Raw genomic sequence first — 72,089 nt, forward strand, 5'->3', positions numbered from 1 at the left:
CAATAGGGACTAAATTGTGAAAAATTTTAAATTATGGAGTCGAATTGGAAAAGAGGAAGCTAAATGTGGTCTAGAGTGAAATTAGTATAAAAATATGAAGTTAATTGTAAAGGTTAAAATTAGTCTTGGTTTAGGGCTAAATTGAAGAATAAGCAAAATATAGTGTGAAAATTAAAATTTAATGTAAAGTTGAAATGTGTAATATTAATGTGATTTAATTGTTTTATTTCGTAGCTAACGTCGTACCGAAATCTTCAAGTAAAAAGGGGAAGGATAAAATCGACATCGAATAGCTCGAAAATCACGGTTTGTGTTTCTATAATCTGAATTAAATAGTAGATTATTACATATATAATTCTTTGCATACGTTTGTGAGTTCTTTGGTACTTGAGAATTGAATTAAATTCATAATTGAAATGAAATGGATTGATTTTGTATATTCTGAAATATATTGATTATGAATATATGCGTAATGAGAAAAATGTGATTATAATCAAATTGAATATATGCTTATATGTTATGATATATATTCAATAAATTGAGACATTGGTTGTATTGAAAAGTGAAATGAATTCCTATTAACTGTATTGGGCTGAGTCGGATATAGATAGCATGCCATAGGATAGGAAGAGTTCAGGGATTACTTCGACCTCGAGTCGATGAGGCACTGGGTGCCAATTTGCTTCGGTTTAATCAATGAGACACTGGGTGTCAATTTATTTAGTGCTGGGTGCAGTTATTACTTTGGATTTATCCGATGAGGCACTGGGTGCCAAACTAGTGTGTTGGTTGGATCTGTGTATCCGTCCGAGTCTGTATCGTGTTAATAGGGGAAAGTAAAATAATAATTTATGAGATGGGAAAATATTGAAATGAAAAATATGAGAAATAATTATGAGATGAGAAATGAAATATGAAATGATGAATTGAGATGTGAAACTTGAATGAATTCAAGTATTGATCAAAGATATGAATCATGCCATTGGATGAGATGATGTATTCAAATGTTAAATGAAATGCCATTGATATATCTACTTATATATTTGAACGTTTGAAAATCTTAGTAGATGTGAATAAGGAAAGAGCAAAGGTTATACTATTGAATTGAAACACATGAACATAACTTACTTGTTGCATTTTGCATTTTAAATGCTTATATCAAGTTATGTTATTCGGATTATTAAAATACCACTGAGTTTTACTCAGCGTGTGGTTTTGTTTTCCGTGCGCAGGTTAAGTACTTCTCTTTTGATCGTCGATTCAACATCCAGCGACTATCCCAAACTCAAATGTGGTGATGTTTATCTTTTGTGTTGGCATGTACAGTTGATAGTTATTTTATGGATGGATTGTAAATAAAGCTATAGGTGTAATGTTGGTTGGTTTATATGTAATCATGTGTTTGTGTTTGATGCCATAATATGGTATGTTGAATTGAACCAAGATAGGTTAGGTGTTTGTGAATTTTAGTTGATGCTTAGGTGGTTATGAACTAGGCTAAATGGACTGATTTTGGTATGTTTATAATTTGGTTTTGAATGATGCATTAACGATATGTTTTGATGATATAAATGTGGTATTTACATTGGTTAGGCACTTAGGATGATTGTTTTGGCATGTTTTGAGTGTGTTTGATCGTTTTTTGAATAGGTTAAACGAATGGTTTTTGAGTTGCTTAATGCCCAAGCAAGTAGGAATGGTAAACTTGTTGTTTAAGGCACATTTTAGGTCCACAAGGCCAGACACATAGGCGTGTAACTTGGCCGTGTGAGACACACGGCTAGCTTACAGGCATACAAGGCCAATTCGAAGGGTATATAGCCTGGCAAATGGGCGTGTGGCTTGGCCGTGTGACCCAAGTCAGTGGGTTACATGGGCACAGACACGGGCTGGGACACGACTGTGTGTCCCTACTTCGAATGCCCACAAGGCCAGACATCCGGTCGTGTGACCCCTGTAGTTAAAATTTTGGTAATTATTTTCTAAACTTCCAGAATTGTTTCAAATTAGTCCCTGTCTATTTTTAAATTACTTTTAGGGCCCCGTAGACTCGTAATAGGGGCTATAAGAGTAACTTTTACCTTGAGTTGAGGTGGATTAGCAAACCTAAATTAAGTGCATTCCACTAACATCATCGAAGATAAATTAAAAGGATAATCGTAGATGGAGTATGGACTAATACTCTGATGCTAATAATTGGAATAGTCTTGTATGTATTCGAATTCTGACATTCTAGAATGGATAAATAGTGATAATAGTGTAGACAGTGGAAGACCAAGTTTAGAAATGCTATTATTCGAATGTATAAGAATCTAGCATGAAAGTATTAGATTGTTGTGACCTGCCCCTGCATATAATAATGTTATTAGTTAGTTTATATGTTGATTATGATTGAATTAATTGTTTGATTCGTTAGTAATGCTTGTGACCCTAAACCATCGACAGATAGGGATTAAGGGTGTTACAGATCTATTCACATACATTTTTACCATCGTCACAAGCATATACAAATCCCCTTTCCTTTAATCTTTCTGTTCAACCATAGTTAATAGACTTTCTCTTAATGAATTCCACATGCATAATTGTAATACTTACCCAGGATATGAAATAGTCTTCTACTTAAGCTCAAATATTTAGTTCTAGCTTAACGATAGAAAGCTTCAGTCAGCATCTAAAGAAAACCACAATAACATTTTCAATGGAAGAAGAATGAAGGAAGAAGAAAATCCCCTTTTCTTAAGTTCATAAATAAATATATAATCAAGACATATGTCCTCAAAGTATAACCAGACGTGTCACAGTCCTACAAGATTACCTTTATTAATTGTCTACAGTTGTAAATGAAAATCTAATATTTTATTTACTAGGTTATTCATCCCGTTGATTCTTAACCAGCTTACCTTGTAACTTGTATAGTGGTCTAGACAAGTAAAGCGCATTACACCTTCGACATGCACTCATTCCATACTTACCCTTTCACTTGGCTTATTTCAAATAACATAGAAGTATGACATTGAACGACAATTAACTTTCACATGTAATAGATTGTACCCAACCTGAGCGCCAAAAGAAATAGTTGGGTGGATACTACCACGTCAAACTAACTATTTAGGTATACGGTTAGAACCTTAAATCCGCCAAAATTGGGGTGTTACAATCTAACTAAATAGTTCGATCAGAATAATAAAATAATAATATAGTAAATGGTGGTTTCAAACTAAGGACTTAACATATTCTTCTAATAGCTAGGGTGGCGTATAATCTACAGGGGAGTTCGCCAAACCACCAAGCTTGCCAAACACAGACTTTGCTCGAAGGAGCATTCACAGACTTACCTACTTAGTCACAATTAATATCTTACTCACTCAAAACTTACTCTAAACACCATACTCCGATAAATAGTATTCGAACACTAGGACTACACCGGGTTGGATGTTACATAACAACATTCATGTAACACTCCAAACCCGTAGTCGACGCTAGAACAGGGTTACAGAGCATTACTGAACTTACAACTTAAACAATCATACATTTCATAATCAATTATCAATCAAATAAAAAACCATTAAAATACATTCATACAGTCCCTAATATGAGCCTTCAAGGCCCCAAATAGACATTAAAAGTGGTTCGAAACTAAACCGAACACTCAAAATTTTTTAAAAAAAACATTGAAATTTTTCAAAGTGCAGGGCACACACGCCCGTGTCTCAGGCCGATTGGGAATTCGAAATGGGGACACACGGCCATGTCCCAGTCCGTGTTTGACCCCGTGTAACTCACTGACTTGGGTTACACAGCCAGCCACACGCTCGTGTGCCATGCTGTGTACCCTTCGAAATGGCTTCACACACCCGTGTGCTAGGCCGTGTGAAAACTGGAGGGTATACTGACTTGTGCCACACAGCCAAGCAACACACCTGTGTGCTAGGCTATGTGAAGCTACCGACTTGATTTCTATAGAAGTATCGGGGGACACATGGCCGTGTCACCTGGTCGTGTGTCACACACGGCTGAGAGACACACCCGTGTCTTTTCCTGTGTGGACAAAAATAGACCATTTTCCAAGCCATATTCCTCACCCACATTGGTACCAACATATACACATCAATTTGCACATAACCATGGCATAAATAAGCACTCAAAACCAACCAATATAAAGACTATATCATGTATTATCCACACATACAACATGATATCCATAAGTACATTCATATAACCATCTTTAAACATACCAAATATACTTCCAAAGTCTACCTAATTGGTCAATCACATATATGATACATTGTGCCTAAAACTTAGCATACATACATATCTAAAACACAACCATTTAGTGCCAACACACAATCTCACAAGTAAGGCATTCATATAGTAACTATACACCACACATCATAAGGCCATTTACACTTTTTTACATATCAACACATATACCATTTTCAAGCCAAATCAATTGGCTAAATACACAACAAAACATATAGGTCACATTAGCCAAAATATCTGTACATGCCATTTAAACCAAAATATAAAGTCCAAAGTACCAAAATAAGATTTTAATAGTGTGACGTGATCTCCGATAACTTCTTAACCGAGTGAGCTTCTGAACCACTATAAAACGTGGAAATTAAAACAGAGTAAGCAATTAAACTTAGTAAGTTTGTTTGACTAATAAATACAACTTACCAAATCATCCAAAATTTAGGTAAACAAAAAAAAGCATAGATGCAACTTAATTTAGCCCAAAGCCTATCACACAATCACAATCATGTTAGCCATATATTTATATATCAAATATAAATCACTTATCGTATTTCACATAAATACTTGTACTAGTTCAAATCGAACTCATGTAACCTCAAATCATCACTGTGCCCGTTGAACCATTTGGAATACTATCAGATACTCGGGTATCTCGCACACTAAGTGCCAATACGTGGTCGAAACCACCTCGAGTCATTATTGGGTCTGCTCATACAAGCTATCAGTCAAGACGTAGCTACATAGTGCTGCTCACACAAGCTGTAAAGTAATCCCAACACATGCCAGAAACTTAGCCACCAGTAGGATGTACGAGACTAGTACCCAAAACATGGTAACCCCTAATGACGTGTCATATGTATCCTATCTATTCCTAAGGTTCAGCCGGGATCCAATCCATAAGTTGTCGAATCTTCGTCGAATATTTTCGTAGAGTCATATCATTATAATTATAATAATAAAGAATTTAAAACACTATAATTTAATGCTTATTAACATACAAACTTACCTTGAATTAGTAAGAAGAAAATCGACCGGTCAATCCACTACTTTATCTTTACCTCGATCTAATTCCAAACGTGGCTTTTCTTGATCTAAATAATCAAATTTAACTAATTTAATTCTCAATCCATTCAATATAATCCAAAATTAATGTTATGAAAAAATTATCATTTTGCCTTATACTTTAACTTCTTTACAATTTAGTCCTTGGGCTAGTAAAATGAATTTTATGCAATTTCGCCCCAAACCAAGCTTAGCTGAATTCTATATATGCTTATAGTAGCCCATACATTTTACAAATTCACACATTTAACACAAAATTTTCACATTTCACAAATTACAACCTAATTGATAATTTCAACAAAACTCACTTAACAAAAGTTGTTTAATTAACAACAAAGATTCATTTTATTCCATTAAACTTCAAAACCTAACATATTCTTCAATGGAAAAAACTCAAACTATTTAATAGTTTTGCAAATTAATCCCCTAGTTAGCTAGGTTAAGCAAAAATGATCTCGAAAACATAAAAATCATAAAAAACAGGACAAAATAGCACTTACATGCAAGGAATTCACTTGGCTGAATTTTTAGGCTTCAAAAACCTATTTCTTCATTGTATTTTCGGTGGAGAAGATGAAGCAAATGGTTGGTATTTTGTTTTATTTAATTTATTCATTAATTGACTATTTACCATTTTAACCTTACCTAACTTTAAAATTTTCATAATTGCCAAGCCATGCACATCCACTAACTCAATTAATGGTCTAATTACCACATAAGGACCTCCACTTTAAGGTTCTATAGCTATTTAACACCTTTAGCTAATAGAACACAACTTTCGCACTTTACGCGATTTATTTTTTTTGGCCAATTGAGCATACAAATGGTAAAATTTTTTAACGAAATTTTTATACTATTATATTATCATGATGTTGATATTAAAATAATATTAAAATATTTTTTACTTTAGATTTGTGGTCCCGAAACTATTGTTTTGATTTCACTGAAAACGGGTCGTTACAACTCTCGCCCCTTAGGAATTTTTGTCCCTAAAAATCTTACCAGAAAATAGGTTAGGGTATTGTTTTCTCATGGTTTCCTCGGGTTCCCAAGTAGCCTCCTCAATACCGTGACGATGCTAAAGAACCTTTACTAAAGCTATTCTTTTGTTTCTTAACTCCTTGATCTCTCGAGCTAAAATTCTAGTCAGTTCTTCGTTATACGACATGTCAGGTTGCATCTTAACCTCGGTCAGAGAAATTATATGTGAAGGATCTGATCTGTACCATCGTAACATAGACACATGAAACACATTATGAATCTCTTCTAATTTTGACGGTAACTCAAGTCGATAAGCCACTCGCCCAATTCTCTCGATAATCTCATACGATCCGATAAATTGCGGACTCAACTTTCCTTTGCGACCAAAACGAAAACTTTTTTTCCAATGCAATACTTTCAGAAACACTTTATCACTGACCTGAAATTCAATATCCTTACATTTCAAATCCGCATACGACTTCTGTCGATATGAAGTTGTTTTCAAACTGTCACGAATCACTTTCACTTTCTTTTCGGTGTCTCTAATCAAATCAACCCCGTGCATCTTTTTTTCACTCAGCTCGGTCCAGTACAACAGAGTTCAGCATTTATGACCATATAAAGCTTCATACGGTGCCTTCTTTATGCTCGATTGAAAACTATTATTATATGTGAACTCAACCAATGGTAAATATTTTTCCCAACTGCCTTCGAATTCTAAAATATAGCAATGAAGCATATCTTCGAGAATCTAAATCACTCTCTCAGATTGACCATCGGTTTGAGGATGAAATGCAGTGCTAAAATGCAACCGCATACCCAAAGCTTCTTGCAACTTCATCCAAAATCGCGATGTAAACCGTGGATCCCTATCTAAAATAATAGAGACTGGCACTCCGTGTAATTTGACGATCTCATAAATATACAACTCAACTAACCTATCAAGTGAGAAGTCTGTACGCACCGGAATAAAATGTGCGGTCTTCGTCAAATGATCAACAATGACCCAATCGCATCTTTCTTTTTCAGAGATAGAGGTAATCCTGATACAAAATCCATCGAAACTCTATCTCATTTCCACTCCGGTATCATCACTGGCTGTAATAGTCCTGAAGGCACTTGATGTTTAGCTTTGACCTGTTGACAAATCAAACATCTGGACACAGTGTTTCATACCTAACCACCAGTACATCTATCTCAAATCACTAAACATTTTGTTACTCCCTGGATGAACAGATAAGCTGCCACTATGAGCTTTGTGTAGAATTTTTTGTATAAGTTATGTATTTTTCGGTACACAAACTCTACCTTGGAACAACAAACAATCGTCGGATCCGATCTAAAATTCTAAATCAGAAGTTGACTCACGCTGTGCTCACTTAGCTTGCAAATTGTTATCACATTTCTAAGCTTCGCATATTTGCTGTAAAAACATTGGTTTAGCTTCTAACTCAACTAAAATTGAACCATCATCAGGAAAATTCATTAACGCATTCATCGCTTGTAAAGTGAACAAGGATTTTCTACTCAGAGCATCTGCGACTACATTTGCTTTCCCCAGATGATAATCAATCACTAACTCGTAATCTTTCAACAGTTCGAGTCATCTTCGCTGCTTCAAATTCAGATCTTTTTGTGACATCAAATACTTCAAACTCTTGTGATCGGTAAATATGTGGTATTATTTACCAAAGAAATGGTGTCGCCAAATTTTTAATGCAAACACAATAGCAGCCAACTTTAAGTCCTATGTCAGATAATTCTTCTCGTGCGTCTTTAATTGTCTGGAAGCATATGCTATCACTTTGCCTTCTTGCATTAAAACACAACCCAAACTGTTCAATGACGCATCACTAAAAATCACAAATTCTTTACCCAACTCAGGTAGAACTAAAACTGGTGCTTCGGTTAACTGTGCTTTCAACTAATTAAAACTCTATTGGCATTTCTTAGACCACTCAAACCTTACATCTTTCTACAATAACCGAGTCATCGGTGTAGCTATCACTGATAACCTTTTTACAAATCTCCAATAATAGCTCGCGAACCCTAAGAAACTTCTAACCTCGAAAATTTTTCTTGGTGGTTTCCAGTCAACAACTGTTGAAATCTTGCTCGAATCAACTCTAATGCCTTGCACCGAAATAATGTGTCCCAAAAATCCAACTTCTCGGAGAAAAAACTCACATTTGCTGAATTTAGAAAATAATTTTTTTATCTCTTAACGTTTGTAACACAATCTTCAAATGCTCAGCATGTTCGGACTCATCTCGGGAATAGATCAGAATATCATCAATGAATACAACAACGAATCTGTCTAAATACGGTCTGAAAATTTGATTCATCAAATCCATAAAAAATGTAGGAGCGTTAGTTAACCCAAAAGGCATAACAAGAAATTCATAATGCCTGTACCTGATTCTGAACACAGTTTTCGGCACATCCGAATTTTTAACCCATAACTGATAATAACCAGATCACAAATCAATCTTTGAAAATACTATTGCTCCTTTCAACTGATCAAATAAATCATCAATTCTCGGAAAAGGATACTAATTCTTAATTGTAACCTTGTTAAGCTGTCAATAATTGATACACAGCCTCATTGATCCATTTTTCTTCTTTACAAATAAAATCGGTGCACCCCAGGACGAGAAACTCAATCGTTTAAAAGCTCTATCTGTTAACTCTTGCAACTAAGCTTTCAATTCTTTCAATTCTTTCGGAGCCATTCTATACGGAGCTATCGATATCGGTGATGATCCCGTTACTAAATCAATAGCAAACTCGACCTCTCTGATCGATGGTAATCCGGGTAACTCTTCTGGAAACACATCTAGATATTCACAAACCACTTCACTGGTTCAATCTTCGATTCAGACACCTTTGTATCAAGTACGTATGCAAGGTAAGAATTGTAACCCTTTCTCACATATTTCTGAGCTAGCATAGTCGATATTACGAAGAATCTCACCATTCTGACATTTCAACTCAATAATCTTTCATCTACAGTTTACAATAGCATCATGCAGAGTCAACCAATCCATACCCAAAATTACATCAAACTCATTAAACGGTAAAAACATCAAGTCGACTGGAAAACTATACCCTGAGTCATCAAAAGAAAATTCTTGCATACTTTATCAATTAGGACATACTGACCTAAGGGGTTTGATACCTTAACCACAAATTCAGTGGACTCAACAGGTAAACTCTTACTAGACATTACATTTGTACATACATATGAATGGGTTGATCAATCAAAGCAGTTACATCAGTGTTATAAAGAGAAAAAGTACAGGTGATAATATTTGGCTCAATGCATCTTCGCGAGCGTGAATAGCGTAAGCTCTAGCTGGCGTTCGTGCCTTGAATCTCATAGGAGAATCATTTGTTATGCCTCGGCTACTACTCATATTTCTAGTATTTCGAGGTGGTCTCCCTCTTGTAACTGTATTACTCGGTCGAGCAGTCGAAAGTTTTTTTCTTAGATTACTTAAGATAATCACGGATAAAATGCTCCTGCGAACCACATTTAAGACAGGCTCTGTCATTCATCCAACATTCTTCAAAATGCCGTCTACCACACCGTTAACACTCAAGTTTGTTGGCCTTAACACTACCAACGCTTGCTATTGAAGTGGCTTGAGCTTTTGAACCTGCATGTTGTTTACCACGATCTATGCTGGAATACCCCACTGAAGCGGTCGAATAGTTATGAAAATCCTTCGATTTCTTTGATGATGGATGGTATGATTTACCTGTTGACTTCTTTCTTGAATATCTAGCCTCAGAATCGGCTCTTTTCTTTTCTTTGCTAAGCTCTTCGGCTTTGTGAGCTCTATAAACTAAAACCACAAATTCTTTCTGTTCAAGTATTCTGACTAAAAGCTTAATATCATCATTCAACTCATTTTCAAATCGTTTCCACATAACCACCTCGGTTGGAATGCACTCATGGGCATACTTACTCAGTCTTACGAACTCTATTTCATATTAAGATATGGTCATACAACCCTGTTTCAACTCTAGAAATTCCTTGCGCTTTTGATCAAGAAACTGTTGACTTATATATATTTTTTTGAACTCTGTCTGAAAGAATTCCCACGTGACCCGTTCTCTCGGTACTATAGATATTAACGTGCTCCACCACTGATATGTGACATCTTTCAAAAGAGACACCGCACATTTAACACATTCTGACGGTGTACAACACAACTCATCGAAAACTCAGATCGTATTCTCTAGCCAAAACTCGGCTCTTTTAGAGTCAACATCAACTGCAACTCTAAACTCTTCGACCCCATATTTTTAAATTTTATCTACTAGCGGTTTGCTCATGCATATCGGCTCTAAGACTTGAGGAGCTATGGGGACTGGTTGGGGAAAGGGTAGGGGTGGAGGTTGCTGAGCAGCCAAATTCGTTCGGACAAACTCAGTGAACCACTCATCCATCATCTGGAAGAAGGCTTCCTTAGCCTCTCCTCTACGACCCTCAAACACGAGTCTAGACCCAGACGATGCTGCCCTACGAACGGAGGTCGGTGCGTTACTTTCAACAACATCAAAGTTTGCTCAATTGGAATCCATTGCTATATGAAAAACATGATTTTAAACTGTTAGGAGTTGTCACACTATTATAGGTAAATAAATGGCATGTATAGCTATACTCACATACGCTACATTAGTCCGAGAATAGACTAAACCATAGCTCTAATACCAATAAATGTAACACCCCTAACTTGTATCCGACGTCAAAATAGGGTTACGGAGCATTATCAGATTTACAACTCAAACAGTCATACATTTCATAATCAATTATAAATCAAATCAAAAACCATTCAAATACATTCATACAATCCCTAATACGAGCCCTCGAGGCCTCAAATAGACATTAAAAGTGGTTCAGGACTAAACCGAGTACTAAATAGATTATTAGAAAAACATTAAAAATTTTCAAAGTGCAAATGACACACACTCGTGAGGTCAGACCGTGTGTCTCACACAGCCAAGAGACACAACTGTGTCTCAGGCCATGTGGGCATTCGAAATAGGGACACATGGCCGCGTCCCAACCCATGTCCTACCCGGTGTAACTCATTGACTTGGGTCACATGACCAACCACATGCCTGTGTGATAGGCCGTGTACCCTTTGAAATGGCCTCACACGCCCGTGTGCCAGGCCGTGTGAAAAGTGGATGGTATACTGACTTGTGTCACACGGCCAAGCCACACGCCCGTGTGCTAGGCCATGTGAAGCTACTGACTTGATTTCTATAGAAGTATCAGAGGATACACGGCCGTGTCACCTGGCTGTGTGTCACACACGGATGAGACACATGCTCGTGTCCTTGCTTGTATGGAAAAAATTAGGTTATTTTCCAAGCCATATTGCTCACCCACATTGGTACCAACATATACACATCAATTTGCACATAACCATGGCATAAATAAACACTCAAAACCAACCAATATCAAGATTATATCATGTACTATCCACACATACAACATGATATCCATAAGCACATTCATATGACCATTTTTAAACATACCAATTATACTTTCACATTCTACCTAAATGGTCAATCACATATATGAGACATTATGCCTAAAAATTAGCATACATACATATCTAAAACACAACCATTTAGTGCGAACACACAATCTCACAAGCAATGCATTCATATAGCAACTATACACCACATGTCATAAGGCCATTTACACCTTTTTACATATCAACGCATGTACCATTTTCAAGCCAAATCAATTGGCTAAATACACAACAAAACATATAGGTCACATTAGCTAAAATACCTATACATGCCGTTTAACTCAAAATATAAAGTCCAAATAACCAAAATAAGAGTTTGATAGTGTGACGCGATCTCCTTTAACTTCCAAACCGAGCGAGCTTCTAAATCACTATAAAACACGAAAATTAAAACAAAGTAAGCAATTAAACTTAGTAAGTTCATATGACTAATAAATACAACTTACCAAATCATCCACAATTTAAGTCAACAAAAATAAAAGCATAGATGCAACTTAATTTGGCCCAAATCCTATCACACAATAACAATCATGTTAGTTATGTATTTATATATCAAATATAAATCACTTCTCGTATTTCACATAAATACATGTACTAGTTCGAATTGAACTCATGTAACCTCAAATCATCACTGTGCCCGTTGAACCATTTGGAATACTATTGGATACTCGGGTATCTCACACACTAAGTGCCAATACGTGGTCAAAACCACCTCTATCTCATATCTCATATAGATGCTCACTCTTGAGTCATTACTAGGTCTGCTCACACAAGCTGTCAGTCAAACCGTAGCTACACGGTGCTGCTCACACAAGCTGTAAACTAACCGTAACACATGCCGAAAACTCAACCACTGATAAGACGTACGAGACCAGCACCCAAAACACGGTAACCCCTAATGACATGTCATTTGTAACTTATTCATTCCTAAGGTTCAACCAGGATCCAATCCATAAGTCATCTAATCTTCGTCGAGTATTTCCGTAGAGTCATATCATTACAATTGTAATAATAAAACATTTAAAATACGTATAATATAATGCTTATTAACATACGAACTTACCTCGATTTAGTTAAAAGAAAATCGACCGATCAATCCACTACTTTATCCTTGCCTCGATCTAATTTCGAACGTGGCTTTTATTGATCTAAATAATCAAAATTCATGTTATGGAAAAATTGACGTTTTCCCCCTATACTTTAACTTCTTTATAATTTAGTCCCTAGGCTCGTAAAATGAATTTTATGCAATTTCTCCCCTAACCAAACCTAGTCGAATTCTATATATGCTTATATCATCCCATACATTTCACAAATTTACACATTTAACACAAAATTTTCACATTTCACAAATTAACCCCTATTTGACAATTTCAACAAAACTCACTTAACAAAAGTTGTTTAAACTAATGTCTATAATAATTATTTCTATTGTCATCACACTACTATTGTTGCATTTGAATCCAAACATGATTTCGTTATTTATTTTAATTTTATCACTATAACATTCAATCTCACCGCTACAATTATTTTTAATCTCATTAGAATCAATCTTATCGTTCATCCAAAGAGAGCCTAAAAGGGCTAAAAGTTAAAGATTAAAAATATTGAATATATTTATTAGTAATATGAAGCTAGATGTTTCCCATTCACAAAGACTATTTAAACCAAAAATCCTTTAACGGGGATTTACATTAGGCTTAGAACAATGAGTATATGTTATATCCAACGTTCAAGATAATAGCTAGCACCGTTTTGAACCATTATGAAACCAATTCTGGTGTAAACACCATCACAAACACGCGGCCTAAAATAAGCAACCTATTCCTTTGCTGTGTATGCAACATCCTGGCTTTGGAACACAATTGAATGTAAGATATCATATTCGTTTTTGGAATAATTCAAAAACAATTACAACCTTATGATTTAAAAAAATTTGAAATGAATAAGACATTTACTTAAAAGTCATTGCAAGTATTAAATAAATTTAAATTGGCCCACTTACAATAAACCAATATTAAAGACAATCAAGCACAATGTCAAATTACATTTCTTGAATCAAACAAGCAAAATGTAAGGTTGTGTCTCAAAATTTTGATGCCTATGTCTCAAGACAATGGACAATGTATCAGCACATTACACTCAATATTTGAACATTTAGCTTCAATGTTTTATGTGTTCCATTTTCTTGAGACAATATGCCTAATGTATTGAGATATGCAACTAAAAATGCATGAATATTCACAAAATATTCTTAATATCTCAAGTCATGTTCTTTGAGGTCTTGAGCATGAACCTAAAAATGCAATTTTTTTTCAAGTCATAATATCATGCCTCTATTTGTTTCTAAATATGTTTAACATGCAACCAAAATTATGTAAACATATTAAGAACACTAAAACAAGATATCCTATAACTAAAAACTCTTTAAATCAAGAATTCATCGTATAAGTAAATGTAACACATATCAACATGCATATAACATGAGAAATCCCATTATAACACCAATGTAAAAGTGAGATACCAAAACATACCAAACAGACTAAATGTCTCAAAACAACATAGAAACCATTCCAAGACTACAAAAATCCATTTAGAGCCAATTTAGCATTGCTTCTTAAAAGCATTTTTAACTCAAAAAGCATTTTAAAGCAGAAGTTGAAATTTTATGTTTTTGATCAAAAAAAGTACTTTTGCAAAACATTTTTTTGTCTCAAAAATACTTTTAAATAGTTCAAAAGTATATTGTTTAACAATGCTTTTATCTCAAACGTGTTTTTTTTTATCTCAAAAGTCCTTTTGAAAAGCTATGCTAAACTGACTCTTTATGACCCAGGTACTTGCCAAACTTCAAAAAATTCAAAAGAAAATTATAAAACCCAAGGGATTAGTTGAGACTTCATCCTCATATGTTGGTCAATGTCCTAATCAATCACAAAACACCTGCTACATGTGCAAGGAACAAACAATATACCGTACAGATATTAGTTGAGCCACAAAAACTAAAAGATTTTAATTTAATGAAAAAATTTAGAGAAAACAATATCTAAGTTTTTGCGAGAAAGGTTAGAGTTATAAAAGTTATAGCATTGTCCTCAAAAGTTACTAGTAATAAATTAGAAAATCCTTAATAATGAAAAATTAAAATAGTAAAAATAGACCATTAGAGTCAAAACTACTATATATTCAAATGTTCAAACTTTTTCGGCCCAAACACGCTACTTGAGAACTGCTCTATCAGCTACAACAAAAGTACAAAAATTTTGGCTAATGGCTGTTTGGGTTTGGACGTTACCTAGCCTGTTCAAAGTTGGAAGCTCCAATCTTGCAAGTTTCCATCAACCAATGGATCAATTACCAGAGGAAGTGAACTCGGATTTGATCATTATCTAGAAAGCTTAAGACACTACTATGAAATGGAATGAAAATTATAAACCCAAAAACAAGTGGACTGAGGCCAACCCAAGGGGACATTACTGTTGTTTGACAAGTTCTGTAACTGATCACAAATCAAATGGAGCCAAAGAATCAGCCTTTGCTGAAACAAAATTACAGCATCAGGAATTCACAGATTTGAAAAACAATAAAAGAATTTGCAGTTTTTCCCCCAATCAATAGAGAAAGGTTGAAGCCACAGATGTTTCAATTGGTTACAAGCGGTTCACTCAGTTCCAACAGTTCATTCGATAGCCCTGTAAACACTACTGAATCAGTTTCAATAGGTTTGAACTTTATAAGGGCTGAAGGCACCAAATCCTCTTCGTCTAGCGTTTGGGCTTTCTGTCCAGCTGCCGGAAAAGAAGGGATCACCCTCCGTTTAACCAGTACAGGATCCAACAGCTCAAACTCCAAGGACGGTTCTTTCAGTGATAAGCTGACAAACTGAGGATAAAAAACAGCATATATCATTTCACATTCCAACAGGATAAACAAACTAAATAGTGAACCTGGAAATATCTTGAGAATGAAGAAACTAATATGAAACAATACAAACAACTAGGCATGAGGACTAACCTTGTAGAGAGAACTAGTTGGCTCCCAAGGTGCAAAAGCGGCTTGAAGAACCACTCCGTCAGGAAACTGGATGCGAATCATTGTTCTTCTATACCTCCTTCGGCCTGCTTTTGCCTGCTTTTCCTTGAAAGATTTAGGGATTAAGAGCTGTGATTCTGCATTCTTTTTCTTTCTCAACTCTGCTTCTCTTTTCACCTCTTCAGCCGATAGGCTGTAGAAAGAATCCGGTAGCTCGATTTTTGCTGCTACACTCTCAGGTACGGAGAAGAAGACCCGGATCTACAATGACAAAAAATTCATGTTCTGAGTTAGAGATATATGCTGCATTGGGAGATAGGTGACAAGGGGCAGTAATGGACATCTGATAATCTTGATTAATCGCATATTCAACTAATGAAATTGCATAAAAATTGTGCATATTCACTGAATATCAACATTCAACAACATAGACAGAGGATGAACAATTAAATGACAAATAAGTATACAGAAAAGACCAAAAACAAAAAATGAAACAATTGAATAGAAAGCGATGCAGTCAAGTTTCCTATAATTTACAACGCCCCATTTAAAACAACCATAAACAAAGGCAGTTCAATAATATTCTAGAAGAGAATTCATTTCAATAACCAAATATTACATCTATTTCCTTGGCCACATTCTTATTTCATCTATGTTAGCAAACAATGCATTAATCAAGGATTCTATGGTAATCAATAGGCTAAAATACAGATAATAATAAAAGGGGCAAAACCATACGAATATCAACAAACAATTAATTACCTGTCTGTCAATCTTCTTTGGCTCAACCATTTCCTCTTTCTCACTCTTGTTACCTTCTTCTATCTTTCCCTGTTCCAACAACATTATTGCCTTGTTCATCAAAGTAATCATCTCCTTCTTAAGAACATCCACGACTGCCCACATTTCCCCTCCTTCTTCCTTCAACACAAATCCAACAAGCTCCAACAGCTCAACTCCTCCAGAGACCTCGCCAATTGCTTCCCTTATCTTTGGATTACTCATCCGAACCTTCCTGAACTTGTCATTCCCAGGTTCCTTAACTATGTTCCTCAACAACCTAAGAAAAACCTGAACTGATCCGTCTGGCGGGTTCCCGGAAATATATGAACCAATGCAAACCTCCAATTCAATCCCTGACGACTCTTGTAACTCGTTCTCGTTCAATCCCGTATCTGTGTCACCGCCTTCTCTATCGGATGAATTGATCTCAATACAAGTTTCTACATGTTTAGATACCTCCTCCTCAGACACATAAGGAGCGCCACAAATCGGACACTCAAACATATTCAAGGTGAATCCATTTTTGGATACCTTGCTAGAAGTGATCAATGAACCGTAAGGGTCGAACCCGTTTTCCGGCTTCTGAGGTGGTTCAGGATTGCTGGGCGTGTTTTGATCGGAATTTGAAGATTTAGAGGGCAAAGAAGGCTTGGAAGTGGAAGAGGAGGAAGAAGATGAGGGAGGAATAGGCTTGGGAGAAGGGGTGTGAGGTGGGGAGGGACGGGTAAGGATGGGGTTAACGGGTCCAGAAGAAGAGGAACCCAAGACTCGACCTTGGCCCTTGAAATTCCCAGATGATGAAAATTGGTTGTTGACTTTCTTCATGAATCCACTCCATTTGCCTTTCACTTCATCCATTATTATTTCTCTGGGTAAATGTCCTTTTTGGTTTGAAGCTCCAAACTGAATATGAATAAGAGCAATATCAATAACAACAAAGAAGAAGATTAGGAAGGAAACAAAAAAAGGTAATAAAGGAAGTAAATTGATGCCGAAGAAATGAGTGGGGGAAATTAGAATTATAAAAAGTTATAGCAGACTGAGAAAATCAACAATGAAGAAATAAGAACAAAGAGGGTTTACCTTACCTTACCTCGGAGGATCAGTTGGTCTTTTGTCGATAGCAGAATTTTTTAATGTCTTAACTGTTAAGAATAGGTAGATGTAATTGGCAGATGAAACGGACAATAGACCCCACCCACACTTTGAATTGTTCATAACCAAATACACGCCCTCTTTCTCGCTTATCTAAACCAATAACATTCCACCACGTACAATACCCATACTTTTTTTAGTTAACCATTATATTAATACTTCAAACGTTGAATGTTTTGCCTATTATTCTACTCAAGATTTTTGTCCCCATTTTTTTTTTGTAACTCGACCCAAGTCGAACAATCAGACCAAGCCTTTTCGAGTTTCCAATCCACTACGTTAACTTCTCCAATTAATCTGTATATTCACATTCATGATTCATCCACTCATTAGCTTATTGCCAATCCCTAGAGCTTTGAATACGCAGAATGTTTCCATCCACTTTGAACTTGAAATTGAAATTGAAATGAAAAAATCACCAAAGAGAAGAATTTGAATATATAAACGTAAAGAAGTGCTCATCCCAGTAAAATTTAACTCATTTACAATTTACATCTAAGCCAACCCTAGACTGTCAAAGCTCTAGTCGAGACCTCCAATGGCCGTGTACATATGTGCTTCAATCTCACTCCCAAAAGGAAGAGATCTCTGCTTGGAGTTTGAATCCGAAGGTTCCAACTTCCACTTCAGTCTCCGCAAAGCCCAAGTCATGCCCTTCTGAAACTGGGCACCTTCTACCTTATTAAATGAACAAGAGGAGCCAAGGTCCCCTAGAAAAGAATTGTTCATTTGCCGTGTTCCACAAGGTTCTAGCAAACTTGCCTGTCAAATTTAAAGTTCATTCCATATCCCCCCCCCCCACCACCCCCAACAACAAACCATCAAAGCTAGTAGTAGTAACCGAGAGAAGATCGGTTTTGCCACTGGAAACATTTTGTTCCTTCTTCCGCCGATCATTATGCTGCTGTTCAAGATTCCGACATCTCCTTGCACCATGGGCAGTCAAAATGATCTCATCCATATATTAAGGGATCAATTATAGTTTTACCAGAATAAGTGAGGCATCAGAAAGGGAATCAAAGCTTCGGCCAAAGGGTTCAGCACCCAAGCTGTAAGCTCACCTTCCTGGAAGTACTGAGGTTCAATCAGGGTCAGTAGCTACAGAATCTTTGATTAAAATCTCATCATGATTCATGAATGGATGATCGTAAGGTCCAAGATAATATAGTGATGAACTCAAAAATTGGAAAAAAAATAAAAAAGTTCGCCCACAAACTTCCAAGTGCTTAAAACTCCAAAGATAACGAGCTTACCAGTAAAGAATTGAAGCTAAATTGGCGTTCAAGAATGAATGGTTACCGTAAGGCAATCGTCCTTCTAGAGCATCAAATAGGTATAGAAAAATTATTGCCCTAGCTTCAAATCCATATTTCAAACGTTCTACTAGAGAATTATATGACGCTGTACCAATGTAGAAAGCTATAGGGTAAGTATACAATTTGAGGCATTGGATATCACAGCTTCAATTATGTCCATTCGATCATCATGTTGCCTTGCATAACCAAGTTCCAAACGATAATCAACTTGTTCTAATTGGATACTAAATCCTAAATTTCAACTCCAAAAGCAGTTGTCAATATTGAAACAATAGCGATAACTTGAACCAAACCCCAACTTTTTTTTAATCAAATCGTAAATTGAATAACAGAGATGCAATAATAACAACATATAATTCTTTCAAGATAAATCTCTCAAATCATCCAAACACATCAGAGATGAAATTCAAACAAAAAGATTATTAAAAAGAAAAGAAAAAGAAGTAGCCCAAATACAACAGATCTAAAATTCGCAGCACTTATCTCAATCGCGATTCTTAAGCCTCTCAACTCGCTGATTCAACTGCTCGATCTTAACAACAAGGTTAGTAACAGAGTAAAGAAGCCAGTACAAAATAAGAGCGGCAGCGATGAGAAGCGCGTTGCGCTGGCTCTTCATGATGGATTTCTGGTGACGGAGATATTCGGAAGGGGTACAGGAATCGGCGTCACAGGTAGGACGCGTCTCGTATTTCCAGTATATATCCATGAGGAGGAAGAGGCAGAAAGGAACCACCGACATGAAGGGCTTGAGGAGGTTACGTGTGACGGCGATCAAGCCCTTGCGGAGTCCGTCGAGGCCTGGAACTGTGAGGAGGAGCAACATGATGGCTTCGGCGCCGGCGGTGTAGCCTAGCACTACCCATTCTAGAGCCATATCTTTTGCGGGAAATTTTGACAAAAAAACTGTTAGATCTGACTTAGGTTTTTTGATTTTGAGTTTTGGGAACTGGGGGTCTGGTTTTTGTATATGTGCTTTTCTTAGCGAGGAAGGAGGGGCAGAAAATGGATTTATTTTATTTTTTTTAATTTATTATTTTATGACTTCATCGTACAGATGGCAGATTTTAAAAAATGGGCTTTTATTTATTCGGATTTGGCCCGATTATTTTCTCAACATTATTTTTTTCAACTCAAATTTAACATGTTTATATATTGTCGTACAAATTTTCAAAATATCTATACTATAATATATAAAAAATTATGGCTCTTGATTTTTATATTTAAAATTTAATTTTAATATAATTTACTATTTCATTTGGTAGTTTAAATTCTTTATTTTTACTAAAATGTTATGTGAGATTTTAAGAATTTTAACCCCTGAAATTTTTTATTAAATTTAGATCAATTACAATTTTATTTTTTGTTACATAAATATCAAATGAATATTCTTTAATAAATTTAACACAAGAATTATAATGATGTTAATTAATGGATCTATATTTTAAATTCAAAAAGTAAAAGGATTAAATTTCTGAAAATAAAATTATAAAAATTAAATTCCAAATATACAAAAATACAAAACTTTTAAAATGTATCAAAAAGGCCCTTAAACCTTTTAACAAAAACTTTTAAAATGTATCAAAAAGACTCTTAAACCTTTTCAAAAATAAAAGCAATTAAGCCCCTACTTTTTTTTGCACTCAGTTGGGTACTTGAACTTTTAAAATGCATTAAAAAGACCATCAAACTTTAAAAAAATTTAAGCCCTACTTTTATTAAAAATTAGAAAAAATTATAAAATATATAGAAATATAAAAATTATAAAATTTTATAAAGTCGTAAGAAAATTATACAAAATGTAAAGAAATATAAATTTCGTAAAAAAATTATAAAAATTATCGTATCAAAAGAAGCATTTTATAATTTTTCTATAACTTTTATTGATTTTTATTTTTTATCATATTTCGCCACATGTCACGCTGTGTTTAGACCTGTCCATGGCCAGGCCTGAAGGCCCGCCCAAAAAGTGGGAGGGTTTGGGTAAAAATATAGGCCCGAAAAATGGGTTTGGACAAAAAATGTTCGTTTAGAAAACGGGTCGGGCCTCGGGTAAGACTTTTTTGGCTCGAGCCTGGTCTAAACATGCAAAAAAAAAAAACTACAGTTCTATTTCTTTCTTTTTTTGCTGTTTTTTATTATTTTGTTGCTATTTTCTTTTCTTTTCTTTTGACTATTTTGCTACTATTTCACAACTATGTTGCTACTATTTTATTGTTATTATTCAGATATTGTATAACTCTTATTTTATTATTAATTTTGTTACTATTTTAGAGGCATTTGCTTGCTAAGTTGTACATATCTTAGTGTTATTTAAGTATACATATATATTTTTAAATTTCTTTTCAATTTGTTGGGAAACATTTATTTTAATATTTTTTTAAAAAATAATATAAAAAATTTATAAGGGTCGGGCCCGAGTTTTAACATTTTTATCCGGGCCAGACTTGGACAAAATTTTAGACCCATTTTTTGGGTCGGGTCGAGCCTAGAGCTAGCAAACGGGCTTAAATTTTTAGTTGGGTCTGGCCCAGCCCATGGACACCTTTAGCTATGTTGTGATACGTGATGACTTTAATTGAAAAAAGCTAGGAGTCGCTAATTTTTTATAATTTTTATAAAATTTTACAATTTTTTTACTTTTTTACGATTTTTATAAAAAAAATTCTAATTTTTAATCAATTTATATTTTTTATATTTTATTAAAATTTAATAATTTTTCTAAAATTTATTATTTATTATATTTTTCTAATTCTTAATAAGAGCATGGGCTTAATTTTGAAAAATTTTGAGGGTCTTTTTTATGCATTTTGAAAGTTTAAGTATCCAATTGAGTGAAAAAAAAAGAGCAGGGGATTCATTGCTTTTTTAAAAACTTTGAGGGCCTTTTTGATACATTTTGAAAGTTCAAGTGCTCAATTTAGTGCAAAAAAAAGAGGGGTTTAATTACTTTATTATTATTATTTAAGTTTGAAGGCTTTTTACTTAAGCCTAAATTTGGTAAATATTAAATCTTAAATTTGTTCAATTTTTATATTTAAGATCAAATTGATAGAATGTGTAAATGTTAAAGGGCTAAATTTACTATTAGACTAATAATTTTCTTTTTTTTTTGACGTAGTTTATCTAGAAAATAATTGTAATTTTATTACGTATAGAAAACTAATTCTCGGTCTATCTTTGACACCGCAGATTTATATTATATATTTCTTAAAATGAAATTTGGAACACCTTTGCGGAAATAAAAGAGAAATTATATTTTAAAGAGCGTTTGAAACTTTGGTCAAATAATCGAGGCAAACCCTTTGATAAATCTAATAATTTATTATTGCATATTGTAGAAATTAATTTCTGAAAATTGACTTTGAAAATTGGTGACAAATTTTATTTAGGGTAAATTATATATGGTTATTCAATTATGTTCACGTTCATGTTTTGATCACTCAACTTTCATTCTTTTCAATTTAGGCATTAACGTTTGAATCGTTTCTATTTTGGTCACCCACCGCTAAATTAATAACGGAAAGTCTTTTTCTAACTGGTACAATAACACATTTAGTCCTCAATACTTACATATTTTATCAATTTTACCCTAATTTTAAATAATTAATCAATTTAACCCTTCACATGTACAAATTCTATCAAATTGATCCTCAAACTACCTAACCCAAGCTTTCAACTTTTAAAATAGAGACGTTTCACATCTTTTAAATCCACAATAAGCAAATTGTATCACTAATAATCCGATTTAGTGTCAAATCATTTACCAAATTAATTAAAACTAAAATTATGTTAGTAAGAGTGAAAATTAATTTTTGCAAATATTAAAATTATTTATATAATTTTATTATATATTATATTTTAAAATTTGTATTTTCTATTATTTTTAATGGTGTTTAGATAATTTCTAACACTAACTTCTTAAAATATAAACAAAACACTGTTATGTACCAAATTGGATTATTTTAACCATAAATTAAACAATTAATAGATGTGGAATGCCTTTATTTTGGTACAACCCTTTACCTTTTTACTAGAATATCTAACAAGATGCTCTCATAAACTATAAATTGAATAGATTTGGAAATATTGTATATTGTTGTAATTGCAAAATTGACTTTATGATAAGATGAATTATAATGCTATGCATACAAATTGATAATTAGTTTATGAAAATGTCAACATTAAATTGAGAAGTTGGCTTATAAATGAAATTGAGTAAATTACTACCCTATTATCTGTTGGGGCAGAGTGAGATATAGTTGGTAGGCATTAGGTACCAAATTACTTCAGTTATACTGATGAGGCACTAAGTGCCAAACACATTGGTGAGCTTTGGGCGCAAACTATTTACTTTGGAATTGTTCGATGAGGCACTAGGTGCCAAACTAGTGTGATTAGTTGGATTCATATATCCGTTCGAGTCCGAGTTAAATTAATAGGGGTATAAAATGAAAATTTGATAAATGATATTTCAGTTGGGTTGATATTATGGGTTGATGATTTGTATACATATTTTGATTAACTGATATCGATGGTTGTGAAAAATCATACGAGCCTAGAAGGCCGAGATAGAAATGTGACGAACCAACGAATTCGATTCAGAATTCGAATAAGGAAATAAAATAGTAATTGACATTAAATTGAAATTGGATGTATAATTGATAAATATAAGGAATGATATGATATATGATAATAATGTTTATATGGTTAAATGTTAAATTGGTTTTGAGAATGGTATTCAAATGTGATTTTGGGGGATTCAGTTTATTTTATATTGAAATGTTATATGATGGGGTTAAATGTTAAGTGACCTTTTTGATATTTGATCTGCCATAATAGGCAAGTTTTACCAAGCTAAGTAGCATGTAGTGTTTAATTATAACCGGAGGTAAGTTACTTAGTTTAATACCTATAAACTTGCTAAGCATTTGTAATGCTTACCCCATTGTTTCCTTTTCCCTGGAGATTGCAAACTTGCGAAACATGACAGGCAGATCGTTGATGAGCTTACACTATCATGTTGTTGATTTGGTAATCTTTTAATCGTTTTGAAGTTTGATTTTTTGGCATGTATATAGGAGATTTGTTTTTGGTCAATCTTGAATGTTAGTATTTTGGTTCTTGAATGTGGTTTGTATTTTGAATGGTTATATGATATGTACATAAGTGTGAAGGTTGGTAATTGTCATAGGCTATAATTGAAGCATTTGAGTAGTAAGTTGGTAATGTGAAATGGTTAGACCAATGTGTTGAAAATGTTTGGACATGTAATGCTTGGGTATAGGCATTAATGTGTATAGATGTTATTCTAAATGGTTTTGGTTTAAAGACCTTAAATGGTGTTAAACTTGTCTTGTAAATGAGTTGTGTTTAAAAATGTGCACTTTGGAATTTTTTTCAAGTAAAGGTAGAAGCTTAAATATCATTTTTTTTAGTTCAAGTTGGAAATTTTAAGATGTTTGGGGTGTGCTTTGTTTGAGTGGTTGATGAATATATAGGTTAGTAAGCTTATCAAAGTGTTCATTACATTTGGAATAGCTTGTATGGTTTTGTGGTTGGCTAAATGAATGAATTAGCATGTGTTTAGGTTGGTTTTGTGCAGGTGTGAATGGAAAATTGTGCATCATTTGAGCCATTAGTTTGATTTGGCATGAATTAGATTCAAAATGGCACATTTTTGCACTACACGGGTTGGCACACGACTGTGTGTCACACATGGGCTGGTCATATGCCCATGTGAGTACTGTAGATTTAGTAACTTTTGATCAACATAGTCTCAATTAGTGACTTTTGGTAAAATTGGTGTTTTACCCTTAGTTACACGACCGTGTGACCCCTGTTTTGCATGAATGCCCTTATCTTTTAAAAATGTTTCAATTTGATCATTATTTGTGCTCGAGTCAACTTAAGAGCTTTAATAAACTAGATTAAGACTCAAATTTAATTGTATCTCATAATATTTTAATGTTTGTGACATGATTGGTTATTTGAAAGATTTATTTATGATATAATTATTGGATCACCCGTATACCCCATGGCATAGCAAAAAAATTATTTCGGTGATCATTAACCACAGATCCATTTACAAGGAACAAGTCGGGTTGAAAATATACCTTTTTCAATCTAAAAACTGGAGAATAACATTGTTGGTTTGATCCCTTTGAAGGATGTCAATCCAAGTTACAACAAAAATGTCTCGACCCCTACGTAGTCCACCCAGTGATGCACAAACAATAGAACTCTTTGAACTTTTCAGAGAACCTAAAAAAATTGGTTGCTAGACCTAATTTTAATTTATTAATCCCCTTCAGCCTAATATGGGATTGCGTTACTTTTATTAATATCATGTATATTAAAAACAGAATAATTCCTCTTTTACTTTTTAGAGAAAATCATGGAAGATATTGAAATCATATTCTTTCCAAAAGAATACTAACTTCTATAAATATTAACTCTGGAAAGGAGTTGCAAATCATATTCGCAAGGTAATACTGTTCTCTAGACGATGCTGTCCGCCAGGCGAAATTGTTTGCCAGGTGATACTTATTTGCCAATGATAAGAATCTGCCATATTTGTATGTAGGAGGGAATACGCCCATTCTTTTGGCGTGAACTATGTTAACTTTAACCAAAATATGCGACCCTGTAGGTTCTTATATCGTTGGTAGTAATACTAGAACATTTCTAATGTTACAAGTAATGAGCGGCATCTAGCAATGCATCATTGCTACCCAAGTTACAAGAAGTCGTGATTCGATATAACCTTTGCGTGATAAACTTTTCATGTATCATATCTTTTTATCCTTTATATTTAGATTGGACACAAGTCATGGTATAGTCACACTTGTAAAGTCCAATCTCATATTTCTCTATATTTTGAATAGACTATGTTAAACAAATAAGTGTGATATCTTATATCAACTTATTTGAGCATGACCATGCATTTCTAGTCGTACTCCATCAAGTGGCCTAAGATATTACTTATCACATCTCGAGATCGGGGTTGAAAGTTTTGGTCGTACAAAGTTAAGGTTCACCAGTGTTTCTGCAAACTAGGATCGTCAAAAGTTGGGCGAACTGGGGGCTCACCAAGATTCAAGTGAGCTGGGTGTTCGCCAAGAAAGTTTCAACAAAAGGGTTTGCTAGCAGTAATGTATGCCAAATAAAGTGGTAAGGGGTTCGATAGTTCCACTGTGAGGCAAGTTCGCTATTGTGTTAGGCGAGCTGGGGTTCACTAATCTGTGTGACGAACTGTGTTCGCCATGTAAGTTGCGAACTAGGTTCGTCGGTCAAAGATACAATCAGACTCAAATTAAGAAAAAGTGATTTAGTGTATCTAGGAATACTTTACGTTTAAGAAACAACTTTCCTAAGCCAAATAGGGTGTCCAAAGATAGCTAGGACTCTTAGGTCTATAAATATAACCTTTAATTCTATGAAGTCTTCATAGAAGATTCTTCCATTAAAGTCTCTATTCTAAGTTCTATTCATAGCAATTCGAGTAAGTCTTTTTCTTGTTTAAGTTTATTGTCCCAAAATCTAGGTTCGGTTGCATGTGTGATATATGTATGTTTTGTTAGTAATATGTTTGTTTGTTGTGAACCAGTTGGACCATCTTCTAGCAAGGATAAAGGCAAAGCCAAAATCATTTAAGTTCTTCATATTTGGTGAGTGATTAGGTTTCGTTATGAGTATATTCCTTCCTAAGTTTTCAAAAATGTGAGTGGTCTGAGATTATTTCGATTATGTTCAGGTTACAATATTTTGTTATGATTTTCTGAAAGAACTCTGATTTTCAAAAGATAAGATTCAAAGGTAAGTTTTCTAGAATGCCATCAATACTCTGTTTTTAAGCTACGTAACTATGTTTAAAAAAATGATTTTGAAAGACGATTTTAAAGCATAATTTAATGCGAGCTCCTATGCAAGCCTTTGATTTTAAGAAGTTTTGGAAGAATACTTTTTAAATTGTGTTTTTGAAAGGCACTTAACATGCGGGCTTTTTATAAGCAAATGTTTTAGCTCTACTTCGTGCGAGCTCTCTGATAAGCTCTACTATGTGCAAGCTCTCTATTTTAGTTCATTTTGTGCGAACTCTCTACTCGGCTCTGCTTCGTGGAGCTTTCTATTTAGCTTTGCCTAGTGCAAGCTTTCTGTTCTTTGAATTCCTTTGAGAGCCTTCCGATTAGTATACAAATAGTGTGAGTACTCACCCTTGTTAAAACTCACTCTACGTGTTCCTTTGAGAATATGAGCTTTTGTGAGCCTCACTTTGCGTGCTCCTTGAGAGCATGGGATTTTTTGAGTTTTGTGATAAGTCTCACTCTGTGTGTTCCTTTGAAACATGAGTATTTGTGAGCCTCACTTTGTGTGCTCCTTGAGAGCATGGGCTTTTGTGAGATTTGTATATATCTCATTCTACGTGCTCCTTGCGAGCTACGTTGGATATAACTTATTCAACGAGACATGTCTTCTGTTTGACAAACCAGTTGTGCAACCTAAGGTCAATTCTGTTCAAAATTTTTAATATGTGCGGGCGAGTCTTGCGGCTCTGTTATAAACTCAAATTCGTTATTTTTGAAAGAAATATAGCTTCAGACGATTTTAATGCGAGCCCCTTTCGAAAGCAAGTTTTTGAAAGAAAAGATTTGTAAACATTTTTTTTGAATTGTTTTCACAAAATATGTTTTCAAATGTGAACTAGGCCTCACATTCTCACCTGTGAACCTAGCACACAAAACATTTTCAGACTAAAGTTTTCTACTATTTTCAAATATTATTTTAAGGTATGATCTAATGGTTTCCGATTATTCATTAGGTTCTCCCCGAACTCACCCACTCTCTCTTACTTCTTAAGTAAGTAGATTGTGGATGGCATTGGCGAGGTCGATGGTTTGGCGAGGCAGCTAACTGATATCGGTGAACCATAAAGATGGGCGATGAGTTGTGTTATACGAGATTGAAGAATAATTATATCCTTAATTTGATTACCAAAAAAAAAATTGTTTAAGGATGAGTTTAGTATGTTTTATTTTTAAGTTAATTTTATTCCTACAAACCATGTCTTGAAATACATACGTTTGTATTTCTTTATAAATAAATTGGTGTTATTCATGTACGTTTATTTTGTTTCCAATCTATGAACATAAATTACTTGCGTACTTTTGTAATGATACATTATTTACATGCGTGCCATTAGCTTTGCAAACCCTTATGTGTGTGCGAACCCATGAAATTATGCGAACCTTGTTTAAATATGATAATATTTTGAATACATGTTTTTCCTTGTTTGTGAAGCATGTTATTTAGTGAAGCTATGATGTATGAGCTATTTAGGTGTTAAGCGAACTATTAATGTTTTGTGAACTTAAGATTTAAAATTACTGTATGCAATCTGCTGAATCTTGTGAACTCATGTTTTTATGCAAGCCTATATTAAACTACGAACCTATGTTTGTTTGTTGGTCTGTGAACTCTTGTGATAACAAGGTATGTGAGCTATGTCTGAATGTTATACGAAGTGCTTAAGCATAGTGTGAGCATGTAAATATTTCTAAGTGTATGGAATTATTGTTTCATATGATTAGGTACTCTGATTTATTTTGCATACGAACCCTTGTGTTTTATGATTGTATGGTTTTCCACTGCTTTGTTAAAGATTAACACTATGTTCACGTGCTACGTATAAGTGGTGTGTTGGAGGTTAGGTTGGGAGTTAACGGAGAGTCACTTCTGCTGCTAATATGGCATGTCGAATTCGGGTTGGATCTTCTCAGTTGGGTTTGGGGTGTTACATTACTCACATTATGTAATAGAGATAAATCATATCTTGACCAATCATATCCCACTACATGGATTGTGGTATATTCAACATCAACCTTTATAGTTCAACCTGTTACGATAGACATTTGACTATATCAAAATATACAACTCACAATGTTGGGACAATGATGATATCAAGTTTGAGGATCATATACATAGTTATCACTATGAGTAATTTTTGTGACTATTACATAATAATCCAAGAAACATACTCATGGTGGGTCAGTCCAGTATGTTGTTCTCTAACACATACTCATGTATTGATTTTGACATCCCTATGTCAATTACGACACTTTGTCATCAATCAACTACACATTAGTCTCAATGCATTATTATTGTCCAAGCCTACAATAGTACTTAACTAAGGAGCTTTTAAGAATAATCATATTATTCTTAGGACTATATTATTAATCAGTTTATTCATATACACAGAAAAAGAAATTGAAATAACAATGACAATGCCATATATTAATAACGAGGTAAAATGAGTATGTAATTACAACTATCCCATGATTGGTCTTTGGGCATACTCTAACATTCTCACACTAGCACTAAGGCCAATCAGTCATATATCTTATACCCAGTGACTTAGTGTAACGATCATGCTTCTACCGTGTCAGAGGCTTCATCAGTAGATCAACGATGTTTTCATCTGTTGATACTTTTCATATTTCCACATCTCGTCAATAAATGATTTCTCGAACGAGATCAAAGCTCCTAAGTAAGTTTCTGGATCGCTGGTGAGATCTGGGTTCCTTTGCCTATTTAATGACTCCATTATTATCACAATGAAGTTCTATAACATCTGATATGGTAGGCACAACCCTAGTTTAGATATGAACTTTTTGATCCAAATAGCCTCTTTTACAGCTTCACTAGCTGCAATGTACTCGGCCTCAGTTGTAGAATAAGCTATTATATCTTGCTTTGAACTTTTCCAGTTCACAGCATCATCGTTAAGGCAAAACACAAAAACTAATTACGATCATGAATCATCCTTATCGGTTTGGAAGCTAACATCAGTGTAACCATTTACACTTAGCTTTTCCTCACCTCCATATATAAGGAATGTATCATTAATCCTTCTCAAGTACTTGAAGATATTTTTAACTGTGACCTAATGACCTTCACTGGGATCTACTTGGTATCAACATCTCATGCTTAAGGCATCTAATACATCTGGACGAGTACATAGCATGACATACATGACAGACCCAATAGCCGAAGCATATGGAATCTTTCTCATATGTTCTCTCGCTTATGGAGTTGAAGTACACATTTCCTTCGAAAATGAAATACCATGTCTCATAGGTAAGAATCCTCTCTTAGATTCTTCCATGTGAACCTTTTTAGTACTTTATCTATGTATGTACTTTGGCTTAGGCCTAGGAGTCGTCTTAATCTATCTTTATAGATTTTGACTCATAATACGTATGTAGCTTTGCCCAAGTCCTTTATAGAAAAAACTTCCTGACCAAGTCTTAATAGACTGTAGGGTAGGTATGTCATTTTCCATGATAAGTATGTCATTTATATAAAGTACCAAGAATGCAATAGTGCTCCCACTAACTTTCTTTTAAATACAAGGCTTATATTAATTTTTAATAAAACCAAACTCTTTGATCGCATAACTAAAACGAAGATTCCAACTTCGAGAAGCTTGCTTTAATCCATAAATGGATCCTTATAGCTTTCATATCTTTCCAGAATCTTTCGGATCAACAAAACCTTTAAGTTGTGCCATTTACACATTTTCTTCCAGTTTTCTATTAAAAAAAGTTGTTTTGACGTCCATTTGCCAGATTTCATAATCATGAAATGCAGCTACTGCAAGTAAGATCCAGATGGATTTAAATATAGCTACAGGAGAAAAACTTTTTTCATAGTCTATACCATGAACTTGTCAAAAACCTTTAACGACTAATCTCCCTTTGTATGTTTGTACATTAACATCCATGTTGATTTTTTTTTGAAAACCCATTTGCACCTTATGGGTTAAACCCCTTTAGGTGTGTCAACCAAGATCCATACTTGGTTTTTTTACATAGAATCCATTTCAAACCTCATGGCTTCAAGCCATTTCTCATAACCTAGGCTCGCCACCGCTTTTTGATAAGTCCTAGGCTCATCTTGACCCGTAAGTAGAACATCACCATGTATTGTAATGAGAAATCCATATCTCTCAGGTACATGTCGTTCTCTTAAAGATCTTCGCAATATTTATGTTTCTAGAATAGTTGATTGTTCTACAACAACTTGTGGAACCTGTTGTTATTCAATCTCTAGTTTAGTGATCTGCTTGTTCTTGAATTTCTCCAAGTTCAATTTTTTTACCACGTCCTTTCTAAAGACAAATTCTCTTTTAAAGAAGACTCCTGTCCGAGCAACAAACACTTTGTTCTTAATAGGAAAAAGAAATCATATCCTTTAGTTTTCTTAGGATATCCCACAAAGATGCAATTTTGAGATTTGGGTTCGAGCTTTATAAATGTCTAACGTTTAACATAATATTCACAACGCAAAATATTCATAAAAGACATACTAGGACGCTTCCCAGTCCACATCTCATATGGTGTCTTTTGAACCGATTTAGATGGAACACGATCTAGAGTAAAGTCAACTCTCAAGTGCTTGTCCCCAAAAGGAAGTAAGAAGATCAACATGACTTATCATTGATCGAACCATGTTTAACACTGTTCCATTTCTCCTTCCAGAAACTCCATTCCATTGTGGAGTACTGGGAGGTGTAAGTTGTGAGACAATCTTGCATTCCTTCAAAACCTCATCAAACTCTAAGCTTAAGTATTCTTCTCCTCGATTTGATTGAAGAACCTTAATACTTTTTCCTAGTTGATTTTGTACTTCATTTTTAAACTCCTTGAACTTTTCAAGGGCTTCATATTTATGACGCATAAGATAAATATACCCATTTATACTTAAATCATCAGTGAAAGTGATGAAGTATCGAAAACCTCCATTGGCTTGTGTGTTCATTGGTCCACATACATCACTATGTATTGAATCTAACAAATCACTAGCTCACTCACTTTTACTATTAGAAAGAGTTTTAGTCATTTTACCCAACAAGCAAGACTCACATATATCAATTTGTTTGAAAACAAAAGAATCCAAAGATCCATCTTTATGGAGATTTGATATGCGCTTCTCACTTATATGGCCCAAACATAAATGCTAAGATAAGTTTGATTAGAGTCATTTATTCTTAATCTTTTAGTATTTATGTTATAAATGGGCATAGCTTGATCTAAAATGTAGAAGCCATTTACTAATTGTGCCGAACCATAGAAAATATTATCAAGATAAAATGAACAATAATTATTCTTAATAATTATCTCAAAACCAATTTTGTTTAAACAGGAAATTGAAATAATATTTCTAGTCAAATTGGACATAAAATAACAATCCTCTAAACATAAATCAAGTCTACTAGGCAATGATAAAATATGTGTTCCTATAGCTGATGCAGTAACTCTTGCTCCATTTCTAACTCATAGGTCTACGTCTCTTTTAGCCAGATTCCTACTCCTTTATAGTCCTTGTACAGAGGTGAAAATATAAGAACCACAACCAATATCAATTAACCAAGAAATAGATGCTGATAAATTAATATCAATAACATAAATACCTGAAGTGGACGCTCCTCTTTGCTTTTCCTTCTTGACCTCTTCAAGATAGATAGGGTAGTTCCTCTTCCAAAGTCTGATCTTATGCAGTGGAAACATTTTCCTTCCTTAGAAATTCCTCATATAGGTTTCAATGTAGTCTTTTCTTTGTTAGGTTTGGTCTTACCATTGTCCTTAGGCTTTTCCTTTGCATAAAGCTTTCCTTTGCCCTTGTCCTTGCAAACCATCAAAATGGGCTTAGGTCCAGCCCTTTTCATGTTACTTTCAACAATTTGTAACATGCTAAGTAACTGTGGCAAAGTCTTGTTAATTTCATTCATATTAAAATTTAGGAAAAATTGGCTAAAACTATTTGAAAATGATTGCAGGATAACATTGGTGGCCAATTCCACACCTACAGGGAATCTAAGTTTTTCAAGGTTTTCAATATAGCCTATCATCTTGAGAACGTGAGTTCCCGCAAGAGTTCCCTCCACCATATTTCATCAAAACAGAGCTTTAGAGTTCTTGTACCTCTCTTGATGTGCTTGCCCTTGATCATATCATAAGTAACCATAGCCTCATGTTGCTTTTGAAGCTCAAGAGTTATGGTGGCAAGCATTAAACATCCTATGTCTAACATATCATCAATATGCTTATTATAAGAATCCTGGTAAGCTCTAGAGGCATTGACTGCAGATTTATTAGGAATAAGTTCTTTAATGACATATAATTTTCGTTCTTATTTGAGGGCAATCCTCAAGTTACGGAACCAGTCAAGGAAATTCAAGCCCTTCAACTTGTCCTTTTCAAAGACAGATCACAATGATAATGAGTTTGTGTTGTTTTCCATAATAAATTTACAGTAATAAAACATGTTTATGAGTAAATTTACCAAGTTTATTATAAAAATTTTAAAGGACTTTATTAAAAGATGCTTCCACTATTTTATTCAAAATTAATAACCCTCAAATATTGTTTTCGAAAAATCTGTTCTCTAAAGTTTTCTAGTAGTTAAATATCCATATTTAGGTATGAAACACTAGCTAATTACATCATATGTAACTCTTTATTTGGTGAACAAGTCTTGTTCCAATCATCTCATGATCATTCAAATCTCTTGCCTTTAGGTTTCTAATCCTATTAGAGTAACCTAGTTAAGTTACTAACCAATATTATAACTGATGAATATCACTTGCTTATTTTTCGCGTTTGACCAAGATAAATACAAGTACTTTTCTTTAACAGAACCCACTTTGTATCGATCGCGACTTTAACTAAGGTAAATATTGAAAGGCAATCTTAACTTAATATTTTATTGAGGGTTTTTTAAATAAAATTCATCTCACTATTAATGTTCAACTTTAATCCATTTTATTTATTTATTTATTTTGATTGTATCAATATACTATAACATACATGCATATCATTCATTGTATCAGTAATATGAATAATATAAAGCAGTAAATAAATGCAATAGTTATAGCCCATAAAACTAAGGTGGTCCCTTCCAAGCCAATGAGAGAACTGAAAGGATTCCTAAGGGTGTAAGTTACTTCACAACTTCTTTCATACTTTATGTAGTCTAAAGTTCATCTCCTCTAGTCTGTAGTAGTTCGTACGATTTACAATTATAGAAACTCGTTTTACATACGAGGGAGTAAGATGGGAAAAGAAATACAAGAGAAAAATAGAAAGGAAAGGCACAACATGCAGGTCGATTTATAAAATTAGAACCTTTGTAAATTATAAATTAAATGGGCTATCGGGCTATAACCATGCATTTCAAACATCGTGCATATCAACCATAGCAAACAATATATATTTATTCAGTCGATTGTTAATGTGAATTACAATATTGTCCTAACAATTAATGTCGCCTATACAAAGGGGTCAAAGGGTAAAGGCCTTCTGGGGTCACGGGGTGGAGCCCTTTACTGGGCCAAGGGGCAGAAAATAAGAAATCGAACTTAGATATTTGTGGGAAAAACATCATTAATTGAATTTTTTATCAAAAATCGAATATTTTTCAAAAATAAAATATTCTCAAACTTTAGATCTATAATTTTTCATTCTGGAACAAGTTTTGTTCCAAATTTTCGTATGTTTTCAGCAAGTTAACTATTAACTACAAATAACATAAACTCCATTGCCTCAAGGCATATCTCTTAACACTTAACAAATTATATATAAAACTCAATAGACATAAAAATAATGATTAGCATTTAATTAGTGATTAAGACAAACATATAATCACATAGGTTTATTAAACATATTACATGTATCATATATATATATAACATATTGATTAGAACAAACCAAACATCATGTATTTCATACAATCACATCAACTAATAAATTTAATCTTGAAACCATATTTTACAAGTGATTCTGATACCACTATTGGATTGTCGGTACGCCTCGTGGTGTAGTAAAAAAATTATTCCGACGATCATCAACTGTGGATACATGTACGAGAAACGAGTCGGGTTAAAATAGGGTTGAAAATATACCTTTTTAAATCTAAAAACTGGCAAATAAGGCTGTTGGTTTGATCCCTTTGAACGATGTTAATCCAAGCTACAATAAAAATGTCTAAACCTCTACGTAGGCCACCTAGTCAAGAACGAGCAATAAAAATCTTTGATTTTTTAGAAAGCCCTAAAAAAATTGGCTGCTAGACCTAATTTTAATTTTTTAACCCTTTCAGCTTAATCCAGGATTGTTTTCCTTTTTTTAAAGTCATGTATATTAAAAATGAAATAATTCCCCTTTTACTTTTCAGAGAAAATAATGGAAGATATTGAAATTGTATTCTTTCTAAAAGAATACTAACTTGCATAAATATTAACTTTGGAAAAAAAGTTGCGAATCATATCCGCTAGGTAATAGTGTTCACCAGGCGATACTGTCTGCCAGGTGATACTTACCTACCAACAGTAAAAATCTGCCATATATTTATGTAGGTGGGTATACGCCCATTCTATTAGTGTGAAGTATGTTCGCTTTAACCGTAGGGTGTGACCCTATTGGTTCTTATAATGTCAGTAGTAACACTAGAACATTTATAATGCTACAAGCAAAGAATGGCATCTAGCAATGCATCATTGCTGCCCAAGTTACAAGAAGTCGTGATTCGACATAATCTTTCTGTGATAAAATTTTCATGTATCATGTCCTTTTATCTTTTATATCCAGATTGAACACAAGTTATGGTATAGTCACACTTATAAAGTCCAATATCATATTTCTTGATATTTCTAGTAGACTATGTTAAATAAATAAGTGTTATATCTCATATCAACTTATTTGAGCATGGCCATGCATTTCTAGTTTTACTTCATCAAGTGACCCAAGATATTACTCCCACTATGTAGGAGGGATAAATCCTATCTTGATCTATCATATCCCACTACATGGATTATGGTATATCTAACATCAGCCTTTATAGCTCAACTACATTTGACTATATTAAAATATATAGCTCACGATGTTGGGACAATGATGATCTCATATGATCATATACATAGTTATCACTATGAGTAATATTTGTGACTATTACATAATAATCCAAGAAACATACTCATGGCGGGTCAGTCCAGTATGTTGTTCTCTAACACATGCTCATGTATTGATTTTGACATCTCTATGTCAATTACGACACTTCTTCATCAATCAACTACACATGAGTCTTAATGCATTATTATTGTCAAAGCCCACAATAATACTTGATTATGTATTAAGGACCTTTTCAGAATAACCATAGGACTATATTATTGATCAATTGATTTATATACACAATAAAAGAAACTAAAATAACAATGGCAATGCCTTATATTAATAACGAGATAAAATGAATATGTAATTACAACTATCTCATGATTGGTCTTTGGGCATACTCTAACAATAATTGATTTTTAATATTAGAAATGTTGCAAATTGGTTCTATTTAAATTCTAGGTTGAGACCAGAGCTTACGTAAACTCATATAAGGCCGAGAAAAATTATATTTGGTAATTATCCATTGATTGGATTATGATTGTATGATTCATGTTTATTTGAAAATAAGTGCTACATTTAGTGGTATCGGAACTACATGTTTAGTCAATTCTAGGAGTGTGAGGTTGAAAGGTAAGTAGCTGTTACCGACTCATTAGTTTAGTGGAAGATCGAGAGATCCTGCTAGGGTAATGACTAGTTGATTGAGTAGAAACCCGAAATAGGAATTAGTTATGATCACCGAAGCCAGCTAAACACATATGCTTCAATTTGATTAAGTTAGAACTCTTTCACCAAAGTTCACTTTATTTTTGATAATGTTGTTTTCATTATTATAAAAATCAAAAAAACTTTCCCTTATTTTTAGTCGTAATATAATTTATTTAAAATATTAATTAGATTTATTTGTGTTTAGGTTAAAGTTAATTTAGTACTTGCCTCCCTCGGGAACGATCATCGAAGTACTCACCTACTTCGTTGTAAAAACTATATTGCATACTTATAGACACCGCCTCAAATCCATATCTTTAATTTCAGTATTCACACTCTGGACATTGGTACGTCCTGAGGCGGTCAAGTTGTTAACGCTGTTGCTGGGGATGCAACACTACTAAGTTGATTTTAATTTTTGTCTTTTAATAGAATAATTAGGAAATATCTAAATTATAGATACGATTGTTAATTTATTTTTACTAACATCTTTTAATTTCTTTTTTGTTTCAATGTATGACTCGCAGTAGGGGTATACTTATAGAGCCAACCACTGATCCAAAGAGAATAATTCGTAAGAATCATCGACAACAAATACAACAACAATAGATATAGAATCAACCAACTTCTACAGGTAATCTATCGCGAGATAACCTGCTATTTAATGAGACTAATGAAACTAACCCACAAGATCCACCGCAACCACTACAGTTACTAACAAACATAAATATGGCGCGAAATGAAAAAACCCTAAGGAACTATGCGACCCTATCCAGAGATGGTTTAGGGAAGCATGATAAGGCCAGCCATCATGACTGATAATTTTGAGATAAAACCAACCATGACCTAGATGATCCAAAATATTTTACAGTTTAGAGGTACAATGATGGATGACCCAAATCAGCACCTAAACTGACTCTTTTAGCTTTGTGATATGTTTAAATATAATATGGTCACTGATGATGCTATTCATCTTCGGTTCTTCCATTTCTCCTTAATTGATAACACGTTTACTTGGTTAGACCCATAGGCACCAGGATCTATCATGACATGGAATAAACTCACGGAGAAATTTCTACAAAAGTTCTTTCCTATTAGCAAAACAGTCCAACTAAGGAAGGAGATCACGATATTTAAATAGTTAGAAGGAGAGAGCTTTCATGAAGCTTGGGTCTGTTTTAAAATGCTAATACAAAAATGCTCACATCATGGATTACCAAGTGGTTGAGGCTGCAGATGTTCTATAACGGGTTGAATGCACACATACGTTCAGGATTAGATAGATGATCAGATGAGCCAATTGATGAGTATGATGGGAGACATCAAAAGAAAAATTGGCACTGGAAGCTCAAACAACACAGAAAATAATCTTCGGAGAGAAGGGAAGGAGTATGTGAAGGAAATTACACACCGTTCGGGTAAAGTACTGAGTAGCTTAGAAAAACTAGCTCAAGAGAAGAATAAAAAGGATTCTGAGGATCTTCAAGAGAATTCCAAGGAAGCTGAGAAGTATCCAGAACGAGAAGAAGCAGTCGTACCGATATTTGAGTCGGAGGAAGAGCCAATAAAGGAACCTACATTAGCAAAGGAACCATTCCCTTCACAATTAGAAGAAAAACAAAGACAGGATGATGCAGAATTTGTAACTTTTCTAAACTTATTTAAATCCCCGAATGCTAACTTTCCTCTAATTGACTTAATTAAAAAAAGTTACTAAATACACCAAGTATTTAAAAGAAATTATGTCTAGGCGTAGAAAAATAAAAATAGGAGAGCAAGTTAGCATAAGTGCCTCATGTAGTGCGATTATATCCAAACAAATACCCCAAAAACTAAAAGACTCGAGTATTTTTATAATACCAATTGAGATAGGGGATATTCACTTCAGTAAGGCACTATGTGATTTAGGAGCTAGTATTAATTCAATGCTGTTATCTATTTATGAAATTATTGGGCTAGAGGAGCTAAAAAAAAAGTAAATACACTACAACTAGGCGAAAAATCTTCAATATGACTTAAAGGAGTACTTGAAGATGTGTTGGTTAAGGTAAGGAGCTTTATCATCTTGGTTGATTTTGTTATTCTAGATTATGAAGAGGATCATGAAATACCCATTTTGTTGGGTAGACCATTTTTTGCAACATCGAGGTCCACCATTGACCCAGAATATAATGAGTTAACAATGAGAATCAATGGTGAAATCGAAATCTTTAAATGTAGTCACTGACAGAATGAAGAACATAGGGAAAAACTAAGGAAACAATGCTTTGAAATATCTATAAAAATCCCTAATTACCCTAAGGCAGGGGAAGTGTTTTCTGTGATTAGTGCAGGTAGAAAAACAAAGTTTAAAGAACAAGACAAGTGGAGGAAGGTGGAGTGGCATATAGATGTTAGACGAACATCGATAAGAAAATAACATGGAGAGCATCCATGTGTACATTGCTCGAGCTAACGGATGAATCCGGTAGCAAGACTTGACATTTCTGAATTGAATTTTAACTTTATGTATATATTTTTATTTTAACTAACCGGTAGATTTGATTTTAATTTTTATTTAAGTTTTTTTAATAAGATTCAAAACACTTTGAAAGTTGAGAACCGGGGCTAAAATAGAGTCAGTGTTGCAACATGGAACTTTCGTGTAGTAACACCGTTCACAGATTCAAAGAAATTGAGCAAATGAAATGACACGGCACCTCTGTGTCACGATACAGTAGGTAAAATACCTCAGGACTCAAAAATTTTAGAGTGTGTCATGACATCGAACCTCAATGTCGTGACATCGAGAAACTGGCAGGGGTGTCGCGACACAGAACCCCTGTTTCACGACATCGATGTAATTTTCTATAGGATCGATCCATCCCGATCATGCAACCTGTCAGCTTTAACCTAATTTTAACTTGATTTCAACATTAAAAACCCTACAAGTTTAAATCCTAAATCACTTTTAAAGTATCTTTAACCTTAATCATAAAACCTTTCAAAAATCTCTCATGAAACTTAAACCCTAAACTTTATTTTCTACTATATTTTGTGTTTTCATTTTGGGTGCAACAAAGTGCAGGTGGAAAGGAGCAACATCCACAAGGAACAAAGCTTTCACAAGGAATTCAAAAACATTAACCAAGAAGAGGTAGATATGCATACGACAATGGATCCATCAAAGTATGAAGCATTCTATGAGTGGCCAATGTCGAGATTTTCTTTCCCCACCTCATGACAACAATTTGCAAAAGTGTAGAAGTTTCAATGGAAGAAAATGAACAATTTATGCTCCCAACAAAGAGCTTGATAAGCGACTTGATGTACACTCAGTATGTAGAGCTAAACTGAAAACAAATTACAGATTGGAACTAAAGGAGAAAAGAAAAGATGGATGTCCAAACGTCATTCAAACAGAAAGTAAAATCGACAACTAGACAAGAAAGGGGCAAGAACGGTAGTGCAAAAATAGATGAGATGATACGATGGATGCAAGAAACAGGCCGGTCCTTCAAGAATTTGCATGAGGGAACAACATGAGAATACCTAATTATTCATTGGACCTGTTTGGCCCAATGCAGACTAATCATGATGAGAAAGTGCAAAGGAGAGAGGAAAGAGAAGATAGTGAGGATGAATAAGGAGAAAATGAAGGAGATGACATGGACTTTGAGGAAGAGGAGGATGATTAAATTGAATTTTTAAATTTTATTACTGGATTGTAATTACTCTTGGATAATTTTAATTTTTATCGTTGTAGGAGTAGATTAACAGTAGGTTTTTATATTTTCTTTGTTTTTGGTTTCAAGTTTTTTATTTAGGAACTTTACATAAAAGGAGCACTACATTTTCAAACTTACAAAGAACAATGATGGAATCACCCACCATTTGACCATTGCAATGTCATGATATATCGGGTAACTTCTTTCCTTATCTATTTAGGGTTTTACATTAGGGGCAATGTACTATCTAAAGTGTATGGGGGGTAACATAGGAAATTTGTTTTTTTATGCTTTTCTTTTTTTGTTATTGTCAAATTGTAATTGAGCTTGTAGAAATACTAGTGATTGGTTAGGAACATGTATATATGTTGATTGTATTTACTATAAACTTGGCATGATAGTGAATGGTTTCAAATTTTTGATTATCGGACTACTAAGTTCTATATATTACAATCGTAAATAGGTATTGAGCAATTGAATATCTTGAATGATATAAAGAATATAGGAAACGAGAATGCTATTATGTATGCTAAACTGTTAAATTTGTGATTGTTTGATTGATTAAATTTGTGAATATTGAGATACTTAGGGATGACCTAAGATATTATTTGGTATACAACATGAGCCAAAAGGTTAACCCTATTTATTCATCCTTAATACTTATATTTGAGCCAGAAAATAATTATTGAAGAACCTTCATAGCCAAAATTGTTAATTTGTATTTACCCTTTTTCTTTGGTCCTAAATTGCACGACTATAGACGTCTGACCATACGTATTGAGGGTTAAGTAGATACATCATGACAGATTTTGTAAAAATAGAGTGAAATAAGAAGGATCAGCCTGATATATTGATTATAGGTTAGCTAATATGTGCAACAAAAGAAAAATTGACAAAAGTAAGAAAAACGAGTAGAAAAAGTACTTAAAAGTAAAAATATTTATGAGTGAGATGAATGGAAAAGGAAAAAAGGTGACAAAGTCTCAAAAGTAGAAAAATCATTTAGTAAGTGCACCAAAACTCGTCAGCTAGCCGTAGTTGTTGTATTATGTTGTGACTTCCTATGTGGAGGAATAAGGAAGGTGAGAGAATGATAAATAAGGCGGTGAGTGGGTAAGGGCTACTAAGGGGAAGAATAGGGGAGAAAATGATGTGCCAAAATATTTTCATGCTTGAAACCATTTTGATGCTTCTTGTTCCTGAATCTCATACCTATCATAAGCCTCAGAACGTTACAAGCCGACAACCCATATTTGATCTAGGTAGACTTATTTATGAATTAACATCATATCAAGTAATTGTATTAATGATTGTTTATAGTATGATAGGATAATAAAATTACTTGTATAATTTATTAATGGACTCATGTGTTTGAAAACCTTAATGTTTGTATACTTTGTAATATACTAAAGTAAGGTGTTTGATATTAAAAGCGGTAAGTCATTTATATATCATGTCGAGATTATGTGTAAATATGAAAATACCTAGCTATGTACGTCGAAACCAATCTTTGTAATCTACCTGCTTAAGGGTCGTCATTTACTTTTCTATTTTTATTTTGGTTTGCTTGAGGACAAACAATGACTTAAGTGTGAGGGAGTTTGATCTGCTGTAATTCGTTGTAGCAGATTAAACTAGTTCTCATACTTGTAGAGCTTGAATAAAAACACTTTAATTATGTATGTTTTAGTTAAGTTTTTATATTTTAGTTTAAATTTAATAAAAGTGTATTTTGAGCCTTTTATTCACCTTGGGGTCGAATGAAGCAAAAAAGTGAGTTAATATACTTAGTAAGTACACGGGGAGTTTAATGTCGCAACATAGGGAGTAGAATGCTAGAATTGCGATACTGTCTTTTGTGTCATTACACAACCATGGGATGTCACAACACACCCCTAAAGTTACCCCTAAACCATGCATACTGCATTAGGTGTCGCGACACAGGTACTAGGGTGTCGCGATATTGACCTTATATAGGAAACACTTACAAGACAGGGGCGTTTTGGTTTACCCAATGGAAATTAAATATGAGAATGTCAATTGATCTAGGTTTGAGGACAACGACAACCCTAAATCTATAAATAGGCTCTTAAAACACTTCTTTAGGGGATATTTTGGATACTTTGAGATTTTCTTTGTAATTTTAGTTTTAAGTTTTTCCTTTATTTTAAGCTTTAGGTTTATTTCAGTTTATTACTATTTATGTTCTTCGGAGAACGTAAGTTGTAAACATGATTAAACTATTGTGGATTTTATGCTTTAATCAATACAATTTAGGATTTTCTTAAACCTTTCTCTTGATTTGTTATTTATGTTTATCTTTATCATCAAGTTTATTGTGTTCATGACATCTATGAGGAACTATTCCTCTTATGGGTATTAGTGAGTGGAGGTGTGATTGAATGATTACTCTGTAGGGTTTTCTTAGCGGATCAACTGTTTGGGAGAGGAAGAACTTAAACCCTAGGCTTGACGATCCTAGGAAGTTATTTAAGTGAGAATGAACCCAAAATTAGTATGGCCTATCCATTAACACCTTATCCCCAAACCAGTCTGGATTGTGAGGTCGAGAGATAAGTAGTTCTTGCTAACTCAATAGTTTAGTGGAAGATCGAGAGATCGTGCTAGGGTAATGACTAGTTGATTGAGTAGAAACCCGAAATAGGAATTAATTATAATCACCGAAGCGAGCTAATCACCTATGCTTAGATTTGATTAAGTTAGAACTCTTTCACCAAAGTTCACTTTATTTTTGCTACTATTATTTTCATTATTATAAAAATCCAAAAATCTTTTCCCTATGTTTAGTCGTAATATAAATTATTTAATGTACTAATTAGATTTATTTGCGTTTAGGTTAAAGTTAATTTAGTACTCGCCTCCCTTGGGTACGATCTTTAGAGTACTCACCTACTTTTTTGTAAAAACTATATTACAACCTAACCCATATACTTACGAACATCACCAAAAATCCATATCTTTAATTTTAGTATTCACACTTTAGACGTTGGTACGTCTAGAGGCGGTCAGTAAGTCTCTATGCTGATTCTTGTTTACATGATGATGGTATTGTTAAATCTGTAAGAGAGTGGCTGAAAGATGATGCTGTGATCCTTAAGGTTACAATATGCTATATATGTGACCCCGTATGTTGTTATTGAAGTAAGTCTATAAGCATGCTAATGTTTGTTGAGAATGATATGCATACTTAGTATAGATATGTTGAGTTCAAGTAAGTCGGTGTGAAGTATGGTTGCACCTGGATGCCTAAATTATGTATATGCATCTTAGTTGTATACTATTCGAAATGTTTTGATGAGACTGGGTCTAAGCATGATAAGTCTATGTCTATCTCCTTAGAGTCGTCTAAAGGGGTCCGTCAGGACTAAAAACACGATCTCCAATATAAATCTCTAAAAGAGATTCCATGGACATGGGACCATATTGTGTAAGACCATAGCTGAGCTATGGAATCATATAGAAAAAAACTAAAGGAAGGTGATTACCTTAAGGGTTCTCTGTGTGACCTAGGACGATGAAGGGCAATAAATTTATTTTGGTGAAAAGCAAACATTTCAACGATTTTGATTTTCCCACAAAGTGGTCAATTCTTAGTCATTCTACTTGCCGCCAACCCTAGCCCTTGGACATAGAAATCATGGTAGCACAAGTGGTTGGCAAGCTTTAGACCATTATCTTAGCGTGACTCACAAAATGGTTCAGTTTGTTGAAGAGGCGTGGCTGTTTGGGGCTGATGTTAGCTTGGGCTTTTGCTAGAAAATAGAGAGAGTCCGTTGATTTCTTCTACACTGTCTACAATGTTTCTCCCCGTTGCTGGTTTTCTTCAACTTCGGGGTTCATGGGCGAGTCATTGGGTAAAGACTTAGTTGAAAACAATAATGACCCTGCTGTTCCTCCTGCATGTCCTACTCATCTCTTGCCCCTAACACCCCTTTCCTTGTAACACCCCTAACTCCTCTCTGTCATGAATTAGGGTTACGAGCATTACCAAACAATCAGAATATTTATAATTAATTTCGTTCAAAATAAAAAACATAATTAATACCATTCAAGCATACACATACCTAAAACGAGCCCTCGAGGCTCTAAAAATACTTTAGAAACAAATTGAGACCAATTTGAAATCATTTGGAAAGTCTAGGAAAAATTCACAAAAAAATTTAAAATAGGGGTAACATGGCTGTGTGGTCAGCTCGTGTGCCTCACACGTCTAAGACACACGCCCGTGTTGTAGCACCCTTAACTCGTATCTGTCATCGGATTAGGGTTACGAGGCATTACTAGACATAACGTCTATTTTCAAGTTTTTTTTATAAAATTTCTAAATATGCACAAAATCACCCACATTAACCATATTACATTAACTAAATTTTATTTGTTCTTATATATATATACGACATTAACAATAATATATAAAATCCGAATACAATTTATACCATATTAAGTCACATATGTTATCATAGTAATATAATAAACTACTAAGATAATCAAAGAATAAATATATTTTCCATGAATCCTTATGCTTAATATTATACCTAAATAAATTTATCCTTTATTTCAACTTAAACGAAATCTACTATGGGACCTAACAATCAATATTATAAATAATATACATTTAAACTTGTATATCATCCATTTCTAAATTACCACATTTCAATACCATAACTAATTGGACTTGGCATTTTCGATTATAAATAAATATATATACCCCATTCATTCTATGATATAATTGCATTATGCTAGCACATAGAAATCATGTCTATTATTATAGACCATTCTTTTTTTTTTTATAACAAAACACCGCTCTCTAATAAAATATAAACATCAATCTAAAACTCAAAATCACATACATTTTCGAAACAAATATGTTCAAATTTACTCCATTAATAAATACTATATTTCCAAATACCAAATTACCTCATATCAAAACCTTGAATAACATTTATGAACAAATTAACCAAACACATACAACCCGAATAACGATTTAAGAGACTAACATAACTTAATACTTTTATACTATAACCGAATCTATAATTTACCAACACCAAATTACACAATATGAGTACATTATAATTACTAATGCCGATTCACACATATATTTCATTTAGCATCAACCCAAAATATATAAATAGGTTTTCGATAATTAGTCCATCTTGTAACAAAATCAATCCATCACCCAAATGCATAAAAATATATGTACATACTAATCATTCAACCGAATTTCATATGTTCAACTATATGTATATAAGTTTTAATTATCACATGTACTTACCTATTTTAAATCTGTACTAAATCCGAATTTGCATACATATAATTGCTCATACTTAAATCACTTCCAAAGGTCTTTATTTCATTACTATATAAACTAAGCATTTTATTTCCAATTATATATATATATATATATATATATATATATATATATATATATACTATCATTTAAAATCAAACCCCACTAATTAAACATACCATTTGCATATTCATGTCCAAACACAAATCCAAAACAATGCACACTTAAACATTTAAGCATTCATTTATTCTATCTATAATACAAAAGTAAATCATCTCCAACATCCACAAGTACACTTCCATTTATAAAGTATGTTATATATTCACCTTATAACTAATTCAAACAAGCCACACCTAACATTCATATATATAATATTATTCATAAAATGCTAAACCATAATCAAAATATGCATAACCTATGATTCAAACCAAAACCAAACAAAACAAGCTAAATAAGCTATAGTCGCATGGCTTAAATACATATATACTTTCAAATTAAGTAAGCTTCAAAGCTAGTCTATACATGCCTTAATCCCAAAATAAATTTCAGCTTATAAAATACCGTAGTTATTTGATAGTGTGATGAGTTTTGCTGACGAATCCCCGAGCTCGTAACGACTTCAAGAATCTATAAAACAGAGTAAACAAATAATAACACATAGCAAGCTATTCGAAGCTTAGTAAGTCAACAACATAGAAATAATTTAACTAATAAAATAAAAGGCAATTAACTTATTTTATAAATGTAATAGACATTACTTGATTACACTTTGAACACATATATCTTTTATTAACCCGAACATATCTTAACATATATGTGTATAAAACCTTCACCTTGGCAACTTAGTTATCAACTAAAGCCGAATTAAATATAATAATAAACATGAAAATTTTCAAACTTATAATCACTTATAATATATAATCTCAAATAACCAACTTACCTTATTTCCATATATTCATTTAACAAATACGTACCTATAGATAAAACTCATTTCCACATCCGTCTACGTTTGACATTGCCCGTTGAACCGTTCGGAATTAAATAGGATACGCATATAATCAGAAAGCTCGTACAATGCCAACATCCCAGACGTGGTCTTACATGTAATCACAAATCGATGCCACTGTCCCAGACAGGGTCTTACACAAAAGTACAAGTCAATGCCAATGTCTTAAACGTGGTCTTACACGAAAACACTTATCAGAAAATCCTATGAAATTCCCAGGGTTCGTACGTACTTACATATATTATTTATAAATTGAATCGAACTCAAATACCTCCCTATTTCAATATTCAAATTCGGGTAAGGATATTAATATTTTCAAAAACAAAATTTATCATCTATCTATTATATATATTCATGAATTAAACAAAATTCAAATGCTTATCGACTTACCTCGGATATCGATGGACGAAATCGACTAATCGGCTACCTTCGACTTTCCTCGATCAAAATCCATTTTTTTTGGTTCTCGATCTAAACATATTCAAATTAAATCTTTTTATTCGTCAATTTATTCAATTTTATCTAAAAACACATAAATGGGCAAATTACCATTTTCCCCTAATATTTCACAGTTTTTACAATTTAGTCCCTATTGTATAAAACACAAAATACACAATTTACACATATCATGCTAGGGCTGAATATTCCTTGTCTTCATACAAGTCCACACATTTCATTTATTTCATATTTCAGTCCCTCAAAAATTTATTTTCACAATTTAGCCCTAGTTTCTCAAATTCACCAAAAATTCAAAGACAAAACATGTTAATATTTCACAAATATTTCATCATCAAATAACAAAAATCACAAGCTCCTGTCAATGGCAAAACACAAAATCATCATCAAATTCAAAAATTAAGACATGGGCTTTGAAGATAACTTAGCAACGATCTCAAAAACGTAAAAATTATCAAAAACCGAAGCAAAATCATACCTTAATCAAACTTGTTTTGTGCCGAAACCTAGATTTGTTTTTCTTTCTTTTCTTTTGTTAATATTCGGCCATGGAAGGAGATGATAGATTTTTGCTTAAAATTTTGTTTTATTTTAACATATATTAAGTATTTGTTGTTTTACTAATTTAACCTTTATTAATTAAATTATATTTCATATAATATAAGGACAAAGTTGTCCATTGCCGCCCACTATCATCTAAATGGCCTAATTGCCATTTAAATCCCCCATTTTTAAAAGACAACAATTAGGTGCTTTTAAATTTAACCCTAAATTTTCATTTTACGTGATTTAGTCATTTTCTTTAATCGGTCATTCAAATGATAAAATTTAAACACGAAAATTTCACACAATCAAATTCACACATAATAAACACACAAAATAATATTAAAATATTTTTTGACTCGTATTTGTGGTCCCAAAACCACTATGTCCGATTAGGGTCAAAATGGGGTTGTTACACGTGTCTCAGGCCATGTAGCAATTGAAATAGGGACACATGGCTGTGTCTCAGCCCGTGTCCTTACTCGTGTAACATTTGAACTAGAGACACACAACTGTGTCCCAGCCCGTGTCTCTACCCATGTAACTCACTGAGTAGGGTCACATGGCCGTGTCACACGTCTGTGTGCCAAGCTGTGTAACTCTCAAAATAGCCCTACATGGCCGTGTACTAGGCCTTGTGATAGTTCACTTGCACCCTAAACACTCAATAGATGACACGGCCGTGTCACCAAGTAGTGTGTCTCACACGGCCAAGTCACACGCCCGTGTGTCTGACCGTGTGGACCCAAAATGTACCTTAAACAACAAGTTTATCATTTCCTGCTTGCTTGGGCATTAAGCAACTGAAAAACTAGTCATTTAACCTATTCAAAATACGATCAAACATACTCAAAACATGCCAAAAAAATCATCTTAGGTGCCTAACCAATATTCCCTCATTGGTACCACATTTTATATCATCAAAACATATCAACAATACATAATTCAAATCAAAATTTTAAGCATGCCAAAATTACTCAATTTAGCATAACATATAGCTACCTAAGACAATAAGTTTAAAGTTCACACACATACCAAGCCTTGGATCAAAACAACATACCAAACTTATGGCTTCAAACACAAACATTTACTTATATAACCAAACCAACATTATACTTATAACTCAATTTACATCCCATTAAAAAAATAAATAACAACAAAGACACCTGAGGTACATGGCATTACAAAAAGTAAACATCACTACACTTGAGATCGGGATCGTTGTTGGATGCTGAGTCGGCGATCAAAAAAGAAGTACCTAACCTATGCACAGAAAGAAAAACCACACGCTGAATAAAACTCAGTGATATTTCTATAATCCGAACATTTAAAGACATAATGATACATGGATGCTTAAATTGAATTATACAACCACACTATTATCTAAGCATATAACTACAAGATATCATCATATCAATTTCATGCAAATTACTACATCATTTCATATTGTACTCAATTTTCACTTGTTTTCATACTTGATTTGGTTTTAGCAAATATCTCAATTCACATCACTTGCTATATTAATAACTTTTCATAGACCATTCAACAATTCATTTACATAAAGGTACAAACCAATTCATATTCAATCGATGAGTGCATCACTCATATATTTCATTTATGAACACACCACATTTCACATTTCAATTTTCAATCCACTTTCTTATTTCCAATTCACATACTTTGCCATTTCAATATCAATTACAAAACTTTATTATTTAATTTCGCCTATTAACACGACTCGGGCTCAGACAAATACACGGATCCAACCAAGACACCAGTTTGGCACCCAGTGCCTCATCGGATAAATCCAAAGTAAGAACGACTCCCAACGCTATATAAATTGACACCAAATGTCTCATCGGTTAAACTGAAGTAAATTGGCACCCAATACCTCATCAACTCAAAGTCGAAGAACTCTCTAAACTCGTCCTATCCTATAGCATGCCATCTATATCCGACTTAGCTCGAAAATGTTAATAGGGTTCCATATCACTTAAAAATACATCTAATATCCAATTCTCATATTTGCATATTATCACATTTAAACATATATTCAATTCAATTGCTAAATACTCAATACATCCATAATATATACAAAATCAATCCAATTCAATCAACTATAAATTCAATTCAATCTCAAGGTACTAAATTACTCACCTCAACTACTTACCATATGCAATAATTTAAAATAGAATAATTAACAACTTAGTTCAGATTATAGAAACACAAGCCGTGGATTCTGAGCTATTCGATGTTGATTTTATCATCCCCTTTTTTAGTTGAGGATTATGGTACGACGTTAGCTACGAAATTAAAACAATTAAAACACATTCATACTACACAATTCAATTATACATTGAATATTTCAAATTTTACTCAATATTTGCTTAAATTTCAATTTTAGTCCCTAAATCGAGACTAATTTTAATCTTCACATTTAATTCTATATTTTCATACTCATTACAATTTAAACTAAATTTAGCTCCTATTTTAAATTATACCGTTAAATTTCAAAATTTTCATAATTTAGTCCCTATTACTTGAAATTAAAATGTGTTCTACAATTTAGCTCTTTTCTATTTCTAACTTAAAATATATCAATTTAGCCCATAATACTAAAACTACTCAACAATAAAAACATTTTAAATCTTAATCAAAGTTAAAATTTCAACATGGGTCAGGTAGTTCTAAACACCTGGATTCCAAAAATATAAAAATTACAAGAAAATGGATTAAATTGACTAACCAATTGAACTTGGAAGGCTTTAAACCCTTATGGTCGTGCATTTCTTTCTCTTTTCTTCCTTTCTTTTCTTTCTCAATTTTTGCATGCAATTCTATTTCTATTTCTATTTCTTTATTATTTCTTTTATTATAATAACTATTATCATTATTATTTTATAACTTAAATATATATATTAGATTAACATATAAAAATATACATTATAAACCATTAATGCCGTCCATTACTAAGAATAAGTGTATATTTGCTATTTTAATCCTTTTAATTAATTTTAATCTATAATTCAAATTTTAACCTTTGCGTGATTTAGTCCTTATACTTTAATAACTCTTAATTTCAGAAAATTCACTTAATCAAATCTAATTTACTACTAACTAACCTCATAAATATTTAAATAAAAATATTTATGGGTTCGTTTTATGGAATTAGGGTCTCAAACTTTATTTTTTGGCACCTTAACTATCGGGTCATTACATTCCTAGCCTGGAGTCATAGATGTAGAGGTTTTGTTTGAAAGTGCACAATAAGCCATGGATGCGGTTGATTCAAGAGTGCGAGCTACTACTAATAGCCGCAAGAGGTTGAGACTTAAAAGGGGGTCCTCTAGTGTCGGGGAGAGCAGCAACAATAGGTTGTCCTGCCACAGACCTGGCAAGCAAACTATCTATCTTGAGGGTGAATCCTCTGTTCCTCCTTTAGTGCTCATGGCAACATTCCTAGCATCCGACTCTCAAACACATCCTTTGTTTCTTCCTTCAGTCCTTCCCGATCCTCTTGTTGAGTCTGCCAATGCTGCAGACCCTCCTACTACCACCTCAACTCCCCTTCCCAAGAACTCTAACGCTCACCGCCAAGCTCCTCATACTTCCCCAATTGGCGTCCTCTATTATACTCCCTCTTCAAGAGAGGTCCAAACCTTATTCTCCTAATAGAAACAAATCGATGCAGGCCAGTATCCTTTTTATCCCTTTGTTTTTCAATGAAAAAAGACAAGGAGTTGTACCAGGAATTGAAGGAGTTCGTTCATCCTTCCTCCCCTTCTTCTGGTGTTCATAAGACCACTCTGCTCGAGCTTGCAGGTTCCTTCTCATGTTATCAGCAGAGTGTGGCCTCGCAAGTTGGGCCCTCGAGAAAGCTTGTACTGAAACTAAAGCCAAGCGGGCTGAGTCTAAAAGGGCTCTCCTCTCTGGTGAATTGTCTCTTACCTAGTTCCGCCAAGCACATGAAGCTTCTGTCCAAAAAATTGTTAAGCTCACTAAGTCTGTCCTTGCCTGGGAGACCAAATATTAGTCCTTAGAGACTCGAGCAAAGGATTTAAAGGAGAAGGTTCACCAGGTAGAGACCCTCGAGAAGTAACACCTTTCCGATATGGAACGCATTCAGAAGGAGAATGATGAGGCCCTGGAGAAGTATAAGGCGAACACCCAACAAGGCATTCAGGATTTTCTACCTAAGTTAAGGGCTAACCTGATCCTACATGCACAGGTCATCATAGGTTCCCTTGACTTAAGTCAAGTAAACTTCAGTTCCATGAGCCAATTTACCAATACGAACCTTGGCTTTGACGTTTACAACCCTTTGAGAGCTAGCTCGGAGGGATTTCAGAAGGAGTGGAGGGAATCTAGAGAACTCTTCCATGCTTATAAATTGGAAGCATTTAACCCTAAGTGTCTGGAAGAGTCTACTCCAAGGGAGAATTGAAATATTCATGTATATTGTAAAAATTCTCTCTATATTTAATGAAGATTACCTTTATTCTCTTTCTTCATTTTTCACATTTTGCATCACTATCTTCTCTTCTGCTATAGTACACCCAATGCCGACCTCAAAAATTTACACAATTGCATCCAATTACATAACACACATTAATCTTATTAATAACTTGAAGGGCTAAGCCATACCTATCATAACATGCCTATAGGGGCTATTTCTTAATTTCTCATGACCAGAGGATTGGCTAAACCAAAACTCTAATAGCACTAAATTTGTAATGCCCAATACTCGACTCAATTGCCAAGTCTGAGTACCAAATGTTACACTAACCAAATTAATTTAACTATCTCTGGATCTTCTTTACTTACACGATTAATCAAGTCAAATTAAATTTAAAATAAATTTATCTATTATTAAATCTCGTAAGAATTAGTGGTAAATTATTATAACTTTGATCCAAACGACTCTTTATAATTTTAAAATTAAAGCTTCAAATGACTACTTCCATCTTAATCCCCGAGGTGTAGCCTCTAGAAGTGCCCCTCTATACGCATGATACAGCTACCACGCCCTTCTATACAAGATGGCGGTGTTTGGCTTGGTACTTTCCCACAACATCTATGATAATTTTGATCCTACATCCAAGGTAGTACAATCGTAAGTTTAGATGAACTTACTGAGATTCTGTGAAATAAAGCAACAATAATATCTCAAAGTCTTCAAGAATAAAATTTAAAGTAGTGATTTCAAACTCCTTGTTTATCTTTGGCCTTTCATAGATTTCACAGACATGGTCGATGCTTTGCCCTTTTTTTGTAACTCTCCGCTGGCAGACTTATTCTCTATATTAGACATAAGCATGTTCCTTACAATAATGGTTCTTTATGGTATTGGCCTGATTCTGCCTCATTCTAATTTCCTTTGTACCTTAACAAGCTTAACTATCATAGTTATCCCTACACTTGGATGTAAACTTCGTTGCCTACCAATGGCTGCCTTCCATTTGTGTTCTTTTTAAATTTGGATCCTTACTCTGATCTGTTTATCCAATATTAGAATAAACTTAGGATTTTCCACCTTAACACTTCCTCCAATCCAAACTCTCAATACTAAACATGTTGACAAGCTAATTGAATAGATTCCCTATCAACCTAGTAGGTTCGTACTTTACAATCTATCCCTAAGCTACTAGTTCACCTTGTTCCCAATATTCCAAAAAATTGAGTTTAATAGATTGTTCCTATCGATCCTTACCCTCTGTTACCTGCCGACGGACGGTCTGCCCAAGATAGCCCTTGGACGGCTTCTTCTTCTACTAGCTCCATATGGTCTATCTGGCGTTACATAGTCTTGGTCAAACATTCTTCATCTCTGTTGATTCCTAATAGACTCTAGCAATCAGATTGCTTAAGCGATCATTATCTTTGAGTAAACCTCGATAAACTTACATGTCTTTGGATGCCCTTTTTACCTGAGATCTTTAGACTTAGGTTCCACTTGAGCCTCTCATTATCATCACCAATTTTGGTATATTAGCCACAACTTGCGGACTCCTACCCTCAGATATTTCATACCTCTACCTAGTTTTCCCAACTAACTCTTCATCATCGTTGAGGAACGTACACAAACTGGTAGATTCTTGACTATCCCATTTACCTGTGATCTCAGATACGTCGTATTCAACTAGTCATACTATTCACCGTGTGAGTCATACCACAATTTTCTCTTCCTCATCATGTTAGCTTCCTGGTTCGCTGTCCTGGCAGACATTTATATATTGCCATAGTTAAGCTATAGTTTTACACCTTGTAACCTCATGTTTAATGCCCTAGTGGACTTTATGAGTTGCCCTAGTCGAGCTATGCTCTTACATCTTGAACCTCTTTTGAGTGTTACCCCAAAGGAACTTACCACCATTGCGGTGGTGCTCCATAATGTCGAAAGACTATCGTCACATTGTTGCTCTAGCGAGCTAGTCGATAACATTCCACAACACTGTCAGGCTCCCTTGTCGTCCTTTATCAATCCGCCCATTCGTTCATTCTGCTATTTATTCCTGACTTCATCTACCTCGTTAAGGTAAAATACCTACGTACTTCGCATACACTATATTCCTTTATTCCATACAATTCATTGTGCTAATTACTATCACATACATTTCATCATGCATCTATTCATCAATTCGCAACCATACAACATTCAAAAAATACACTTACACCATATGCATACACAACTTACTTATCTTTCATGTTCTTACACGACCAAGGTTCTATACACAACTCAAAGTAGACATAGATGTGGTTCAAGCAAGTAACACAACATCAACAATCACCCAAAAGTCAGGTGCAGAGACTCACCTTGCTTCCTTTATCCCTGAGAGCTTATCATGTGCAAATGCTAGAGCCTCTTTATCCTGGAAACTAAGCATAACAATCATTTATCAGTTAACTTGAAGGTATACACACCTTAAAAACCTAGAATCCATAATTATACAAAAAAAATTTCGAGAATTCTTACTTCTCTTTCCTCTAATCCATAAGTTTAGGAATGCTTAAGGCTTACCAGTTTATCGAATTCTCAGCTTCCCAGACTTCAAACCTCACATTTACCACCTCATATAGAACTTTCTCAAACCTCCTCTTATTCTTCGGAGCAACAGAAGAAGACATTTTAGACGAGAAGGATTACTAGCTAATTTCAAGAGAAATTTTTCCTCTCCACCCACAAATATTTATAGCCAAAGCTTGCATGGTCTACTTAGTACATTTTTGCAAATCATTCTTAATTATTTTTTCTCCCACTAGAGACATATTTGGTTCCAATCTAACTAAACCAGAATTGAGATCCAACTAATCACTATTTAGCCACTAAAATTTCTAAATTTTTACGTGAAGCTCGTCAATTAGCCAATCAATACAATTAAATCTTAACTTTCTTGAAATTCTAGGACTTAGAAGAAAACCAGGTGTGACATAAGTACAGTGTTGGTTTGATTTATATCAGACATAGGCAACCCATCATTTAGCATGTCTTTGCAAAATTTACTAACCTTATCACTAATAATATTCCAATATTTTTTTATAAAAAATAGTAGGCATACCATTGTCACCCGACACCTTAGTAGGACTCATATTATGGAGGGTTGCTACAATCTCCTCCGGTCTAAATCTCGAGCACAAAAAGTCATTCATGCCACCAGTAACCTAACTTGGATATGTGAAAGGATTCAACTTATATCACCCTACCTTGTGTCGTAAACCACATCGAAAAATATTGGCAAACGACCCACTCAATCCCTTCATCACCCACAAAAGTCCACCCATTCTGCTTCTTGAGTTGATCTATTATTTTAAGCCAATTTTGATGGGAAGCAAATCTATGAAATAATGTCATATTTCGATCCCCAATGTCTAACCAGTTAGCTAGCGCCCATTGCTCCCAATATCTTTCTCCCATATCATTCTCCATATTTAATTGCATCTTTGTAATGAATAACTCCTTGAAAGCATAATCATCCGGATCCTCCCTACTTAAATCTTTTAAGCAATTCTACAACTTAATCAAATGCATTCATGAGGAGCTCCGCTTACCCCTTACCTATCTTATCAACCCCTGTCCAACAAACCTAATCTGATTAGGGACAACACCCATCAATTGCAACCAAAGCTACTTAACTTCTTCTTCACATGACTCATCAAACACCTTATCTACTTCAAATTTAAAACAATATTGTTGATACATATACACACTGTTATTGTACCCCATATTGAGTAACAGTAGGCAATGGTCAGATATTCTATGCACACAATGATGCAACTTAAAATTCTAAAAAAAGTCTCAATGCTCCTATGTAAACCACTAACCCACATAACTCAAATTTAAAAGCTCATAATCGTTAAGAGCTGACTGGAATGCCTCTGTTCCCCTTTCGTCCCTTAGCCAACCTCCTTGATTCTCATGGGAATACTATTTCTTTAAAGTCCCCCATCACAAGCCATGGAAAATTATCACCCTTTGATAGACTCCGAAGTAGCTCCCATAATTGATATCAAATATTCTCCTCTAAATACTCGTAAAACCTTGTAAATCTCCAAGTGTTACCATCCGAATCATCCTCCACCATAACATCAATATGGTTCCTTGAAAAAGTGCAAAGTGAAATAATACAAACTTGTTTCCAACATAATGACAATCCACCTCTAGTGTCATCGCTACTCACATCTATTCAATTTATGAAACCTCAACTCTTCCTTACCTTCTCCATCCTTGAAATATGTAGATTTACCTCTATGAAAAAACCAAGTGGGGCTGGCTTCCCTCAGCACATGCTGAAGGCGACAAATAGCCTGAGGGTTTCCCAGCCACCTGTCATTCAAACTTAGGAGTTTTTTTGGGTCTGCCTACGCTGAAGTGCAAATCGAGTCGATACCTTACAGACTTAAACATTATTTTACTCAATAGGAGTCTTTTTCGAATCTGAACCAGCAAAAATTGATGAAAATAATGAAGTGCACATTATTTTTTCCTCTCTGGTCTCCATCGGGCACTCTACCCCCATACTTACATCCGGGACTATATCTCACCATTCCTCCTATTCCCTTCCTTATTTTTGCCCAAATTAATCCCCAATATGCACCTACATTATGAAGAAAAGCCAAATTCTGAAAAAGGCCCTTGATGTCATCCTGTCCAACTGAATTACCCTTACTAGAAAAACTCCCCATCTTGACCACCTATAGAGCATCCCCCTCCTGGCGTAATAGAAAACTTTTGGCCGCCATAGCTCTCCTAGGCAACACCTTAATTGAAAGATCCCATTCAAACGACAACTCCTTTTTCCCATGCATAATCCTACCAGGATAGAAACCCTCTACATGCCCTAATTGCCTACTAAAGAAATGGAAAACAATTAGTCTCTCATACTGAAACCTAGTATAGATGAGATAGAGTGATTTTTTCCTCCTTTTCAATGGAACCCTTATATAAATCTTAACCCATATCCTCATATAACTTTGAAAACCCCTATTGATGGATTTCACATCATAACCCAAGAAATTTCCCAGGTAATCACCAAACTATTTTGCGATACCTTCAAACATTAAACTAGTCGAGAGATTGTGAATCTGAACCCAAAAATCCACATGGTACAAAGGAACTTGCATTGGATCCTCCCCCATTTTTAGCCTATGAAATACCAACAGATTGTTATTGAACATCCATGGACTCACCTCCACTACTCTATCAAGACCAATATCATAATAGAACCTGAAAAGAAATGTCTTTTGCCCATATCTGTAATCATTACACCCTCAAGGGGATGTCACAGATTAGCCAAAGTTGTGTGCATAACCTGAAATTGGATCACACTCACAGTAAAAAATTGCCCACTAAATAAAGATCTATACCGATCTCACCCTCCTTCTGTCACATCCCAAAAATTGAGTTAGTAGAATCGAGTTTGTGAACTGAGAGTGGTCACGCCCCGATTTTTAAGATTATCTTTGTGTGTTTGTTAATAAGTGAGTTACTGTCTTGATGGTTAAGAGTTAGTGAGTTCATCTTTAAAACCCAAGATTGAGTCCCTTCCCTTGCATCATTTTTTTTGTGTAATTTTGCTTCAAATCCTAAAGTTGTCACGCCCTATTTAAATTTATTTATCACTAAAGATCATGTGCTAGCCTAGTGGTTAAGAACAAACATAGCTTCGTTTAAGACCAAAGTTCAAGTCCCCATCCTTGCATTTTATTTTAAATTTTCGCAACCCCTTGGCCAACCCCTTTGCCACCCATTTTACTTGCCATGGTTAGAGTTTATTTCCTCCCTTCTCTTCCTCATTCCTTCTTTCCTTGTTTTCTCCTCTTTTCACTCCTTTTTTTCCCTCCATTTCCTTTCTTCTCCCCTATTTCCCTCACATTCATTCTCTTACCCTTTGACTAGTTATGACACCCTTTTTATCAATAGAAAGCCCTCAACTTTTATTTTTTTTCTTTTTCTATATTTTCTCTCCAAAACCATAACTTGTGCTGCTCCTTTTTCTCTAACTTCTCCTCCTCTCTTCTTCTTTTGCATTTTTCCACCCCATCTCCTCCTTTGTGCCGCCTATTGCACCACCTCAATCACCCTTACACAACTAGTCTTCCCTCTCTTCTTTCTTTACTCCATAATCTCTCTTCCAATGCGCTACCGCCACACTACCATCATCGTCGACCCATTTTCTTCCTTTCTCCTCCTTTATTTTTTTCCTTTGCTAATATTTCTCTTTCTACTCAAGATCTCATTGAATTTAAGTTTTCCGATCTAAACAATAAAACATCTAAATCCAAACCACTTGTTTTTATGTTACAATAAAAAGAATATTGGATTTAGTTAAAAGGGTGATAGAATCAAGGTGAGATCTTATTAGATCTGTAATGTTGGAGTGTGGAGGATTAGATCTAGTATCACAGAACCTTTATTTCAGGTGTGGGTTTTAATCAACTAAAGTTGTGTATGATTTGTCCATAAATATTATTTAATTATGATTAATAGTAACCATTTAAATCAGCTCCAAAATATTGGTTAAACGAATACATTAAGTATTCTTGGTGATTGATAAATCCTTTATTGTGATTAATTTTAAGTGCCTTTGATCTGAAAAATACGTATTGCCAAATATGTTATTATATGACTCGATAATTTTTTGCATGTTATGTGATATCAAAGATGCTACTGTTCTACTATTGATCTAATTACATGGTAAATCATGTACACTGTTATTGAAATTTTTAGTCACATGTTAAAAACGTGGCTAATGATACTGATATTTAATCACCTCTGGGCGTACTAATGTCTAAAGTGTGAATACTACAATAAAATAGAGAGTTATGAGGCAGTATCTACAAGTATACAGGTCGAGTTGTAATATAGATTTTACAACGAAGTAAGTGAGTACTCCGAGGATCGTACCCAAGGGAGGCGAGTATAAAATCAATCTTAATCTAAATACTTAAAGATCTAATTAATACTTTTAAATCAGTTCTAATGCTATAGTAAAATAAGAGATATTTTTTAGGGAGAAATAAAGAATTAAAATTGCAAGAGATAGAGAGAAATAAAGTGAATCAAATTTGAAGATGGGTGATTAGCTCGCTTCAGTAATCTCAATCAACTGGCTTGGGTTAAAGGTGTTCACAAATGGGCAATACCAATTTTGGGTTAATTCCTACCTTGATGACTTTCCAGGGTTGTCAAGCTTAAGGTTTGTTTCACGTTCTTCCTTTCCCAAACAATTGATCCGTTGAATAACCCCTACTAAAAGGTTAAAAGATCATGCTTCCACTCACTAATACCCCATAAAAGGATTAGTTCCTCATGGCTTTCATAAACAACATGGAATAGATGGAATAATTATTCATAGGGAATGGATTAAAATAGAGAGTTTAAGAAAAGCCTGATTGATATTGATAATAAGTGAAAATCCGCAACAGTTAATCTTCTTTATTACTCAAAATTCTTGAAAGAAACAAAGAATAAATAAACTAAAACTATGAAAACCTAAATAAAGTAAGAAAACAAAACTTAAACCTAAAGAGAGAATCTAAGCTAATGGAATGTGTTCATAATGTGTGCCAAAAGAGCCTATTTATAGCCTTCAGGTAGCCTTCGTCCTTAACCTTAGGTTAGCTGATGTTCCTGAGCTTTAAGTTTAATTGTGCAAACTAAAACACCATTGCTTCATGTTTTATTCTCATCACAGAGTTGATATTGTGACACATCAAGACTTGTGTCATGACATAGCAACTAATATGCCCCTCTGTAGTCATCTTTAGGGGTATGTCATGACACCCTCAGCTTGTGTTGTAACTTTGAAGGTAGTTTCTTACTTTCTACATTTTTTCTCTATGTTGCGACATCAAATCTCTCATTTTGTGACATAGCATCCAGTATTGGTCCAAAATGTCTTCTAATGGTCTCCTGTACACTCACAAAGTACATTAGCTCTCCTTTAGGCCTTATTCAGCCCTTAAGGTCAATAAAAGACTCGATGTGCACATTTTATTGGATGTATGTAAAACTAAAGAAACTTACTTAAAATATAAAAAACTGCTTGTATTCATGCTCCTTAAATGTGAAAACTACTTTAATCTGCTACACCGAATTACGACAGATCAAACTCCCCAACACTTAAGTCATTGTTTGTCCTCAAGAAATCATAAACAAATATGACAAATGAAAATGACGACCCCTGAGCAAGTATGATACAAGTATTGATTTTGGAGCATATGACATAGGCCTTTCATGTTTACTAACAATTTCAACATGATGAGTAGTTGACTTACCACTTTTGATCACAAACATTTAAGTTCAGTATGTTACAAAATATACAAGTATTAAGGTTCTCACCTATAGTAATCCATCAACAAATCATACAAATACTTTGATTATCCGAGTAGAATACAAATAGTCATTTATTTGAATGTTTAGTATGATGTCCATTCATGTATAAGGATACTCAGGTCACATAGGGCTTTTTGGTTTCTAACGTTTGAGGCTTAGGATAGGTATGGAATTCAAGAAAAAAAAAGCATCAAAAGGTTACAAACACGAAAATAGTTTGGCACATCGTACTGATCCCTATTCTTCCCCCTTAATGACCCTTACTCGCTCATCGCTTTATTTCTCCTTCTCTCACTTTCCTTGTCTCTCAATCTATAGGAAGTCATAGCATGACATAGCAACTATGGATAGCCGTATGAGTTTTTTTGCACTAATGAATGCTTTTTTCTTTCTTTTGTGACTTTGGGACTTTTCCCTTTTTCAATACTCTCATTCATGAATGCTTTTTCGTTAGTTTAAGACTTTTTATACTCGTACCAATTCTCTTTTTTTGGATTTTTCTTTTTGTTTTTCTCATTAAGCTAACTTATAGTTCCTATATCACACCAATCTTTCCTATTTCACTCTAATTTTACAGATTCCACCGTGGTGTATCTATTTAACCCTCAATATGTATAGTCAGATGTCTATAATCGTGCGGTACATGACCAAAGAAAAAGGGCATCTACAAATTAACGTTTTCAGGCTCGAGGTTTGTGATACGGTTCATCAAGAAGTGTCAAAAGGCTCAAAATTTATACTAAAGGCGAAGTATAAATAGGATAGCTTTTTGGCTCTGGATGTGTTCCAAAAAATTCCTTAGGTCATCCCTAAATATCTCATCATGCATAAATTTAATCAACCAAATAAAAACAAATTCAACCATTTATCATTCATATTAACATGCTCGTTTTCTTGTATTTTCTATATCACTTGGTACAAATGATAGCTTAATACCTATTTATAGTGTAACATGTAAAAATTTAATAGCCTAATAATAAAAAATTTAAAATCACCTATCATCATGCCAAATTTATTCATAAACACAAGCAACCAGTGTACATGTTCCTAACCAATCACTTGTATTTCTACAAGCTCAATCACACAAAAGAAAAAAAATTCAAAAACAATCTATGTTACCCCCTACACTTTAGTTGACACATTGTCCTCAACATATAGCTCATCAAAAGATAAGGAAAGAAGTTACCCGATTTATCGTGATTATTTTAACTACTACTGGTTAGTGCTTCCTCCTTTGATCATGTAAAGTTCGAATATGTTTGTGTCTCATTTATTTTGGGTTCCTACATAGAAAGTATAAACAAAATGCAACATACTAAAATCTACTTATTAATCCTACTCCTACATAGTCTAAATTAAAATTATCCAAAAATTAAAACAAGTCTTTATAAAATTAAAAATAGTTCAATCATCTTCCACATCGTCTATCTCCTCATCCCCGTCATCCTCCTCTTTTTCTCCTTTTGCTTCGCTTTCGGGCTCTTCTTCTTATTGTTCCATTCGTGTTAGACCAAACATATTTGGTGTATAATTGGGGACTCAGATGTTAGACCAGTCATGATTCTTCCCACCAACGTCTAGTTGAGCTCATGCCAAACTTTTTGACAAAGTAGGTGTAGTTATCATTTCTTGTTGTTTCTTGTTCCAGAATTTTATCTGTTTGGCCCTTAGCTCGATGTATTATTGGAACAAGGTGTCTTTAATAATGCTTCGGGATGGTTTCAATGACTGCTCAGTGGATGTCATAGGTACACCCATCTTTTTGCATAAAGTCGTCACTAGATGGGGAAAGAGTACTCCCACCTTCTGGCTACTAATGCATCTTCCCATGTTTTGATGGATCCATTTGCCAACATATACCTGCTTTTTATGCAAAATAGCATAGAGTAAAAATGCTCTATAGGCATTAACGTTAGAAACATTTAAAGTAGGTACAATTCGTGTGCAAACGAATTGAATCCACATCTTAGCTTCAGGAAACATGATAGCTTGAGGGAAAGATACCGGGGTATTGGTACCTGCGCGATACTTCCATTCACCCCTTCCTTCAGTTACAAAGTTTATAATATTATCCATATCTATGTCTCTACAAATATTATAAGTCAGTTTCATCAATGAAATCGTTTTCATAGTATGGAACATTATAAAAGTCGTAAATTATTCTAGGGGTTACTTGCACCTCTTTCCTTCGCACAAGTATTGTATCCCATATATGACCTTCAGTATTTCTAGACTCGTGGTATCGTGGAGATGCGTAGAACTCTTGGACAACGAGGAACAAGGCATTATCCTTTAAGATTGTCCAAAAACGTTCCCATCGATGATATCTGACCAAAGGCAAAATTTCTTTACACAAAATCATCGATGGATCAAATCCCCTCTCCTGAATGAATGTTTTCCCTTGAAGTTAATTGAAATATTTTTCAACATTCAGATTTGGAAAATTAGAGGGAGTTTGAACCATCGATGGCTCAGTTTCCATAGTTTACCTAAGTTTCCTTGAAGGCATTGTATTTTGACCTTAGGCAAAGAATTCCATAGAATAATAAAAAGTTTGAGTTTATGAGCCCTTAACCTTAAGTATATAGTTGAGATTTGTTTGAATTTCTTGCTTCCCTACAATGTTCTTGTTCCTCATTGCACCGAGTATGATTGAGAAGTTTGTAAAAGGAGATTTGAAAAAAAAACTAAGGGTTTAAGGCTTAAGAAGTGTTGAGAGATTTGAGAGAATTTGAGGGATTAGGGTATAAAGAGTGTTTTAATTAGGAGTAAATATGATTTTATGTTATAAAATAGGGTTTTAAAGATTTAGAAATTGGGTAAAATTAATCTTTAAGCCACTAGGTTGCTTAATAGGTCGGGTCAACCCTGTAAAATCTTGCAGCGATGTCACGACACATCTGCCAATTTAGAGATTCTTTGGAACTGTCTGGTACATAGCGACTTGCTGTTGTGATGTCACGACAACGACTTTATTTTGGCCTAAAACTTTATCTTAAGGATGTTTCGATCTAGGGATAAACCAATATCAAATAAAGGTTAAAATCTAAACTACATAGTTAGTTAGATATACAATAATTTACAAAATCATGCAGCAATTCACAAATTTTAAGTTATACTGCTAGATTTATCCAACAATATATCCAATTCACCAGTGGATAATCTTTTTATTCTATTAGCATTGGTTCACCATCCGTTGTGACATTCCGCTCTTGCCCGTTTGTTTCATTCCCTAAATCTGTTTATTCTTTCTATATCCATAAAAGGATGCATTTCCCTTGATTTAGGAACGTCAGAAATAGACAATTTTTTGCAATGCTCCCCTAATTTCCTCCCATTTTCCTCGTTCAGTTGATAGCCACATTTGAAGGTTTTAGCCTCACCATTAATTTTCATTGTCAACTCATATTTCTCTAACTCAATGGTGATCTAGAAGTGGCCAGGAAAGGTCTTTCTAGTAAGATAGTTATCTCACGATCTTCCTTAAAATCAAGTACTACAAAATCAGCAGGAATGATAAAGCTTCGCACCTTGACTAACACATATTCTAGTACCCCTTTCGGGTGTTGTAAACTCTAATTTACATAGGTTTTCTTAGCATTTTATAACACCTTTTAACTTAAAAATAATATTAATTCCAAGTATTTGTTAATTAATTAGGTGAATTTTGTTTATATTTCGATGATGGGCATGAATTTATAAAAAAATGAAAATATGTGGTTTATTGTATTAATTTTATGCATAAATTAAATTATTTCATGTTATTTATTAATGTGTTATATTTTATTATGTAGGAGGACCATGAAGTTGATATAATATGAAGCTTATTATATTCTTGCATGGACACGAGCTATTCTACCCTACTTGGACGACAAAACCATGCAAACTAGGTCATGGAGATGTTACTTTGACCTAGTTAAAAATGATGTTACATGGTGGACAAGTCTGATTATTTAATGGGTCACAAAACCGTCCAAGCAAGGGGAAGACAAGCCCAATTTGGCACAAGCATGTTGGCTGCCTAAAAATCAGTTTTAGGATATTTATTGGAGGTCCCAATAATTGAAATTAAATTAGAACAAAGCCCATGAAGTTTGTCCCTGAAACCATCCAAACCTTGCTTGATTCTAGCATGATTTCATGCTTGAATCAAGCAACCATCATCCACTCTTTTCCATAATGTGTGGCCGACAAAGTATAGGAGTAAACGGGGGGTATTTTTCACTATTTTTAGTAAACTCTCCCACCAACCTCAAGTATAAAATACTCACTCCCATCTCACATATCTCTTATCCCTTACTCAATCCCTCATCAGTCATTTCATATCATTCTGTAACACCCCAAAATAGGGCCTCAGAGTTTTAGGGGTATTTTAAGAATTTTTGCTCTAGAGTGCTAAGAATTTTGTAGCATGGTAAATAAAGATTATATTCGATTATGGCATCTTAGTTGTTAAATAAATTTTCAAAAATGTGCTCTAGAAATCTTTAATTTTAAGAAAAGGATTGAATTGAAATAGAGTAAAAACTATGAGTTTTTAATAGGCAATTAGCCCAGATTTTAAAATTCAGCCTATTTCCCCCCACCATCATGATTTCGCGATAGGTTTTTGTAACACCCTAACCCATCTCCATCGCCGGATTGGGGTTACAAGGCATTACCAGACATAAAGCTTATTTTAAATTTTAGTTAATATATGAACTCTTTTTTTTATAATACAAAACCGGATAATGCACTATATATATAAAAATATATTTTTATATAGCATAAACAAAATGAAACAAATCAAGTATACCAAATTTGCATGCTTAATAATTAATTCAAGTACATAGACTAACCATTCAAGCAAATTAAAAGTGTACATTTTACCATTTCAACCAAACTCAAATAACCTAGACATATTCAACCATCCATATTTCACAATCTCTATATAGTTAACATAAGCATATTCGGTCATTGCACATAAATTATTTAATCCTTAGCACATTATAAATATATAATCGAACCTATTTTAATCAAATACTATAACTGAATATGCTACATAACCAAGTCATAAATTTAACAATTTAATAGCTCACCTAACCAAATACACAAGCACATAATAGCCGAATTTGGTAACTACCTATAAGGCAATATATATATATATATATTCAAACTTAAACCTATCCGAATGAAGCTTGGCTATTATGTACATATATCTATAATATACCATCTATTACAATTCAAATAATTTAGTGATGACTTAACACTTTCAATTTTCCATGTAAGACTTATACTTACTATACTCATAACTTAATTCATCACCCACTATCAAAACATATTAAACAAGTTAAACATAAACTTACCTTAACCAAGATTATACACACAAACATAAAAAAGTAATTATATTACATATAAAACAAGCTAAGGCTAAATTCTTAAAATCAATTCAATATGCACAAATATAAAAACTCATACCATAGCCGAATATACATAACTAACAATATTATTTTAAACTAATTTATCAAAGGCTTAAGGACTAAACATAGCTCTATACTTATAAACCATAAACAAATCTATATAATTCCAAAACCAAATCACACCATACAAGTATGATATACTTGCTAATACCTATCTACACATACATTTCATTTAGCATCAATCAATATATATAAATATATATTCGTATTTAGTTCATCTCATAACCAAATCAATCCATCACCCAATGCATAACAATTATACATATACTAATCACTTAACCGAATTTAATATGTCCAAACTATATATATCACACTTATTTACCTATCACAAGCTTATACCATAATCAAATATGCATAAATATAAACTCCACTTTAATGACCATTAAGACCATATGCATAGACACCAAACTCGATCAAAAGAAGATAAGCCATTTTCGCATGGCTATTAATTACATTTATAAGTACTAGATCCAAAATCAACATTCCAGCTATGCTATATATGCCATATACTCAAAATCAACTTAGTAAAGTACCGAAGAAAACTGTCGATAGTGTGATAAATCTTGTTGACAATCCCCGAGCTCGTAACCACTTCCAAAATCTATAAAATGAAGAATAAATATACACACAATAAACTTTCGTAGCTTAGTAAGTCATAAGCAAATATTATTTTATTAACATTAATCTCAAACCAGTTTGCCAAACCAACTAAATCAAATATAAATAAGCAGTTAGCTTTATAAAGTTGGATGCATAAATACTCAAATACATGTATATTCATCGGTTCATAAATTATAATTATAACAACAGGCCAAATCTTTTTATATCACAACCAAATCACTTATAAGTATAAACATACTTAGATATTATGCGTATATTAATTAATCTTGAATCATTAATTCAATATACAACTTACCTTAATTTCATAACATGGTATAAATACATACCTGAACCTTCTTATTTGTTTTCACATTCGATCTTTATTTAACATTACCCGTTGAACCGTTCGGAATTAAAAAGGATACGCGGATAGTTAGAAAGCTCGTACAATGACAACGTCTTAGACGTGGTCTTACATATGATCACAGATCGATGCCACTGTCCCAGACAGGTTCTTACATGTAAACACAAGTCGATGACGTAAGTATCCTATCTATTCCTAGGGTTTGTACGGGGCTTTGGGATACTGAAACCTGATCAAATCGAACTGAAAATACATTTCTCTTGCTCAAATCACATTCGGCCAACACCAATTAAAATTCATACAATTTCATTTATCATGTAATCTATATATATAGTCAAATTTAACAACATTTATCTGCTTGTAGACTTACCTCGGATGTTGTCGGATGATATAATCGGCTATACAATAACTTTTTATTTCCCCCGATCTAATTTTGTTTTCTTTCATTCTTCATCTAAATAAATTAAAATTTAACTAATTTAATCACACATCCATTCCATTTAATCCAAAAACACATAAATGGGAAAATTACTATTTTGCCCCTAACATTTTACACTTTTTGCAATTTAGTCCTTATTGCATAAAACACAAAATACACAAAATTTGCACACATCATGCTAGGGCCGAATATTCATAGTCTTCATACAAGCCCACACATTTCATTTATTTCGCATTTTAGTCCCTCAAAATTTTATTTTCACAATTTAGCCCTAATTACTCAAATTCACCAAAAATTCAAAGGCAAAACATGTTAATCTAACACATATATTTCATATTTCATCAACTAACATCATAAAACTCAAACATTCATCAATGGTAAATTTCGAACTCATCATCAATTCACAAAATTGAAACATGGGTTTTGAAGAACACGAAGCAACGATATTAAAAACGTAAAAATTATCAAAAATCTAACAAAGAACTAACCTTAATCAAACTACAATATGGCCGAATATAGCTAGGTTTTATTTCTTTTTCTTTTGTTTAGTTTCGATGATGAAGATGAAGAAATTAAATGATAATGGCTTTTTAATGTTTTATTATATTAAAATAATATAATATACATTATTATAACATTTATAAATAATATTAATAATATAAAAAAACTACATATTATCACCTAATGCCATCCACTAACATGAAAATGGCTTAATTGCCACATAAAACCTCCATTTTAAAAAGACATTAACAATTAAGCACTTTCATATTTAACCCTCAAATTTTCATTTTACACAATTAAGCCATTTTCTCAAATTAAGCACACAAACAATAGAATTAATTCACGAAACTTTCACACATGTAAATTCACACAGAAAATAATATTTAAATATTTTTTCGACTCAGATTTGTGGTCCCGAAACCACTGTGTCCAATTAGGGTCAAAATCGGGCTGTTACAACTCTCCCCCTTAGGGATTTTCGTTCTCGAAAATCTTACCGGTGAATAGGTTCGGGTAATGCTCTTTCCTTGCATCCTCTGGCTCCTAAGTTGCTTCCTCAACTCCGTGTTTATGCCACAATACTTTAACTAATGAAATTTTCTTATTTCGTAATTCTTTAAGCTCACGAGCCAGAATGTGAATCGGTTCTTCTTCATATGACATAACAGACTTAATCTCAATCTATGTCGGACAAATCACGAGCCAGAATGTGAATCGGTTCTTCTTCATTGAAACATGGAATACATTGTGAATCTTTTCTAGTTCAGGTGGCAACAGCAATCTATAAGCAAGCGGCCTGATACGCTCTATAATCTCATAAGGTCCAATGAATCTTGGACTTAATTTGCCTTTACGACCGAATCTGAGTATTTTCTTCCACGGTGATACTTTCAAAAAGATTTTATCTCCAATCTGAAACTCTATATCTTTTCTTTTCAAGTCTGCATAAGATTTCTGATGATCCGATGCTGTTTTCAGATTATCGCGAATCATTTTTACTTTCTGTTCAGTTTCTTTAATCAAATTGACCCCGTGTATCTTATTTTCTCTGAGCTCAGTCCAATACAATGGTGTACAACATTTAAGACCGTACAAAGCCTCGTAAGGTACCATTTTGATACTAGATTGAAAGCTATTATTATACGCAAATTAAATCAAAGGTAAGTATCTTTCCCATTTACCTTCAAACTCGAGAATGCAACATCTCAACCTATCCTCAAGTATCTGAATGATTCGTTCGGACTGACCATCTATTTGCGGACGGAAAGCTGTGATAAAGTGTAGTTTCGTACCTAAAGAATCTTGTAGTTTCTTTCAAGACCGCGATGTAAACCTCGGGTCTCTGTCCAAAACAATAAAAATAGGCAAACCATGCAACCTTACAATCTGAGAAACATATAATTCAGCCAGGTTATTAAGCGAATAATCTGTACGAACCGGAAGAAAGTGTGTTGATTTAGTTAATCTATCCACAATAACCCATAGTGCATCTTTCCTGCTCGGTGGCTATGGTAAACCGGATACAAAATTCATCGTGACTCTGTCCCATTTCCATTCCCGTATCATGATCGGTTGAAGTAATCCAGAAGGTACCTGATGCTAAGCTTTTACTTGCTGACAGACTAAAATTTTTGAAACAAAGTCAGAAATGTCTCATTTCATACCATGCCACTAGTAAAGCTATTTCAAATCATTATACATTTTTGTACTACCCGGATGAATAGATAATCGACTATTATGAGCTTCATTCAATATCATCTGAATTAACTCTGAAATTTTTGGAATACATAATCGGTTTCTGAATATCAAACAATCCTCAGAATTAACTAGAAACTCTGAATCAACATTCAAGTCACACTGAGCCCGTTTTGCAATTAAATCATCATCGGCTTTTTGAGCTTCACAAGTCTGTTGAACAAATAACAGTTTTGCTTTTAACTCAAATATTATTGCACCATCATCAGACATAACTATATGCTCATTCCTTGCACGTAAAGCAAACAGTGATTTTTGACTTAGGGCATCGGCAACAACATTAGCTTTTCCCGGAAGATATCAATCACAAGCTCGTAATCTTTTAGCAACCTTAACCACCGTCGCTATCTCAAATTCAGATCCTTCTGAGTTCATCAAATATTTCAGACTTTTGTGATCAGAATAAACATGACATTTTTCACTGACCAAATAGTGGCGCCATATTTTCAAAGCAAACACAATAGCTGCCAATTCGAGATCATGCGTCGGATAGTTCTTTTCATGTGGCTTTAATTGTCTCGAGGCATAAGCTATAACTTTACCTTCTTGCATCAAAACACAGCCCAAACTGTTCAAAGATGCATCGCTAAAAATAACAAATTCTTTACCCGTCTCTGGCTGAACTAGTATTGGAGCTTCGGTTAAAAGGGCTTTCAACTGATCACAACTTTTCTGGTACTTTTCTGACCACTCGAACTTAACATCTTTCTGTAATAGCTTCATCATCGGGGTTGCAATCATAGAAAATCCTTTCACGAACCGTCTGTAGTAACCAGCGAGCCCCAGAAAGCTTCGAACTTCTAAGATATTCCTCGGAGGTTTCCAATCCAATATAGCTGAAATTGTGCTCGGATCAACCCGAATACCCGATGCTGATACAACATGGCCCAGAAAGCTGACTTCACGTAGCTAGAACTCAAATTTACTGAACTTTGCATACAATTCTTTATCTCGTAAAGTCTGTAACACAAGTCTCAGATGTTCGGCATGCTCGATTTCATCACGAGAGTAGATCAAAATATCATCTATGAATGCTACCACAAATCGATCCAGGTATTATCTTAAGATCCGATTAATCAAATCCATTAAAATAGTAGGTGCATTAGTAAGTCCAAAAGGCATAACCAAAAATTCATAGTGTCCGTACCTTGTTCAAAAAGTAGTTTTAGGCACATCAGAGTCTCTAGCTCGTAACTGATAGTAACCCGATCTCAAACCTATCTTCGAAAACACTGAAGCCCCTTTTAGCTAATCGAACAAGTCGTCAATACGTGGCAATGGATATTTATTCTTTATAGTCACCTTATTGAGTTGTCGGTAATCAATGCACATTCTCATCTTTCCGTCTTTCTTTTTCACAAATAGAACTAGCGCATCCCAGGGAGAGAAACTCAGTCGTGCGAAACCTCTATTTGTCAACTCTTGCAACTGTGCTTTTAACTCTTTTAATTCAGTCGATGCCATACGGTATGGAGCTATTGAAATCGGAGTTGTCCCTGGTACTAACACAATACCAAACTCTACCTCTTGAATAGGTGGTAAACCCGGTAATTCTTCGGGAAACACATTTGGATACTCACACACAACTGGTACAAATTCAATCTTCTTTTCGATTACTTTACTATCAAGAACATATGTAAAGTAAGCTTCACAACCTTTTCTCACATACTTCTGAGCCAACATCAAGGATATCGCTGCTGGTAAACCATTCAGATCATTAGATTCAATCCGAATAATCTCGTCATTCTGGCACCTTAAATCAATAATCTTTCTTTTGTAGTTAACCACGGCATCGTGTAAAGTCAACCAGTCCATGCCCAGAATTATATCGAACTTGTCGAATGGCAATAACATCAAATCAACCAGAAAACACGAATCTCGAATCATTAACGGACAATTCTTACACACTTTGTCAACCAAAACACATCGGCCCAAGGGGTTTGATACTCTAATCACAAACTCAGTAGACTCAACAGGCAAAGTCTTAATGGATACTAAAGTCTCATACACATATGAATGAGTCAAACCAGGATCAATCAATGCAATAATATTAGTATCATAGAGAGTGAAAGTACCAGTAATGACATATGGGGAAGAAGCCTCCTCGCGAGCACTTATAGCATATGCTCTGGAAGATGCACGAGCCTCAGATCTAACAGCTGTATCTTTGATACCCCTCTGACAGCCACTCATATTACTCGCGTTTCTAGGTGGTCTACCTTTAGCTGCAGTGTTACCCGATCTCGTATTCTATACCGGGTTTTGATCCGCTAACTCTAGGCACTCATAACTGAAATGATCCCTCGATCCACATTTAAAACAGG

The 72,089-nt window shown here is 34.0% G+C and overlaps 2 protein-coding genes and 1 non-coding gene across 5 annotated transcripts; all 3 read right to left on the reverse strand.

The window, feature by feature from the left end:
- Positions 1 to 14,999: 14,999 nt before the first annotated feature.
- LOC105785650 (plant UBX domain-containing protein 2) lies at positions 15,000 to 19,272 on the reverse strand. 3 transcript variants are annotated; one of them, XM_012611768.2, is made up of 4 exons: positions 17,761 to 19,272; positions 16,647 to 17,570; positions 15,867 to 16,145; positions 15,000 to 15,734 (listed from the first exon to the last, which is right to left on the reverse strand). In XM_012611768.2, exons 2-4 carry the CDS (start codon positions 17,523 to 17,525, stop codon positions 15,495 to 15,497), a joined length of 1,398 nt encoding a protein of 465 aa, XP_012467222.1. In that variant the 5' UTR covers positions 17,526 to 17,570; positions 17,761 to 19,272; the 3' UTR covers positions 15,000 to 15,494. The 3 variants fall into 3 exon arrangements, with proteins under 3 accessions (XP_012467222.1, XP_012467219.1, XP_012467220.1); XM_012611765.2 differs by having other exon boundaries at positions 17,756 to 19,272; XM_012611766.2 differs by having other exon boundaries at positions 17,751 to 19,272.
- A 148-nt stretch (positions 19,273 to 19,420) lies between these two features.
- On the reverse strand, positions 19,421 to 20,142 carry LOC105785651 (uncharacterized). Its single transcript, XM_012611769.2, has one exon. It carries the CDS (start codon positions 20,013 to 20,015, stop codon positions 19,623 to 19,625), a length of 393 nt encoding a protein of 130 aa, XP_012467223.1. The 5' UTR covers positions 20,016 to 20,142; the 3' UTR covers positions 19,421 to 19,622.
- A 17,761-nt stretch (positions 20,143 to 37,903) lies between these two features.
- On the reverse strand, positions 37,904 to 38,010 carry LOC128032778 (small nucleolar RNA R71). The gene has a single exon (XR_008189098.1). It is a non-coding gene; the product is annotated as a small nucleolar RNA R71 (small nucleolar RNA).
- Positions 38,011 to 72,089: the final 34,079 nt, after the last annotated feature.

The sequence above is a fragment of the Gossypium raimondii genome, chromosome 1, assembly GCF_025698545.1.
Source record: "Gossypium raimondii isolate GPD5lz chromosome 1, ASM2569854v1, whole genome shotgun sequence".
Taxonomy (NCBI): domain Eukaryota; kingdom Viridiplantae; phylum Streptophyta; class Magnoliopsida; order Malvales; family Malvaceae; genus Gossypium; species Gossypium raimondii.

What these genes read in the sequence shown, in the direction of transcription:
- LOC105785650 (XM_012611768.2), bottom strand. Translation starts at nt 17,525, where the DNA reads ATGGATGAAGTGAAAGGCAAATGGAGTGGATTCATGAAGAAAGTCAAC. An exon ending in CAAAGAAGATTGACAGACAG is followed by an intron (nt 16,146 to 16,646) that starts GTAATTAATTGT and finishes TTGTCATTGTAG; the next exon opens with ATCCGGGTCTTCTTCTCCGT. An exon ending in CAACTAGTTCTCTCTACAAG is followed by an intron (nt 15,735 to 15,866) that starts GTTAGTCCTCAT and finishes TTTTATCCTCAG; the next exon opens with TTTGTCAGCTTATCACTGAA.
- LOC105785651 (XM_012611769.2), bottom strand. Translation starts at nt 20,015, where the DNA reads ATGGCTCTAGAATGGGTAGTGCTAGGCTACACCGCCGGCGCCGAAGCC.